The following is a 72,089-nucleotide window of genomic DNA, read 5'->3' as shown; positions in this document are numbered from 1 at the left end:
TCACCCCTTCAGAGCTCAGCAGCCCCGCATGGAAGATGATGGAGCTGCAAGGTAGGGGACTAAATTTTTGAGTCCCTTCCTGGAGATGAACTATTCAATGAACTGCCCGGAAACATCCACAGTGGACTTCACATGAGTGAGAAATAAACTTCCACTATCTCAAACTATCAAGAGTTCAGGGCTATTTGTTAAAGCAATTAGCCTGTTCTGACTAATATATTGCCTTTTGGAGAAACTGCAACTACACTCTAACATATCTGATTTTTATCAATTGTCTAAGTCTTGCTTCAACTCAGATTCTGACCAGCTGTATCAGTCCATTCTTGCACTGCTATAAATATCTGAGACTGGGTACTTTACAAAGAAAAGAGGTTTAGGCCGGGTGTGGTGGCTCACACCTTTAATCCTAGCACTTTGGGAGGTCAAGGCGGGTGGATCACCTGAAGCCAGGAGTTCGAGACCAGCCTGGCCAACATGGTGAAACCCTGTCTCTACAAAAAAATTCAAAAATTAGCTGGGTCTGGTAGCAGGTACCTGTAGTTCCAGCTACTCAGGAGGCTGAGGCACGAGATTCACTTGAACCTGGGGGGTGGAGGTTGAAGTGAGGAAGATCCGGCTGGAGACACAAATCCAAACCATATCCCCAGCATATAATCATTTAAGTTATATATCTAACAATTTTTAATCCTGCTATTAAAAAAGTCTTCATTTTTCAATAAATCATGATCATCATCAGGCATTTATTAAATTGCCAAGTTAATGTTTCATAATTTTAAAGAGAGACTTTAAGGAAAATATCAATAAGAGACATTTTGTTTAGTCTCAAATTTTAAAAGTCTTTAAAAATAACTATTTAAGACCTTTGAAATAGGTAAGTATCAGTTAGCAAATCATGAGTCCATTCAGTTATATAATCACTTCCACCCTTGGAAGAATGGATATAGAGAGATGCACATCGGACTTTATTTTCTTGGCAAACTTCCAATCTGAAGATAACAGTGGTTAATAAATTACATGTGACAGGGTTATATTAATTCACTTAAAACTGCAGTCGAATTTCTTGGCAGAATTTCTCCTAATGGTGCAGGCTCTAAAATAGGACACATCTAGTGAAATTTATGCTATAATTGACCCCAGCTGGCTTTGTTATGCTGCTAAATGCAGCTGTCAAGATAGAACCTGGTAGCTGAGACAAAGGACAGTACAGACTGGAGTCATGGATCTGATTTTCTGGAACCACTTGAATCATCAAATTCTAACTCACCAATCAGACAAGAAGGAGAAAAACATCTTTTCAGCATCTGTTTTTAACAACTAATAAATGTCTCACTAAGTCTCCCCTCTCCTCCATGGAGGTAGCCTTTATTTTGGATGGTGGAAATTCCCAGGAACAAGCTTGGCTGTAAGCCTCCCCTCTTGCTGAGGCTCGCCCAGCACTCAGCTCTAGGACGGTGTAATTGAAGGAAGGATTTCCAGGGCATGAGGCAACTGGCAGAGCATTCCTCTGGTGATATTTTCCTGCTAGACCTCTTGGCTTTCAATACTCTCAACTTCACAGAGTGCAGCCTCTCAATGTATTTTTCAGCTGAAGTTTATAGAGAAAAACTGTTTACTTATGACCCCAAATCCAATATCTTAAAAATGATGCATAGGTAAAGTCTCAAATTATTTCTGAAAATAACTAGGGGACATCTGAATGGTGTGAAGATGGTTTGAAAGGCATCAAGGGTGGTCTGGCTGGGCCATTTTATTAGGGGGTCTTCAGTGTCATTATCTTTTGATCACAGCTTGTAGGTTCTGAAAACCAAGTGGAAGGAAAGAAGCTGTGGAAAGCACAGTATCTTGCTTGCATATGTTCACCTATTCTTCTGCTTACTGTATTTGTGCCCTCAACTCTGCCTGATATCCCCCAGTACAGAGACTCTTTTACCTTCTCCAGAGAAGAAACCTCCCACCAAGAGGAGCATCTTAGTCAGTTCTGGCTGCTGCTACAAAGTACTATAGACTGGGTGGTTTATGAACAACTGAAATGTATTTCTCACAGTTCTGGGTGCCAGTATAAACTGGCTGTGGTGAGGGCTTTCTTCTGGGTTGCAGAATATTGTCTTTCCATTGCATCTGCATGTGGAAGAAAGAGTGAGAGAGCTCTCTGGGATCCCTTTTAAGGGCACTAATCCTATTCATGAGGGCTCCACCCTCTTGACCTAATCACCCCCTCAAAAACCCTGCTTTGTAATACTATCACATTGGGGTTAAGATTTTAACATACAAATTTTGGGGGAGCATAAACATTCAGTCCATAACAGGGAGGTTGTACAGACACATAAACTGGAGTGTAGAACTGAACATTAAACACCCTCTATTTCTTTTTCTCCTCTCCCCCTACTCCCACACTTGAACCTCTTCTCCTCCTTTGAAAACAAGTTTTATTGAGATGTAACTTACATGCTGAGAAATGCACAAACCTTAAGGGTGGACCTAACGTGCTGCATCATTAACAAACCTCCTGATGTTGGCCTATCCTTTGCCCCATCTTCCTGAAGTATATGGTGCTGCCATTCTTGAGCCATTGGGAATTTGGGATGTAAACGGAGTTACTGGTATAGTCAGACCTCAGTCTGGGTGACAGGTGTGCTGGCTGTCATTACTAATACTCTCAGGAGACATTTCTCTTTTCTCTTTTTCTTCCCTAGCACCTAGGCTGAGATGAACAAGTTACATTTTTATGTGCTTTGCCTTTGCTAAGGCACAGATACTTTTTCCTCTCCTACCTTTGTGAGGAGGCTGCGGCCCTTCAAGGGTCTGGCTTTATGTGGGGAGTCCCACTTCCTACTCCCCACCTGTGTATGCCCTGGGTTCTGTCTCTTGTGCCCTGTCTTCTGCGTACCCCCATCCCAACCTCTCTCCAGGGCTCTGGGTTCCTAGTATTGGCAGATACTGCATTCCTGGTTTTCAAAGACTATTTATTGTATTTAATTCAGCAGTTTTGGTTTTGTAGCTGGAGAATTTTTCAGAATATCTAGTCTGAGGTATTGCCAGGAACAATTCATCTTGTTAAATCCTATTCATCTTAAAAGGCTCAACTCAAAGGTCACCTCTTATGTAAAAGCTCTCTGCCCTTCTCCTAGAGGAGTTAGCCTTTCTTCCTCTAATGAATGAAAGCTTCCACAGGCCCTCATGACATCCCAACTCCAGGGCCGTCACTCACTTGAAAGTTTGCTTTAACTGTGTCCTTAGGGATCTGTCTCCACCACCAGTTAGGAGCTGCTCAAGGCAGGCACTTTGGGATGCATCTCTTTTTTTTTTTTTTTTTTTTTTATTATTATTTTTTTATTATATTTAAGTTCTAGGGTACATGTGCATAACGTGCAGGTTTGTTACATATGTATACTTATGCCATGTTGGTGTGCTGCACCCATCAACTCGTCAGCACCCATCAATTCATCATTTATATCATGTATAACTCCCCAATGCAATCCCTCCCTCCTCCCCCCGCCCCCATGATAGGCCCCAGTGCGTGATGTTCCCCTTCCCGAGTCCAAGTGATCTCATTGTTCAGTTCCCACCTATGAGTGAGAACATGCGGTGTTTGGTTTTCTCTTCTTGTGATAGTTTGCTAAGAATGATGGTTTCCAGCTGCATCCATGTCCCTACAAAGGACGCAAACTCATCCTTTTTTATGGCTGCATACTATTTCATGGTGTATATGTGCCACATTTTCTTAATCCAGTCTGTCACAGATGGACATTTGGGTTGATTCCAAGTCTTTGCTATTGTGAACAGTGCCGCAATAAACGTACGTGTACATGTGTCTTTGTAGTAGAATAATTTATAATCCTTTGGATATATACCCAGTAGTGGGATGGCTGGGTCATATGGTACATCTAGTTCTAGATCCTTGAGGAATTGCCATACTGTTTTCCATAAAGGTTGAACTAGTTTACAATCCCACCAACAGTGTAAAAGTGTTCCTATTTCTCCACATCCTCTCCAACACCTGTTGTTTCCTGACTTCTTAATGATTGCCATTCTAACTGGTGTGAGATGGTATCTCATTGTGGTTTTGATTTGCATTTCTCTGATGGCGAGTGATGATGAGCATTTTTTCATGTGTCTGTTGGCTGTATGAATATCTTCTTTTGAGAAATGTCTGTTCATATCCTTTCCCCACTTTTTGATGGGGTTGTTTGTTTTTTTCTCGTATATTTGTTTGAGTTCTTTGTAGGTTCTGGATATTAGCCCTTTGTCAGATGAGTAGGTTGCAAAAATTTTCTCCCATTCTGTAGGTTGCCTGTTCACTCTGATGGTAGTTTCTTTTGCTGTGCAAAAGCTCTTTAGTTTAATTAGATCCCATTTGTCAATTTTGGCTTTTGCTGCCATTGCTTTTGGTGTTTTAGACATGAAGTCCTTGCCCATGCCTATGTCCTGAATGGTACTACCTAGATTTTCTTCTAGGGTTTTTATGGTATTAGGTCTAACATTTAAGTCTCTAATCCATCTTGAATTAATCTTCGTATAAGGGGTAAGGAAAGGATCCAGTTTCAGCTTTCTACTTATGGCTAGCCAATTTTCCCAGCACCATTTATTAAATAGGGAATCCTTTCCCCATTTCTTGTTTCTCTCAGGTTTGTCAAAGATCAGATGGCTGTAGATGTGCGGTATTATTTCTGAGGACTCTGTTCTGTTCCATTGGTCTATATCTCTGTTTTGGTACCAGTACCATGCTGTTTTGGTTACTGTAGCCTTGGGATGCATCTCTTATCTCCTACATTTAGTCCAGTGCCTACCACTGGGGTGCGGTGGGTTGGGGGAGGGAGAAGGGATGAGACAATTCTTTTATTTATTTATTTTTTCAGGTAACTTTATTTTTTTTCCTTTTTCTTTAATTATACTTATATATATAATATATAATGTTCTAGGGTACATGTGCACAACGTGCAGGTTTGTTACATATGTATACATGTGCCATGTTGGTGTGCTGCACCCATTAACTCGTCATTTGTATTAGGTATATCTCCTAATACTATCCCTCCACCACCTCCCCACAGTAGGACCCGGTGTGTGATGTTCCCCTTCCTGTGTACAAGTGATCTCATTGTTCAATTCCCACCTATGAGTGAGAACACGTGGTGTTTGGTTTTCTGTTCTTGCAATAGTTTACTGAGAATGATGGTTTCCAGCTACATCCATGTCCATACAAAGGACACGAACTCATCCTTTTTTATGGCTGCATAGTATTCCATGGTGTATATGTGCCACATTTTCTTTTTTTTTTTTTTTTTTAGCTTCTACATTTTTAATAAGAAAAAAATTAAATAATTTTTAAGGAAAATAACAATTGAATGAATGATTGATAGTATTTGGAATAAATATTTCAAATACAATTTGATTATAGATGTTAAATATTTCATTGAATGAAGCACAAAAACATGGAAAGAGAACATATAATGTTTTACCTGTTGATTTTACCAAATATATCCAATTTAATGCCCCCACCCCCAAAATTTGGCAGTCTCACAAAACACTTCAATATATGTACGAACTGAGTGCTGCTAATCTATCTTGTCTTGTTTGTTCTAAATTCAGCTGATATCCCCATAGACCAAAATATTCCCATTTCTAATAATGTTAAATTTCATACTTTTTTTTATCAAACAACCAAAACCTTCTCTCCCTGCCTCACTTCTGCTTCATCATTTAAATAAGTGGCACTTCCTTCTTTGTAGCTTCCCTCTTTTTTTTTTTTTTTGAATAATAAATGCCAACTTTTTATTCTATTTTAACAATGATGTCAGACATTTAACAATGATGTCCTTTTTGCTATGCATTCCTTTATCTTTAAAGAACTGTGAGTTACTATTACAACCTCACTAATGCCATGAATGGTTTTGTAGTTTTCTTTTTTTTATTATTATTATTATACTTTAAGTTCTAGGGTACATGTGCATAACATGCAAGTTTGTCACATATGTATACTTGTGTCATGTTGGTGTGCTGCACCCATCAGCTCGTCACCACCCATCAACTCGTCATTTACATCAGGTATAACTCCCAATGCAATCCCTCCCCCCTCCCCCCTCCCCATGATAGGCCCCGGTGTGTGATGTTCCCCTTCCCAAGTCCAAGTGATCTCATTGTTCAGTTCCCACCTATGAGTGAGAACATGCAGTGTTTGGTTTTCTGTTCTTGTGATAGTTTGCTAAGAATGATGGTTTCCAGCTGCATTCATGTCCCTACAAAGGACTCAAACTCATCTTTTTTTATGGCTGCATAGTATTCCATGGTGTATATGTGCCACATTTTCTTAATCCAGTCTGTCACTGATGGACATTTGGGTTGATTCCAAGTCTTTGCTATTGTGAATAGTGCAGCAATAAACATACATGTGCATGTGACTTTATAGCAGCATGATTTATGATCCTTTGGGTATATACCCAGTAGTGGGATGGCTGGGTCATATGGTACATCTAGTTCTAGATCCTTGAGGAATCGCCACACTGTTTTCCATAATGGTTGATCTAGTTTACAATCCCACCAACAGTGTAAAAGTGTTCCTATTTCTCCACATCCTCTCCAACACCTGTTGTTTCCTGACGTTTTAATGATTGCCATTCTAATTGGTGTGAGATGGTATCTCATTGTAGTTTTGATTTGCATTACTCTGATGGCCAGTGATGATGAGCATTTTTTCATGTGTCTGTTGGCTGTATGAATGTCTTCTTTTGAGAATTGTCTGTTTATATCTTTTGCCCACTTTTTGATGGGGTTGTTTTTTTTCTTGTAAATTTGTTTGAGTTCTTTGTAGGTTCTGGATATTAGCCCTTTGTCAGATGAGTAGGTTGCAAAAATTTTCTCCCATTCTGTAGGTTGCCTGTTCACTCTGATGGTAGTTTCTTTTGCTGTGCAAAAGCTCTTTAGTTTAATTAGATCCCATTTGTCAATTTTGGCTTTTGCTGCCATTGCTTTTGGTGTTTTAGACATGAAGTCCTTGCCCATGCCTATGTCCTGAATGGTACTACCTAGATTTTCTTCTAGGGTTTTTATGGTATTAGGTCTAACATTTAAGTCTCTAATCCATCTTGAATTAATCTTCGTATAAGGGGTAAGGAAAGGATCCAGTTTCAGCTTTCTACTTATGGCTAGCCAATTTTCCCAGCACCATTTATTAAATAGGGAATCCTTTCCCCATTTCTTGTTTCTCTCAGGTTTGTCAAAGATCAGATGGCTGTAGATGTGCGGTATTATTTCTGAGGACTCTGTTCTGTTCCATTGGTCTATATCTCTGTTTTGGTACCAGTACCATGCTGTTTTGGTTACTGTAGCCTTGGGATGCATCTCTTATCTCCTACATTTAGTCCAGTGCCTACCACTGGGGTGCGGTGGGTTGGGGGAGGGAGAAGGGATGAGACAATTCTTTTATTTATTTATTTTTTCAGGTAACTTTATTTTTTTTCCTTTTTCTTTAATTATACTTATATATATAATATATAATGTTCTAGGGTACATGTGCACAACGTGCAGGTTTGTTACATATGTATACATGTGCCATGTTGGTGTGCTGCACCCATTAACTCGTCATTTGTATTAGGTATATCTCCTAATACTATCCCTCCACCACCTCCCCACAGTAGGACCCGGTGTGTGATGTTCCCCTTCCTGTGTACAAGTGATCTCATTGTTCAATTCCCACCTATGAGTGAGAACACGCGGTGTTTGGTTTTCTGTTCTTGCAATAGTTTACTGAGAATGATGGTTTCCAGCTACATCCATGTCCATACAAAGGACACGAACTCATCCTTTTTTATGGCTGCATAGTATTCCATGGTGTATATGTGCCACATTTTCTTTTTTTTTTTTTTTTTAGCTTCTACATTTTTAATAAGAAAAAATTAAATAATTTTTAAGGAAAATAACAATTGAATGAATGATTGATAGTATTTGGAATAAATATTTCAAATACAATTTGATTATAGATGTTAAATATTTCATTGAATGAAGCACAAAAACATGGAAAGAGAACATATAATGTTTTACCTGTTGATTTTACCAAATATATCCAATTTAATGCCCCCACCCCCAAAATTTGGCAGTCTCACAAAACACTTCAATATATGTACGAACTGAGTGCTGCTAATCTATCTTGTCTTGTTTGTTCTAAATTCAGCTGATATCCCCATAGACCAAAATATTCCCATTTCTAATAATGTTAAATTTCATACTTTTTTTTATCAAACAACCAAAACCTTCTCTCCCTGCCTCACTTCTGCTTCATCATTTAAATAAGTGGCACTTCCTTCTTTGTAGCTTCCCTCTTTTTTTTTTTTTGAATAATAAATGCCAACTTTTTATTCTATTTTAACAATGATGTCAGACATTTAACAATGATGTCCTTTTTGCTATGCATTCCTTTATCTTTAAAGAACTGTGAGTTACTATTACAACCTCACTAATGCCATGAATGGTTTTGTAGTTTTCTTTTTTTTATTATTATTATTATACTTTAAGTTCTAGGGTACATGTGCATAACATGCAAGTTTGTCACATATGTATACTTGTGTCATGTTGGTGTGCTGCACCCATCAGCTCGTCACCACCCATCAACTCGTCATTTACATCAGGTATAACTCCCAATGCAATCCCTCCCCCCTCCCCCCTCCCCATGATAGGCCCCGGTGTGTGATGTTCCCCTTCCCAAGTCCAAGTGATCTCATTGTTCAGTTCCCACCTATGAGTGAGAACATGCAGTGTTTGGTTTTCTGTTCTTGTGATAGTTTGCTAAGAATGATGGTTTCCAGCTGCATTCATGTCCCTACAAAGGACTCAAACTCATCTTTTTTTATGGCTGCATAGTATTCCATGGTGTATATGTGCCACATTTTCTTAATCCAGTCTGTCACTGATGGACATTTGGGTTGATTCCAAGTCTTTGCTATTGTGAATAGTGCAGCAATAAACATACATGTGCATGTGACTTTATAGCAGCATGATTTATGATCCTTTGGGTATATACCCAGTAGTGGGATGGCTGGGTCATATGGTACATCTAGTTCTAGATCCTTGAGGAATCGCCACACTGTTTTCCATAATGGTTGATCTAGTTTACAATCCCACCAACAGTGTAAAAGTGTTCCTATTTCTCCACATCCTCTCCAACACCTGTTGTTTCCTGACGTTTTAATGATTGCCATTCTAATTGGTGTGAGATGGTATCTCATTGTAGTTTTGATTTGCATTACTCTGATGGCCAGTGATGATGAGCATTTTTTCATGTGTCTGTTGGCTGTATGAATGTCTTCTTTTGAGAATTGTCTGTTTATATCTTTTGCCCACTTTTTGATGGGGTTGTTTTTTTTCTTGTAAATTTGTTTGAGTTCTTTGTAGGTTCTGGATATTAGCCCTTTGTCAGATGAGTAGGTTGCAAAAATTTTCTCCCATTCTGTAGGTTGCCTGTTCACTCTGATGGTAGTTTCTTTTGCTGTGCAGAAGCTCTTTAATTAGATCCCATTTGTCAATTTTGGCTTTTGTTGCCATTGCTTTTGGTGTTTTAGACATGAAGTCCTTGCCCATGCCTATGTCCTGAATGGTACTACCTAGGTTTTCTTCTAGGGTTTTTATGGTATTAGGTCTAACATTTAAGTCTCTAATCCATCTTGAATTAATTTTTGTATAAGGAGTAAGGAAAGGATCCAGTTTCAGCTTTCTACTTATGGCTAGCCAATTTTCCCAGCACCATTTATTAAATAGGGAATCCTTTCCCCATTTCTTATTTCTCTCCGGTTTGTCAAAGATCAGATGGCTGTAGATGTGTGGTATTATTTCTGAGGACTCTGTTCTGTTCCATTGGTCTATATCTCTGTTTTGGTACCAGTACCATGCTGTTTTGGTTACTGTAGCCTTGTAGTATAGTTTGAAGCCAGGTAACGTGATGCCTCCAGCTTTGTTCCTTTGACTTAGGATTGTCTTGGCAATGCAGGCTGTTTTTTGGTTCCATATGAACTTTAAAGCAGTTTTTTCCAATTCTGTGAAGAAACTCATTGGTAGCTTGATGGGGATGGCATTGAATCTATAAATTACCTTGGGCAGTATGGCCATTTTCACGATATTGATTCTTCCTATCCATGAGCATGGTGTGTTCTTCCATTTGTTTGTGTCCTCTTTGATTTCACTGAGCAGTGGTTTGTAGTTCTCCTTGAAGAGGTCCTTTACATCCCTTGTAAGTTGGATTCCTAGATATTTTATTCTCTTTGAAGCAATTGTGAATGGAAGTTCATTCCTGATTTGGCTCTCTGTTTGTCTGTTACTGGTGTATAAGAATGCTTGTGATTTTTGCACATTAATTGTGTATCCTGAGACTTTGCTGAAGTTCCTTATCAGCTTAAGGAGATTTTGGGCGGAGACAATGGGGTTTTCTAAATATACAATCATGTCATCTGCAAACAGGGACAATTTGACTTCTTCTTTTCCTAAGTGAATACCCTTGATTTCTTTCTCTTGCCTGATTGCCCTAGCCAGAACTTCCAACACTATGTTGAATAGGAGTGGTGAGAGAGGGCATCCCTGTCTTATACCAGTTTTCAAAGGGAATTTTTCCAGTTGTTGCCCATTCAGTATGATATTGGCTGTAGGTTTGTCATAAATAGCTCTTATTATTTTGAGGTACATTCCATCAATACCGAATTTATTGAGTGTTTTTAGCATGAAGGGCTGTTGAATTTTGTCAAAGGCCTTTTCTGCATCTATTGAGATAATCATGTGGTTCTTGTCTTTGGTTCTGTTTATATGCTGGATTACATTTATTGATTTTCGAATGTTGAACCAGCCTTGCATCCCAGGGATGAAGCCCACTTGATCATGATGGATAAGCTCTTTGATGTGCTGCTGAATCCAGTTTGCCAGTATTTTATTGAGGATTTTTGCATCGATGTTCATCAGGGATATTGGTCTAAAATTCTCTTTTTTTGTTGTGTCTCTGCCAGGCTTTGGTATCAGGATGATGCTGGCCTGATATAATGAGTTAGGGAGGATTCCCTCTTTTTCTATTGATTGGAATAGTTTCAGAAGGAATGGTACCAGCTCCTCCTTGTACCTCTGGTAGAATTCAGCTGTGAATCCATCTGGTCCTGGACTTGTTTTGGTTGGTAGGCTATTGATTATTGCCTCAATTTCAGAGCCTGCTATTGGTCTATTCAGGGATTCAACTTCTTCCTGGTTTAGTCTTGGGAGAGTGTAAGTGTCCAGGAAATTATCCATTTCTTCTAGATTTTCTAGTTGATTTGCGTAGAGGCGTTTATAGTATTCTCTGATGGTAGTTTGTATTTCTGTGGGGTCGGTGGTGATATCCCCTTTATCATTTTTTATTGCATCTATTTGATTCTTCTCTCTTCTCTTTTTTATTAGTCTTGCTAGCGGTCTGTCAATTTTGTTGATCTTTTCAAAAAACCAACTCCTGGATTCATTGATTTTTTGGAGGGTTTTTTGTGTCTCTATCTCCTTCAGTTCGGCTCTGATCTTAGTTATTTCTTGCCTTCTGCTAGCTTTTGAATGTGTTTGCTCTTGCTTCTCTAGTTCTTTTAATTGTGATGCTAGAGTGTCAATTTTAGATCTTTCCTGCTTTCTCTTGTGGGCATTTGGTGCTATAAATTTCCCTCTACACACTGCTTTAAATGTGTCCCAGAGATTCTGGTATGTTGTATCTTTGTTCTCATTGGTTTCAAAGAACATCTTTATTTCTGCCTTCATTTCGTTCTGTACCCAGTAGTCATTCAGGAGCAGGTTGTTCAGTTTCCATGTAGTTGAGCCGTTTTGATTGAGTTTCTTAGTCCTGAGTTCTAGTTTGACTGCACTGTGGTCTGAGAGACAGTTTGTTATAATTTCTGTTCTTTTACATTTGCTAAGGAGTGCTTTACTTCCAATTATGTGGTCAATTTTGGAATAAGTGCGATGTGGTACTGAGAAGAATGTATATTCTGTTGATTTGGGGTGGAGAGTTCTATAGATGTCTATTAGGTCCACTTGGTGCAGAGATGAGTTCAATTCCTGGATATCCTTGTTAACTTTCTGTCTCGTTGATCTGTCTAATGTTGACAGTGGGGTGTTAAAGTCTCCCATTATTATTGTATGGGAGTGTAAGTCTCTTTGTAAGTCTCTAAGGACTTGCTTTATAAATCTTGGTGTTCGTGTATTGGTTGCATATATATTTAGGATAGTTAGCTCTTCCTGATGAATTGATCCCTTTATGTAATGGCCTTCTTTGTCTCTTTTGATCTTTGATGGTTTAAAGTCTGTTTTATCAGAGACTAGGATTGCAACCCCTGCTTTTTTTTGTTTTCCATTTGCTTGGTAGATCTTCCTCCATCCCTTTCTTTTGAGCCTATGTGTGTCTCTGTATGTGAGATGGGTCTCCTGAATACAGCAAACTGATGGGTCTTGACTCTTTTTCCAATTTGCCAGTCTGTGTCTTTTAATTGGACCATTTAGTCCATTTACATTTAAGTTTAATATTGTTATGTGTGAAGTTGATCCTGTCATTATGATATTAGCTGGTTGTTTTGCTCACTAGTTGATGCAGTTTCTTCCTATCCTCGATGGACTTTACATTTTGACATGTTTTTGCAATGGCTGGTACCGGTTGTTCCTTTCCACGTTTAGTGCTTCCTTCAGGATCTCTTGTAGGGCAGGCCTGGTGGTGACAAAATCTCTAAGCATTTGCTTGTCCGTAAAGGATTTTATTTCTCCGTCACTTATGAAACTTAGTTTGGCTGGATATGAAATTCTGGATTGAAAATTCTTTTCTTTAAGAACGTTGAATATTGGCCCCCACTCTCTTCTGGCTTGTAGAGTTTCTGCCGAGAGGTCTGCTGTTAGTCTGATGGGCTTCCCTTTGTGGGTAACCCGACCTCTCTCTCTTGCTGCCCTTAAGATTTTTTCCTTCATTTCAACTTTGGTGAATCTGGCAATTATGTGTCTTGGAGTTGCTCTTCTCAAGGAGTATCTTTGTGGCGTTCTCTGTATTTCCTGAATTTGAATGTTGGCCTGCCTTACTAGGTTGGGGAAGTTCTCCTGGATGATATCCTGAAGAGTGTTTTCCAACTTGGTTCCATTTTCCCCCTCACTTTCAGGCACACCAGTCAGTCGTAGATTTGGTCTTTTCACATAATCCCATATTTCTTGAAGGCTCTGTTCATTTCTTTTTACTCTTTTTTCTCTACACTTCTCTTCTCACTTCATTTCATTCGTTTGATCTTCAATTGCTGATACTCTTTCTTCCAGTTGATCATGTCGGTTACTGAAGCTTGTGCATTTGTCACATAATTCTTGTGTTATGGTTTTCATTTCTATCAGTTCTTTTAAGGTCTTCTCTGCATTGATTATTCTAGTTATCCATTCATCCATTCTTTTTTCAAGGTTTTTAGTTTCTTTGTGCTGGTTATGTAGTTCCTCCTTTAGCTCTGAGAAGTTTGATCGACTGAAGCCTTCTTCTCTCAACTCGTCAAAGTCATTCTCCGTCCAGCTTTGTTCTGTTGCTGGTGATGAGCTGCGTTCCTTTGGAGGGGCAGATGCACTCTGATTTTTTGAATTTTCAGCCTTTCTGCACTGCTTTTCCCCCATCTTTGTGGTTTTATCTGACTTTGGTCTTTGATGATGGTGACGTACTGATGGGGTTTTAGTGTAGGTGTCCTTCCTGTTTGTTAGTTTTCCTTCTAACAGTCGGTACCCTCAGCTGTAGGTCTGTTGGAATTTGCTTGAGGCCCACTCCAGACCCTGTTTGCCTGGGTATCAGCAGCGGAGGCTGCAGAAGATAGAATATTGCTGAACAGCAAGTGTTGCTATCTGATTCTTGCTCTGGAAGCTTCGTCTCACGGGTATACCCTGCCGTGTGAGGTGTGAGGTGTTGGTCTGCACCTAGTGGGGTATGTCTCCCAGTTAGGCTACTCAGGCATCAGGGACCCACTTGAGCAGGCAGTCTGTCTGTTCTCAGATCTCAACCTCCATGCTGGGAGATCCACTGCTCTCTTCAAAGCTGTCAAACAGGGACATTTACCTCTGCTGAGGTTTCTGCTGCTTTTTGTTTAGCTATGCCCTGTCCCCAGAGGAGGAGTCTACAGAGGCAGGCAGTCCTTTTTGAGCTGTGGTGGGCTCCACCCAATTCGAGCTTCCCAGGGGCTTCGTTTACCTACTTAAGCCTCAGCAATGGTGGGAGCCCCTACCCTAGCCTCGCTGCCACCTTGCAGTTAGATCTCAGACTGCTATGCTAGCAATAAGGGAGGCTCCGTGGGTGTTGGACCCTCTGTGCCCAGGTGGGGGATATAATCTCCTGGTGTGCCGTTTGCTAAGACCCTAGGTAAAGCGCAGTATTAGGGTGGGAGTTACCCAATTTTCCAGGTGTTGTGTGTCTCAATTTCCTTTGGCTAGGAAAAGAAATTCCCTACCCCATTGCGCTTCCCAGGTGAGGCTATGCCTTGCCCTGCTTCAGCTCTCACTGGTCAGGCTGCACCCAAGGACCAGCGCCAAGTGTCCGACATGCCCCAGTGAGACGAACCCACTACCTCAGTTGAAAATGCAGAAATCACCCATCTTCTGTGTCACTCACGCTGGGAGCTGGAGGCTAGAGCTGTTCCTATTTGGCCATCTTGGGTGCACCCCCCACCGAGACAATTCTTACTACTCATTGAATTAAGAGAAAGTAATTGATAATGCACTAATGCCATGGTTCATATTCTACCAAGGCTCGCTCCCAGTCGTGTGTGTTATGAGATACTCAATATACACACATTCAATACAAACATGTATTGCTTGCCTTCATTCTGTCCCTGAAACTTGCCAAGCTTCTTCCCGTTTCAAGGTCTTTGCAATTGTTTTCTTTCTGCTCGGAATGTTCTTCCCCTGGAAGTTCACATGGCTACCACCTTCCTCTTAGGTAGGTCCCAACTCAAGTGCTGCCTTCAGATACAGGACTCTCCTAACCACCCCCACCCATGCCCAGCCAGGTTATCCAAATATTCTCTTCTTCATAGCATATGATTATAGAATCACCTAAAGTTAGTTTATTTTCAAAAACGTAATGCAATCCACATGCTAGCATTCCCAGGATCTAGGATGATGCCACATGACAAAATTCTGTAAATAATTTGTGAACTGCCTAATATGCATAGATGCGAGGGATTTTTTAAAAATGAATATGGGGTCGTGGTAGGTTCACAAAGTTCAACTGCTGAAGACAGATCTTCTTTCAGACCACTTTTGAGATTTTTCTATGGCTGTGGTAGACAACTTGTAACTGCCTTTGTCTAGGCCAAAGTTTTCTAAGTTATCCTCTGGATCTTAGGGGGTCTCAGTCATCATGGAACCATGAGTTGGAGTGGGTTCAGCCCGTTTTCTAGGTAAAGTCCTGGCTTCGTCTGTAGGTAGTGCTGGCTTTGGTTCTCCTAGACAGAGTTACAGAGTGGGGTGGAATTCCTTCCAGATGGGACTTTGGCTCTGTTTCCCTTTAATGTCCACCCCATCCCCTGCACCTGCTTCTGCCTATCCTTCCCTCCTGTACTAGGTAGGAGGGAGGCATGAGATGTAGATAAGGGAGAATATACTTAGTTGGGATTTAGAAAAATGATGTGGTACAAGGTTCCAGGGAATTAGAAGAGAGAGTGGGGCTAAGAAGTGGGATAAAGGCAGGAAAAAAAACAAAGTGCAAAGGCCTCAGAAATAACTTGGGCCTACTTGTATAAGTAGGGTCAATTTTGCCTACAGTTAGCCTGAAAAAAAAAATGCGGGTTCTCTTGACTTATCTTGGCAGGAAAGCTTGTGTGAAAGTGGGGTGAGGGGGCCAGGTAGGGTCACTGACACTTGTAATCTCAACATTTTGGGAGACTGAGATGGGCAGATCACTTAGCCCAGGAGTTAGAGACCAGCCTAGGCAACATGGTGAAACCCTGTCTCTACAAAAGTTAGCCAGGTATGGTGGCATGCAGCTGTAGTCCTAGCTAATCTGGAGGCTGAGGTGGGAGGATTGATTTGAGCTCCAGAGGCAGAGGTTGCAGTGAGTTGAGATTGCATCACTGCACTCCAGTCTGGGTGACAGAGTGAGACCCCATCTCAAAAATAAATAAATAAATAAATAAACAAATAAAAAAAAGAGAGAGAGAGAGAAAAAGTTGGGCAAGGAAGGGAGTGCAAGATTTTTTTTTTTTTTTTTTTTTGGTCCTGGGACATGAGCTTCTTAGCTGACAAGAAATGTGGTGAAGCAGAGCATAGATTTCTCCTTCAATTCTAACACTTCAGTCATTCTAGATCTCTATAGCCCAGTGGAAATGTGCACCCTTCCTGTCTGAACCCCAGCCTTCCAACCACACTCCCACTTAACTCTACATGCTAAGTGTGTCTCTTTGGAAGTGGTTCTGAGCACATCCAACCATGCGTGCACATGGCTTCCAGCAGGGTCCCTTCCTTCAGGTTGAGAGTACCAAGGGTTTGTTAAAAATGCCAATCCTCCTTCAGAGATTCTGATTCAGTAGACTTGATGTTGGGTCCAGGTATCTGCATTTTAAATTAGCGCCACGGGGATTCTGATACAGGCAATTTGTAAATGACTCTTCTATAAAATTGGTAGTTACGTTTACTAAATATTTCTATGAGCTAACAGTGGTGCCAATCCCTTTAGGTGCATTATCTTAACCCACACAAGAGCTCATCCAGTTATAGCTGAGGACACAGGCTGAGACGTCAGCTAGAACTTGTAAATGATGAATCCTGGCCTTAAAAACAAAGGCCTCTGACTTGCAAAGTCCACTTTCTTTCATGGGCTAGGGATAGCTTTTAAATCTTTAAATTATTTTAGGAGTTTCTAATATCTTGCTACTCGAAGTGTGGTCCATGGACCTGTAACATCGGAGTCTTCTGGAGGCGTGTTAGAAAAGTAGACTCTCAGCCCTCCAGGTCCCATGAATCAGAATCTACTTTTTGACAGGATACCTGTGTGATGTCTATACACATGAAAGTTTGAGTAGCACTGTGATAATATATTTTATTTATTCATTTGTACCCTCATCTCATGCCAACATAAATTACTGATGTCATTTCCTATTATATGTTATGGAAATACCTTATACTGTAGCTTGCATGTGATTCCTATTGGTTTATGAGCTTTAATTCATCCATTCAACTAGATTTAGTGGAACTAATTTTGTTATTTCTCACCCGGACTCTTAAAATTATCTCCTATTTGGTTTGTCTGTCTTCAGTTTCTCCTGTCTTTTAATCTATTGATAGAAAAGATTTAAAAAAAAAAAAAAAAAAAAAAACAGTGGAACACATTATTGAAATAAAATACTGGTGAAAAACCTACAATAATTAAAGTGCTACTGCTCCAGTTGAAGTGTGTGTACAGTGGCGGGTGGGGTCAGAGCTTGGTCTTTTTAACTCCCCCAGAATCCCCAAGACACTTCCTGTGAATTCCCAGGGGTCTGTGAGCACAGATGACCATGCTTACTCTCCCAGTTCTCTGCCACAGCACTGTGACCCTTTCAAAATCAATTATGTGATGCACTGCGTATGATTTGGTAATAATGAAAGTACAAATGTTTGTGATGAATTTAGTTCAAAATAACTTGGAGGGAGTGGATTGAAGTCATGCTCTCACTTGCATTCCAATATGCTTTCTTTAGGATGAAAGTGCTAATATTAGATACACACAGGAAAATGGGAAGATGTCACCATGGATGTTGTGGTGGGAAAAGGTCAAGAGTCATGGATCTAGGCTGGCTTCCAGGTTGCTGCCAGAGAGAGCTTCCTTAAAGCTATAACTCCTTTTGCCTATAAACTCATCCACCGTGGCCTACAGAATTATTAATACGACCAATCTGTTTAACTCTCTCCCACTGCTTATCTCTCTCCCACTCCTCCCAACCTCTCCAGGACTCCAGGACTCCAGTCCCCTCATGCCAAAACAGAGCAGACCTTCCACGAGTCTGTGTCTTCCCAGGTGCTGTGCCTCTGCCTGGAAACATCTTTTTTTTTTTGACAGAATTTTGTTCTGTTGCCCAGGTTGGAATGCAGTGGTGCAATCTCAGCTCACTGAAACCTTCATCTCCCAGGTTCAAGTGATTCTCCTGCCTCAGCCTCCCGGGTAGCTGGGATTACGGGAGTGCGTCACCATGTCCAACTAATTTTTGTATTTTTAGTAGAGACAGGGTTTCACCATATTGGCTAGGCTGGTATCAAGCTCCTAGCCTCAAGTGATCCACCTGTCTCCCAAAGTGCTAGGATTTCAGGCATGAGTCACTGGGCCAGCTTGCCTGGAAATATCTCTTTAAAAAAAAAAAAATTACTTTAAGTTCTAGGATACATGTGCAGAACGTGCAGGTTTGTTACATAGGTATACATGGTGGTTTGTCGCATCTATCAATTCATCATCTAGGTTTTAAGCCCTGCATGCATTAGGAATTTGTCCTAATGCTCTCCCTCTCCTTGACCCCCACCCCCCAACAGGCCCCAGTGTGTGATGTTCCCCTCCCTGTGTCCATGTGTTCTCACTGTTCAACTCCCATTTATGAGTGAGAACATGAGGTGTTTGATTTTCTGTTCCTGTGTTAGTTTGCTGAGAATGATGGTTTCCAGCTTCATCCATGTCCCTGAAAAGGACATGAACTCATTCTTTTTTATGGCTGCATAGTATTCCATGGCATATGTGTGCCACATTTTCTTTTTCCAGTCTATCATTGATGGACATTTGGATTGGTTCCAAGTCTTTGCTATTGTGAACAGTGCTGGAATAAACATACATGTGCATGTGTCTTCATAGTATAATAATTTATAATCCTTTGGGTATATACCCAGTAATGGGATTGCTGGGTCAAACAGTATTTCTGGTTCTAGATCCTTGAGGAATTGCCACACTGTCTTCCACAATTGTTGAACTAATTTACACTCCCAACAACAGTGTAAAAGCATTCCTATTTCTCCACAGCCTCACCAGCATCTGTTGTTTCTTGACTTTTTGATAATCGCCATTCTAACTGGCATGAGATGGTATTTCATTGTGTTTTGTATTTGCATTTCTCTAATGACCAGTGATGATGAGCTTTTTTTCATATATTTGTTGGCTGCATAAATGTCTTTTGTTGAGAAGTGTCTGTTCATATCCTTTGCTCACTATTTGATGGGGTTTTTATTTTCCTGTAAATTTGTTTAAGTCCCTTGTAGATTCTGGATATTAGCCCTTTGTCAGATGGATAGATTGCAAAAATTTTCTCCCATTCTGTAGGTTGCCTGTTCACTCTGATGATAGTTTATTTTGCTGTGCAGAAGCTCTTTAGTTTAATTAGATCCCATTTGTCAATTTTGGCTTTTATAGCAATTGCTTTTGGTGTTTTAGTCATGAAGTCTTTGCCCATGCCTGTGTCCTGAATGGTATTCCCCTCACTTCCCCTATTGCTTTGCATGGTGCCTAACCCGAAGTAGGGTTAAGTGAATGAATGGATGAATAAGTGAATGGAGTAGAGGAGAGGGGGAGAGAGAAGGAGATGGGCAAAGAGAGAGAGAAGCTTAGGTATGTAAAGAATTAGAAAAAGAGAACCAGAGAGACATGATGAATCCTGACCTTCAGTGCCTGGCTGTAATCCCTCCTGGAACCTGGCTGTTCTACTTGCCTTTGGGATCTCTGATACTGGTTGTTGGCCTCACGTTGGGGTCTATTGCATCCTTTTATGTTTGTCTGTGAGTTGCTGAAGGGCAGAGGTCTAACCTCACTCATCTTTGTAACCCCAGGGCCTGGAACACAGTAGGACAACAAGCTACTTCTCCCTTTCCACATGGAGCAAACTAAAGAAACAACATCTTGTTTTAGGGTGTTTAGAGCCCTCTTTCTAACCTTTGCTGAAGGCGACATGTGAAAACACTCCTTTGAGTGAAAATAAAATACAGTGTATTCCTCAGGGTTCTAATTTATCAGAAAGATTTTTCAAGTTCTAGTTTTTCTATTGTAACAAGAATGATTTATGTTGATTCCCTCAAGAAGCACCAGTACTTTATCATTCCAGTCATTTTCCATTTGCGTGAGATACACATCAGGAATTTCCTTCTTCATGTCAAACTCAGTACTGCACAGAACCAGGCTTTTAAAACATAACTCATTAGCTTGGAAATAGGAAGTGACAAGAAGTAATAGATCTATTTCAATTTGCTCTCACAAGAGCTAGCTTTTATTTCTTTGCCCTATGGCCTCTTTTTATTTAGTGTATGTATTTTCCCAAGAATTTTTATCTTTTTTTTTTTATTCAAAGGAGAGCAAATTTTAGACTGTTTAGGCTATTTTAAATCACAAATACAAACCTCTCAGTCTAAAATATCTACTTGCTTATTGCAATTAAGTCTAGAAACAGTCAATACCAGTGTCTCCTGTTTTGCTGCTGCTCTCATCTCAGCATTCTAGCCAACCTTCTTTATTCTCTGCTTTCCCCTGCCCCCACGGAGATTTTAATTTCGTTAAAACGTTTTTACTGCAGCTGTGACTCAGGCAGCTCAGTTAGCTGCGGAAACACAGTGTCATTTAATATTCCAACCCACAGCCCAGACAGTTTCACATTGGGTCATTTGGAGCAGAGCTGTTGAGACTGCTTTATATGACAATGATTGGCAACACCCTGCTGTTGAAAAACAGGCAGCATGAAAAACAGCTAGTGTGCTCCTAGCAATATCTCTGTTCTCAATACCAGACCATGAATTGGAGCCAACTGAACAGAACCGAATGTGATCATCAAGCCACACTCTTGATTCCCTCTGTTGGTTGAATAAGGTGCTTTCATTCATTAATCCATTCATTCATTTAATTATATTCAAAGTGGACCTATTTCAGGATAGGCACCATGCAAAGGCAATGCTAAGACATAAAACACTAGGGGCACAGCTCCTGCTACTAACATACCTGTAGTCTGTTGGAAAATGTAGATTTCAAAAAAATATTTGCAGGTTGTCTGGAAAACCAAAGAACATAGCACTGAACACTAACAGAGAAACCAAAGGGGAGTTGCAGGGGCTCGCAGAGGAAGTGAGATTTGAAGTATATTTTGAGGGATGAACTGGATATTTCCAGATGAAGAAAAGGAGTGCATATATCCCCCAGCAAGGAGATACATATGCAACGGCAAGAGACTGATGTTGGCAACTAAGGTAGAAAGGAGACAGGGTGGGATGGAGACCATGAATTCTACTTTATGTCATGTTTGCAGTGTCTAGTTGATTTAGTGCTCAATGAGATTTGGGACTAGAAATAGAGATTTGGAAGTTAACGAGATCATTTTTGAGGTTGAACATGGTGGCTCACACCTGTAATCCCAGCACTTTGGGAGGCCAAGGTGGGCAGATTGCTTGAGCCCGGGACCAGCCTGGGCAACATGGCAAAACCCCAAGTCTACAAAAAATATGAAAATTAGATCCATGCCTGTGGTTACAGCTACTTAGGAGGCTGAAATGGGAGGATAACTTGAGCCCAGGAGGTTGAGGCTGCAGTGAGCTGAGATTGCACCATTGTACTTCAGCTGGGGTGACAAAGCGAGGCCCTATCTCAAAAAGAGAAAAAAAAAAAAAAAGGAAAAATCACCTAAGAGTGTGCAGAGTGAGAAGAAAAATGAGTCCATGACTGAGTCTTTGGACCATTTAAGGATCTGACTAAAGAAAAAGGACACAAAAGGAGGTGTGAGAGTGTAGAAGGAGCACAAAAGAGAAGTGTGCGGCAGATACATAAGGCCCTGCTTTTCCAGAAACTGTCTTCCTCATTGTAGCATACTTTGTACCTGATAATCATTCAGATATCTATTAAATAAGTAACTTTAGATATGATCCCATTTAATTTTATCTTGGGAATGAGAAAAGTAAAGCCCAAAATTATGTAATTAGTATAATTAAGATATTTTCTTTATCTTTTTAAAAATTTTCACTATGATATAGCTAGGTATAAATTCCTTTCTTCCTTCCTTCCTTCCTTCCTTCCTTCCTTCCTTCCTTCCTTCCTTCCTTCCTTCCTTCCTTCCTTCCTTCCTTCCTTCCTTCTTCTCTTTCTCTCTCTCTGTTTTTTTTTTTTTTCTTCTTCAGAGTCTTGCTCTATCATCCAGGCTGGAGTGCAATGGCCTGATCTTGGCTTAATGCAACCTCCACCTCTGGAGTTCAAGCAATTCTTCTGCCTCAGCCTCCCGAGTAGCTGGAATTATGGGCACTTGCCATCACACCCAGTTAATTTTTCGGTTTTTAGTAGAGACAGGGTTTGACTATGTTGGCCCAGGCTAGTCTCAAACTCCTGACCTCAAGTAATCCACCCACCTTGACCTCCCAACGTGCTGGGATTACAGACGTGAGCCATCGCACCCGGCTTGAATTTATTTCTACTTACGCTTCTCAGGACTCACTATGCTTCCTGAATCTGGATACATGTCTTTCTTTGAGTCAAGAAAATTCTCAACAATTATATTTTAAACGATTACACTTTGTACTTTCTTTCCTCTTGGAATGCCTATTAGATGTGTGTAGAGGTTTTTCATTCTATCTCCATCCCTCATAATTTATCATATTTTTATTACCTCATCTCCATACTGCCTTCTGGTTAATGCCTCAAATCTATTTTTCAGTTTGCAAATTCTCTCCTTAGCCATGTTTAGCCTGCTATTTAACCTGTGACTGAGATTTTCGTTTCAATGTTAAACTTTTCATTTCGGAAAGTGTTCTATCTTTTAAAAATTTATTTTTCAAATCGGCCTGGTCTTCTGGGAGCAATTTTTTTTTTACCTTTTAATGTTTTATTTTCTGTCTTTAATTATGTATTTCCTTTCTATATTTTGGTCTCTAGCCAAAACATCTATTTTCTGTGGCTCTTGGAATCTGATCCAGCTGTTTGGATGTTTCCTCATGGGTAGTTACCTTCTCATGTTTGTGACTGTTGATGAGAACTCTGAGGCCTGGGTTTAGGGTATGTCCCTCCAGACAGGCTCTGCTTTACTTCTGCTGGGTACCCTAGGATTTTACCATCCTGAGATCACATGTTGTATCCATTTCTCAGGCTGGGTACACGTAGGTCATGCTACTATTATAAATTCTAACTTCAAACCTGTGTGAAGGCAGGCCTATAGAGTGGGAGACAGAGAAATATTTAACAACCAGCTAGCTCTCTTGAGAAAAAGCCCTGATTTGGAGCATTTGTCAATTGTTTTGCAAATATTTACATAATTGCTGATTTTAAGCAGCCAACTTATGGTACTGAAGGAGTTAGGAAGAAATGTGCACTTTCAGCTCTTGCAAACTACTACAAGCCAGCTCCAGCACTGTACTGGACTTACACTGAACACTTCTCAGGGAAAGCATTTTTTTCCCCTGACCCAGCCATCTGGGCCAAAACAGAAATGAAAAACAAGGCCATCCCTCTTGGTTAATGGGTAGATGTTCTTTTCTAGTCCAGATTTTTACAAAGAGTGTAGTTTTTTCAGAGTCCCAGATTTACACAGATCAGTCTCAACTCTCTACCTGCCATAAGCCCAGGGCTCCATGTCCTGTACCCATATGGCCATTTAAAGGTGAGCCCCTTGAATATGGAGCCCAAAACCATCTGCTTACCTTTTAAGTTTTCAGTTTCCTCTGGTTTTGGTTCCTGGGGATTTCTATTACCCTATTGTAGACTTATCTGCACCTTTAAAAGGATGTTTCCACAAGGCCAGGTGGCTCACACCTGTAATCTCAGCACTTTGAGAGGCTGAGGTGGGCAAGTCACTTGAGGTCAGCAGTTCGAGACCAGTCTGGCCAACATGGTGAAACCCCATCTCTACTGAAAATACAAAAATTAGCTGGCACATGCCTGTAATCCCAGCTACTTGGAAGGCTGAGGCAGGAGAATCGCTTGAGCCTGGGATGCCGAGGTTGCAGTGAGCTGAGATGGCACCACTTCACTCCAGCCTGGGCGACAGGGCAAGACTCTGTCTCAAAAAAGAAATAAAATAAAATAAATAAATAAATATAAAAGTATGGTTGTTACATTTAATGCAACATATCTGGGTATTGTTTGAAAAACAAGGGTTTTCAGGTTACTGAGTCAGCCATATTGCCAGAAAGTAGAAGTCCACAACGGCTATGTGCTTGGCTGCTAATTTCCCTCTGTTCCTAGTTCTTTCTACCAGGCCTCAGAATTGCAGTTCATTTGCATATTAGACTCCAAGAGGGCATCACAAACACCTTACACTCAACACATCTAAAACCCAAGTCTCCAGCATGGCACTTTGCCTATGTGTTCTCTATCTCAGTTAATGTCAGGCCCATTCACCCAGTTTTCCAAATTAAAGCCTAATTTTGTCTTGAATTATCTCTCTCCTTCTCCACAAATGTATCTTCTCTCAACTTCTATTTCTTCTCTCATATAAACTGCCACTATTTTCCACTGGCATTATCATCATATCCTCCTAGTTTGACTACTGGCTGGTCTTTCTTTATCTCTATCCATTTGTCCAGGACTTCTGGGCCTGCTTTTCTGAGTCTTAAATCTGGAGATGTCACTTCCCTGCATAGAAAGCTTAGCTAACTTTCTGCTGTCAGCAAAATTAAGGTCCAAGTGCTTTACGTGCAATAGAAGCCCTAAATAATTTGCCTGACTACCCACTTTTCCATAGCTTGTTTCCTGTCCCTGCCACTTTGCTTTTTGTTTGTTTTTTGTTTTTTGAGACAGAGTCTCGCTCTGTCACCCAGGTTGGAGTGCAGTGGTGGGATCTTGATCTTGGCTCACTTCAATGTCCACCTCCCGGGTTCAGGCCATTCTCCTGCCTCAGCCTCCTGAGTAGTTGGGATTACAGGTGCCTGCCACCACACCTGGCTAATATTTGTATTTTTAGTAGAGATGGGGTTTCACCATGTTGCTCGGGCTGGTCCGGAACTCCTGACCTCAACCTCCCAAAGTGCTGGGACTACAGGTGTGAGCCACTGCGCCCGGCCTGTCCCTGCCACTTTGTCTCCACTCTCTGTTTCCAACATGGAAGTGAGGTACTTCCATGACTTTGCTCAAGGTGTTCTCCTGCCCTGGAATGGCCTTTGCCTTTCTTCACATGTTGAAGTCTAGTGCTTCCTAGTTAATGATGTTTAGACTCCACATCTAGGATTCATCACTCCCATCTCTATTTGAACCTAAATATATAAAGTTCATCATAGAGTGCCTCGCATTGCAGTTGACATACTTAGAGCTTCAAGGTCTTTGAGAACACAAAACAGATCTTAGACATGGTTAATGTTCTCTATCATTCCTACTGCCTAGCAAAACTTTGGGAGATTAATATACAGTTGTTAAATTGAGTGGTTATAATACAGTGTTACAAAAAGAACTCTGAAAGTTTAGAAGTTGGTGTCTACTAATTACAGATAACTATAAAATAATAGAAGAAAAAAATATATAATATATATTCCAAAATATCAGTTTTTCTTTTAAGTTGTTTATATTTGGTCAGCTGTTAAGAGAGAGCCTAAGCAAGTATGATAAAAATGCTCAGGACCAATTCTTAATCCCCTATATCCAGCCCCCATTAAGTCAGGCACTGTTTTGCAGAAGTAGTGGGGGAAAGCAGTGACCTTCTCCACTGTCCCCCAGTCAATATTCTAGACAAGGCAGGGCAATGGATAGCAATGACAGGTGCTGGTGAACAGCAGCGTTGGGTAATAATTCCCAGATCTCTTGAATTGCAAGACCAATTCAATGTTTGGAGTTAGAAAAGACGTACAAAACATAAAATTATTAACAGATAATGGTTTATCAGCGTTCTTTACAATTCTGCCAACACCAGTGAGTGAGCAAGAGGTTGTTTCTGTGATTTGATTCCTGTATAATGGACGAGATATTTATAATTATTTCAAGAAAAATCTACCTTTAAGGAAGGTTTCAAAATAACACTTTCTAAAATAAAGAATGTTAATGCTTATCAACTTTGTGTGGTGTGACAGAAAATTAAATAGTCCAAACCCAAACCAATTAGTAGAGTCCAATTTTAATAAAATTTCTTTCATCTCATTTTTGCTATTCACTGTGTAGTCTGGTTACTCAACAAGAGGTAATTTTTCAGTAGTGAGCCTTGAAACATATCACTGGAGTTTTTTATGTTTAGATCAAATAAATTCTCAGTTTAATATCCTGCTAGAGCTTTGTAGATATTGTTTATTCCTTTTCAGTTTATCAGATGACAAATGCCTCCTGATACAAGACTTTGTGCCATACAAAGATAGTCATGTGAAATCCCCAGGAAAGGCTTAAAAAACATGCACTGAAAACAAGTTGAAATGTTAGGTTAAAGAATAGATAAAAACAAGGATTGGATTGATCAAAGAATAGAAGATTAGCAGAGAAAAGAGAGAGTGAAAACAATCTTCCCATTAAAGCAAACCTTTCTTAAGCCTTGAAGAAATCTGTAGAAAGCTGAACCCCTGTGGTACAGACTTGGAGATAACAGGAAAGGAGGGCCTGGAATAAACGAAACCTCAGTTGATGCCTTTTTGGTAAGGACTAGGCAATTGAATCATATGATTTGAGAGCCGATGAACTGGTACCTTTACAAAGCTGATTGCTGTATGAGATCTGACGTGTTATCAGAACAAACAGGATAGGCTGGGGACAGTCATGCAAGGACATGAGGAATCACAGCTTCAAAAATGCGGCAGGAGGTTTGGAAGCAACAGCTACACACAGATCAACTCTGAGATGCCAAGATGATCTCAACACAGGAGCTAGATTAGTTACAAGGCACAGAAAGTTATATTATACATAGCTACCTGTTAGCTCTAGGTGTATTTGATAATGGTTAAGATTGTCTCTAGGTATGGAAAGCTGGTTGTCCTTGATGATAGATTATGCTGTTAGCAATTGCTTGTTTTGTGGAAAAACTGAATGTAGCCCATAATTCCCCTTGGCCACATGAATTTGAGGCTGCAATCCAGGAATATGGGTCACCCTGAAGGTAACAGTAAAACCTTGGACTCGGAAATACCACCTAGAAAGTTATCGGATACCTAATGCTCCTTTTTTTTGGTAACCATTTCATGGAAATGGCCTTATTACTTAGGGACTCCTTCAGTTGCAACTTGAACTAGCTTGGCTAAAAAAAGAAGATTTAACAGTTCATATAACCAGCTAGGTGAGGAGTGTTGTTGGAAAGGACCAGAACAGGGTCTTGGTGATGCCTGCACTTTCTCTTTTCTCCTCTCATCTCCCTTAATTCAGCTTTTATTTTTGGCCTTGTTCTCCCAGGCTGGGTGATATCATAAAATGAACCATAGTTAGTAGCAGTTTCTGAGCTCACAATTTCCCAACTTCTTAACTAGAGAGGAAAGGCCTCTTCCCCGTGGCTCTTATTTAAAAAAAAAAAAAAAAAAAAAAAAAAAAAAAAAAAAAAAAATCGCAGGGAAGGATCCCAGGCCAGGGTGGATGACTCTCCACCTCCAAATCAGTCACTGAGGGTAGAATGTTGATTCCTGGCATCACATCAAATGCAAAATTTAACTTTCACAAATTCAACTATGAGAATTAAATGAGGGATAAAACGAGAGAGATTACATGAATGATACGTGAGCCAGGAAATATGGATCTGCAGCTACTAAGGTCAGCCTCAACTCCCTGTGCTTATCATGGCCTGAGCATCTGGAGGAAAGTTCAGAGGGTTCTTTCTTATACTATGACCCCAAAGCTGGCCACTCTACCTGGTAATCAGCTATTCCCATACTGGGGAAAGAATGTCATTGTGGCTTTGATGGATAAAGATTATTTTGTTGTTATAGGTATTTAAAGGATTTTCAAGGGCAAATTTACTTACTTATAAATGAATTTTTCCCCACAAACTAATATTAAAATCTGAGCCCTGCTTAGGGCTACCTTGAACTCTTATGAAGATGGATTCAGAGTGGATATGGGAGGCCCATCCCTAAGCTATCACTGACAACTCAGAAGTGGGGTCCTGTAGGAAGGGAGCAGCTTCCATTTGGACTTTATGGTAGGAGCCATTGGAGGTGTGATTCCTCCCAAAAGGGAGAGCCTATTTCCCAGAAGAAGAGGGGAACAGTGCTGGGAGCAAAATAATTGAGATAAACAACACTGGACTCACTACAGAGGCGTTCACTGAGAGTGTAAGTGTCTCTAAGCGCCCTCCTCCATTTTGACAGTCATGGGTCCACTTCCCCTCAGCTCCTCCCTGTGGCTCACCTCATGGCTTCCTGGTCCCATTGAGAGACCAGGACCACTTTTGTCATTGTCCAATTTACATTCACTTTCTTCCCAAAGTACTGCCTGCTCTAAGGTTCTTGTGTCCCAATGTCTTCCTCTCACTCATATTAAACTGTTATTCAGGTACAAAACATATTTATCTCCGATACTATAGCTGCCCTCTCCACACAGAACTAGGCCAAAATTCCCTAGGGGACAAGAGAGAGCCTCAACCCACACTGCCTCCTCTTCACCAATCCCCAGACAGCATCCCTAGCCCATGCTTGTGCACCTCCTCTTTGCCCACCTAGTATATTTCTTGGAATTTAGGGTTTATTTCCTAAATGCATGGAGAGCTTAGCCCCTGGAGGCCACCATGCCATCTCAGTTTTCTAACAATCATCTGTCTCCAGGTAAGGTTGCCAGGTGAAATAGTTGAAACATCTTTATACTAAAAACATATTTATTGTTCATCTGAAATGCAAATGTAACTGGATGTCTTGTATTTTTATTCGGCATCTACCAGTGAGGCTTCCATAAATATGACCTCTGCCTGGCTGGTCCACCAGGCCACCCAGACATTCCTGAGCAGGTTTTAATATGCTTGAGTTCACCATGAGCAGACAAGCCAGGCCCTCACTGATTTAGAGTATCCAGACTTTCGTGCCACGTGTATAAATGTAATATTTGGGATTAGTAAGTGTTTTAAGAGTGATATACATTTTGGGCACAGAAAATAATACTTGGTTATATCCATCATTAGTTAGTTATTAAAGACTAATTAATGTTGTTAGAAATGGACATTTATTCTGTAAAATAGACTTAATTATATAAAGCAAATATAATCAACAGGCCATGTTGCTTTTAGATACAAATCAGCTAGGAACAATATTCCATCAGCTCTCCTGTTTGACGGATCTCTATTAAGAGGAAACCTTCAAGCTTCCTTTCAACAAAAGTGACCAAAACAAACATGTCTGTACAATAGTCCCCCTTTATCCTCAGGGAATATGTCCTAAGACCCCAGTGGATGTCTGAATCTGTGGATAGTACTGAACCCTATATTTATCTACTATGTTTTTTTCTATAAATACATACCTCTTACGAAGTTTAGTTTATAAATTAGTTGCAGTAAAATATTAACAACAATAACTGGTAATAAAATAGGACAATTATGACAATATGCCGGCATCACTACTGTTGCACTTTAGGGCCATTATTAAATGAAATAAGGATTCCTTGAACACAAGCACTGAGATACTGAGACAGTTGATCTAATTACTGAGCCTGGCTACTCAGTGACTGATGGCTGCCTGTCTACACTACCTACCGGTTAGTCACTAATGCCAGGTGCCTGTAATCCCAGATACTTGGAAGGCTGAGACAGGAGAATCGCTTGAACCTGGGAGGCGGAGGTTGCAGTGAGCCAAGATCATGACACTGTACTCCAGCCTGGGCAACAGAGTGAGACTCTGTCTCAAGAAGAAAGAAAAGAAAACAAAAAGGAGTGCAAAAATCCTTCATAATCCAGTATATTTTGGCCCAGTCTTTTTGAATGTAACTATAAAAGTACTTTTAAAGAAACTGGGGCCAAGAGCCAGGCTGCAGTCTGCTATGGCCATGCCTATGAATAGCTACTGCACTCCAGCCTGGACAATGCAACATCTGTACAATTTTTTTTTTTTTTAAAAACAAAATATAAAAGAAAGAAATCAGTGCAAAACTGTACATAACTTGCTTTTTCACATAAAAATATATAATGGAAATTTAGAATAGTTGCATAGTATTTATTCTATTATATAAATAAAAGCAGTCTACTCAACCCGCTGCCTATTGTTGGATACTTAGGTTACTTCTGATTTTTCTTCTACCAGGTCTTATCGTTGTACGTAAATTTTCCACAAGTCAGATGATTTCTGTAAATAGGCAAAATACATAATTTATAATAAAGTATTTTTATTATTAAACTGAAAAAGTTCTATTTCACTAGTAGTTAAGTAAGCACAAAATACGAAGCTTTTAAAACAGCATATTGACAAAGATTCTTAAGGTAGTAGTACTTGCTTCTGGAAATACAATGGAAGAAGCCCTCAAACACCTTCGAGGGGTGCTGAGGTACTGAATATAACTTCTGTGAACCGTTTTTGCTTTTCTACTTACTCAACATCCATTTTTTCTCTTTCTGTTAACAGCACCCACTATTCCTCTGGGGAATCCCTTCCCCAAGTTTTAGTTGATGTGTCTTGAGTGGGGATGAGACCACTCCCTTGCTTGAGTGAAAGCATTCCATCCTGTGGCCACAATGATTGGTTGAAGGATGGGTACACTTCTCTTGCCTATTTTCTATTTAACTTTTTATTTAATTACTTCTATTTTTAAAAAGCCTTCTAGCTTGCTTTCAAGAAAAGTGGCCAAACATTATTGTACGATAGTTCTCCCTTATTAATCCCAAGTTAATCCCAGGACTTTTATGAGAACTCCTGGAAGTAGGTGCTCTCTTTCCATGATTGTTTCTATGGTAGGATATATCCAAGTTGATTGTATCCTTGCCACTATAGCATAATAGCATATATCTGAATATTTCCCAGTACTGAAATATGACATCTAATTGCTTCAATTTAATTGCTATGGTTACTAGTGAATGTGAATATTTTCATAAACATGTTGGCTGCTTGCATCTCTTTTGTGATCTTGTGTCTATTCATGTCATTTGCCTCTTTTCCTATAAAATAACACAATAAAACTTTTATAAATTACTCATACATTTTCTCTTAATTTCTTAAATGATGTTTTTACTATAACAAAGTTGAAAGTTTTTATGTATCCGTATCTACTGAGCTCCCCATTATGATTTCCTCTGTTACTTTTTTGATTAGAAAAATGTCCCCTATCCAAAGAGGAGATAAACACTTGCCAATCTTTTTCTCTAGTATTTTGTTGCATTATTATTATTATAATAGTTAACCCTTTAATTTACTTGGAATTAGCTTTGGTATACACTGTGCTGTAAAGCTCTAAATTTATTTTTCCCCAAATAGCTAGCTTAATTTCTCTCCCCTTCCTCCCTTCCTCCCTCCCTCCCTCCCTCCTCCCTTCCTTCCTTCCTTCCTTCCTTCCTTCCTTCCTTCCTTCCTTCCTTCCTTCCTTCCTTCCTTCCTTCCTTCCCTCCCTCCCTCCCTCCCTCCCTCTCTCCCTCCTTCCTTCCTTCTTTTCCTTTTTTTTTGACAGGGTTTGCTGTCATCCATGCCTGAGTACAGTGGCACGATCATGGCTCACTGCAGCCTTGCCCTCCTGTGCTCAAGCGATCCTTCCACCTCAGCCTCCCAAGTAGCTGGTACCATAGGCATATGCCACCACAGGCATGTGACACCATGTCTGGCCAATTTTTGTAGTTTTTGTAGAGACAGGGTTTCACCATGCTGTCCAGGGTGGTATCAGATTCCTGGGCTCAAGCGATTTGCCCACCTTGGCCTCCCATGGGCATGAGCTCCATGCCTGGCTGTATTTTCTAAGTACTATGTTATCTCTCCCTTTTACATATTCTTTCCCCCGTGGGAAAAGAACACTTCACCAGTGTCACCACACCAGTGTCATCACACTGTGTCATCACACCTGGAGATTGGGCTTAATCCTAATCCTAGCATGTTCTCATACATAGTGAGGAAGATGAGAAAGAAGGGGAGGCCAGAACACCTGTTTTCTTCACACTGACAATCACCCCATCAGCAGGAATGACATCAGGTCTGTAGGTCCCAAGAAACCCCCAAGATTGCAGGTGCAGCATGCGTCATGATTTACAATCCCAGCCCATCATCCCCTTCTGTTTATTTTTTCAGATGGAGTCTCAGTCTGTCACCCAGGCTGGACTGCAGAGTCACCATCTTGGCTCTCTGCAACTTCCACCTCCCAGGTTCAAGCAATTCTGCCTCAACCTCCTGAGCAGCTGGGACTACAGGTGCGCACCACCACACACAGCTAATTTTTGTCTTTTTAGTTCAGATGCAGTTTCAGCATGTTGGCCAGGCTGGTCTCAAATTTCTGTCCTCAAGTGATCCGTCTGCCTCAGCCTCCCAAATTGCTGGGACTGCAGACAAAAGCCACGTGCCAGGCCCCTTTCTCTTTTCAGTCTTCGCCCATTGCACAAGTTGCCTCCCAGGTCCCTCCCTAAACCCTGAGAGGAGGTAGTTGGATGAGTTGAGTTGGTCTGCCTCTAATTACTGCTTATTTAATGTGATTGTGAATTTTAATATCATTAACACGACAAAGGGTTCTGAGGCAAATAGGAATGGTGCCTGCACAGTTGGCTTCAGCTGTATCCCTTGCCATTTGTATTCTTGGCTTATCTCATCCTGTGGTTTCAAGACTGTGATGGCTCAGCAGTGCCTTCCCTCCTTATCTTGTCTGTTTCTCCACACACCTTCCCTGGGGACTACTAGTGTAAAGTTGGGTAGCATGGATCGTTGTATATCTGAATATCTTTCTTTTTACCTGCATAAGCTGACATGTAAGCTTAAAATATTTTTGGTCACAAATATATTTGTGCTGACGTGTAAGCTTAAAATATTTTTGGTCCTTTAAAGCTCTACAGAGCTCACTGAAGTTTTTTTTTCTGAGTTTAGTGTTTTGGAAAAGTGTAAAGGTACATTATCCTCCTAAATGCTTGTAAAAGCTCTGCCCTCATGGAATTTACAGTCCAGTGAAGAAAAATAAATTATTTATGATGAAGAGTGCAATATGCTTTGCATTTAGTCTTACTTTTCATAGTCTCTGTCATCTTCATGAGATTTGGGGAGGAGGAAAGGCTCAGTCCATCCTTGGGTAATAGAAGTCACTCTGTGCCAGAACAGGAGTTAGGGAAAAGTTCCTGGACAGAAGAATTCACTGTCTTGGCTCCTTGTGAAAGCAACCCTGGGCTAAGACTGAGCCTTGATTTCACTCTAGAAATTCCTGTTGGTTTTCACAACTAAGTGACTATCACTTTATGGTCACCCCCAGGGAGCTAGATGCCTCCTCAAGAGACCCCACCTGGTTGGTAAGCAGAGAAATTCTTTTCCTTTCTACCTGCCATCTAGTGACTAACTTAAACGTTGTTGCATCTCCATTCATAAGAACTCTGCTTTTGATTTGTTTTGGGATAAACCTGTCTCAAGCAGGGAATCTCAGCACTTTATTTCTTCTCAGTCCTTTAATCCTAATGCCAGGGCTTTACTCACAAAGCTTCGTAAATCTGTGACCACTGAAATATCCTCTCTCTACCTGCCAATATATTCTTAAACACACATTTTTCATGGAGACTGTTATTAACCAAGCTCTTCTCTGCCCTCTTTAAGGACACATCACCGTGCAGATTCAGCCAGGTACTTGTGGGTTCGGTTGACAAGACTGACACTTCCCCGTGCCTCAGTTTCTTCGTTTGTAAAAATCGAGCTTGTAAAAATTGTATCTATCTCACGGCTTTGCTGTAAGAATCGAACGAAATAATGCACACGCACTTACACAAAACCCGCTATATTATTATTACATTCTACTTTAAGACTGAACATGAAAATCATTCAAAAAATTGTTTGCAAATTCAAGCCAGATATCGTGTCATGCTTACCAGAGAAACGATGGTATTAAGTCAAGCACCCCTTTTAGGGCTGCAGGCTATAGGAACAGTTTCTATGGTCTATGCGCGTGCATCGATGAGGTTATCCACCCACCTCCTCCACTTTGTGTGTCTGGGTCTCCAGATTTCATTATAAAGAGGCAGAGCCCATCAGAGAACTTGATCGGCAGCCAGGAGCGGTTTTTTCTTGCTCTGGTCCTTTGTCAGGTCTTTGTTCCGCCCCTGGCTACACTCTAACAGAACCACTTACTGGCTATTCACAGGAGGGGACCGGGCGGCGGGGCGGGGCGGGGCCTGCGGGGCGCGGGGCCGGGACGCGGACCCGGCGCAGCGATTGGGTTCACTCGGGGGGCCGTGCTGCGCGGAGTGCCAGGCTGCGGGCGGCGGCAGACCCGGGAGCGGAGACAGGCCCGCCGTCCCCGACGCCGCCGAGCAAGTCAGCTGCGCGCAGCCGCGGCTGGGAGACCGACGGGCAGAACGACGGGCGGCGGCTGCGGCGACCGCGGGACGGGACTGGAATCCGCAGCTCGGACCGCGCCATGGACGGCACCGACAACGCGACCCTGCTCTTCGCCCCTCTGCTGCGGGACAACTTCACCCTGGCGCCCAACGCCAGCAGCCCGGGCCCTGGCACGGACCTCGCCCTCGCCCCTGCCTCCAGCGCCGGCCCCGGCCCCGGGCTCAGCCTCGGGCCGGGTTCGAGCCTCGGCTTCACCCCGGGTCCCACTCCGACCCCGGAGCCCACGACCAGCGGCCTCGCGGGCGGCGCGGCGAGCCACGGCCCTTCCCCGTTCCCTCGGCCCTGGGCGCCCCACGCGCCCCCGTTCTGGGACACGCCGCTGAACCACGGGCTGAACGTGTTCGTGGGCGCCGCCCTGTGTATCACCATGCTGGGCCTGGGCTGCACGGTGGACGTAAACCACTTCGGGGCGCACGTCCGCCGGCCCGTGGGCGCGATGCTGGCCGCGCTCTGTCAGTTCGGCCTCCTGCCGCTGCTGGCCTTCCTGCTGGCCCTCGCCTTCAAGCTGGACGAGGTGGCCGCCGTGGCGGTGCTCCTGTGTGGCTGCTGTCCCGGCGGCAATCTCTCAAATCTTATGTCTCTGCTAGTTGACGGCGACATGAACCTCAGGTACGGATCTGTCTATTCCTTGGGCATCTGTCTCATCCCAGCCGCGCGTTTACGGCCGTGGGCTCAGGATGAATGACAGAGGCAGTGTGGGGGTTGGAATCAGGCGTGGAGGAAGGAGGAGGAAAGGAGAGGAAGATGATGACCCCCAGGCTTTAGAAGTCAAGGCCGACCTGCAGGTTGTGCTGCTGGGGGAGCGAGCTAGACGGCGATGGGCTGCTCCAAGGCCGGGATTCCATGCGCAGCGCGGCACTTCAGCAGGGTCCCTCGCCGTCCTCTCCTAGCATTGGGCTGGCACCGCAGGTCGTTGTCCAGTGGGAGACAAAGAGAAGGGGAAAGCTGAACTAGAACTCGCCGGCAACGTAAAAGTAAAATAGGGCTACTGGCCCGTCAGAGAAACTAATCTCACATAGAGGGCAGGATTGTTGAGTTCAGCCAACAAGTAGCAGTCAGCAGCTTTACCATGGCTTACCTGCAGCAGGCTTGCAAGGAAGAACGCTCCTTCCCCTCAGAATCATCCAGGCTCAATAGACTTTATAAAGCCGAGGGCAGCAGTACTGAGACAGGGGGCTTGTTTTTTCCCCCTGCCTTGGGTTCATAATTCCACTGGTCTTAGACGTGCTGCTCTCTTGGCACTCTCCTTGGATGATGTAGGTTCTGCCCAGACTTCAACCCTAGGACTCGCAGTCTCCCCTTTCACCTTCTCAACAAACAATAAAAAGGTTGGCTGGCTGTTTGACTCAAAGCTCGTTCTGATTTCTGCTCATTCCCTTTTCTGCAGCATCATCATGACCATCTCCTCCACTCTTCTGGCCCTTGTCTTGATGCCCCTGTGCCTGTGGATCTACAGCTGGGCTTGGATCAACACCCCTATCGTGCAGTTACTACCCCTAGGGACCGTGACCCTGACTCTCTGCAGCACTCTCATCCCTATCGGGTTGGGCGTCTTCATTCGCTACAAATACAGCCGGGTGGCTGACTACATTGTGAAGGTAAGGCCCCTCTTCCCTTTCCATACTAGCTTGGAGAGCCCTTGATCTCTGACCCACAGCAGAAATGTGAGGAAGTTTGGAGAAGGGAGAAAGGAAGAAAAGGACTTGGAAATAGTTGCATGGATAAAATTTTTTAAAAAAGGTTTATGCTATGAAGATAACTTCCACTTTTGGGATTCCTAGAATAATAGCTTTAATTAAGACACAGCTTAATCAAAACCAGCATAAAAGAACTATCAGTACTCATCGGGAGGAAACAGATCATAGAGGGGTGGGGAAGATGACAGTGTAATTAAATGGCAACATATTTTCCACTAATTGTATATAATTAAAAATCAAAGCAGATTAAATAAAATTACTTTAATAGAATTGGTGCAGTATTTTAGAAATGCATGGCTATCTTTTCAAAAATGGAACTGGAATTCTGAGAAACTCTGTAGTAGGTTCCTTTAACATTTTACTAAATTTTTAAAAGTAGTTGATACTAATAGGACAAAAAGTAATGGAAAAGTTACATTGTAGTAATAGAACACACAAAATATTGGCTTTAAAGCACAAAATAAAATCGGGTCCTGGATAAATAATGGAGGTTATATTGCCCTCACTAAACGTGTTTCTTTTTCTTTCTCCATTGCAATATTTATGGCTTCTAAAGCTAGTGAAAAGATGGGGGATTTTTATAATTTGTGCAATATTTCTCCTAAGGCTTTGATTTTTAAACAAATTAATGCTTTCTGTAGCAGTAGAGATTTTAGTAGTTTAGTAGTAGTTTAGTAGATTCTAGTAGTGGACTAGAGGAAAAAAAATCTTTGTAAAATTAAGCTGTCTTTGAAAATTCAAAAATAGTAGTGAAAAAGAATAAACCATGACCAGGATGCTGACTTCAGGTAATTAATCAAATAAAATACGAAACTATTACTGCAAAATGCACAGGCAAATTCCTTTAGACAAATGAAGAGAAAAAGAGCCACCTTAATGTTTCAATTATGTAGATTGAAGAAGACATAATCTTTTGTTTTACTTAATTTATTTTCTAAAGTAATCTGATCATATAGTCAGCTTTTATTAATATGAAAAGTAGAGAGTTCTTTTCTGTGCATATATCCAGCCCTGAGTAAAACAAATCCTGCTCCATAATAAACATGTATATGTCAATGTAAAAATATATGTGTACATGTAAATACACATATATTAATACCTGTTGTGTATATTCATACTCTTGAGATGCATTAAGAACTTGTTAATCTTAATCATTAAGCTAATGCTATTAACGTGATGGCATTTACTATAAAACCTTAGGAAGTCTAAGAGAAAGTCAGTCAAATGACCTACACACCAAAAACAGAAGTATATTTAATATAAATATATTAATAAATTAATGTATTTAATATTCAAATATAATAGATCAATAAGATTAGCTACCTTTGAATTTAAGGTTAACCTAGCCCTATTCTTTAACACACTATTAAGAAACGGTTTATATAATTGTTACACCTTTGCAAACACTTCAAAATGAGCATTCAATGTCAATGCTTGCCCAAATGATTTAAAATAGTTCTAAGGGACTTTGGAGCCAATATTTCAAAATGAATAAATCAGATTGTCAATGCTTTTAATGTGACATACTTTGAAGTGGTATGCTTTTACATGTAATAGCTTGGTTTCTGCCAATTGTACATCTGTAGTATCTGTACCTTATATAATAATTATTGCGGCATCCTCTAGGGTAGAATTTGTGACCAGCTGATAAATTTTAAATAATTTTTTAAGAGTGTAGAGCCATGCCAGTCCCAAAGACTGCAAAAGGGATATCACAGCTATCCAGGGAACCAGAAGCAACATTTAAGCTGTTCTCTCTGGATCTAGTTTCCTTCCCCTGCCCACTCCTCATTAAAAATAATAAGTTAACTACCAATAAGAAGGAGGAGTAGGAGAGGAATTTTTAGGTTTCCACCTTACTATTCATACCGCCTGTTTTATTTGAATGAGTGAAATGTGCCAGTCAGAACATCAAGATGACATGTTTTATGCAGAAGTCAGTTGTACTGTATCTAAAATCCATCTATTGTAATAATACCTGAGCATCATTAGAGACTTACAGATGGGAAGTTTCTCATGAACAAATGAAAAAGGAGAAAGTTGCCAAACTGCAAGGAATTATTCACATCTTTATTTACATTTTTTTCTCTTACATAATCTAAGAATAGGTAATTGTTTCAATATTGCAAGCAATCCTCTGCAATATATTTTCAGGGTTAAAAAGATCACACACTGAGCTTCAGACATTTTAATCAAGTTTCACAAGTTTTAACGCATGTAAAATGAGAACCAATTTCTTACGGAAAACATGGGGTTCAGTTCAGGGAAAGTAAATATCCACTTGTCTGCTCTAATGATCAGACCATACCTGGGGTATTAGGCTCAGTGCTAAATGCCCTGTTTTTAAGAGGCACATTCACAAATGAAACACATGTTCAGAACAGTCAGGATACCAAAACAAAGTTACGTGATGGAGGCTTTAAGTCTGGGGACTATCTGCCTGGAGAAGAGTAGCCTTCCCTGATAACCGGTTTTTAAGCTTTTGAAGAGCTGTTTTTCAGAAAAGGTTTTTTTTTTTTTTTTTTTTTTTTTTTTTTTTTTTAAGAGCTGGTCTTTGTTGCTCCTGACAGCCTATATCCAAGTCAATTGCTAGAGGCTATAGAAGGCAAATTGTCCCTCAACATAAGGACAGGCCTCCAAACAATCAGAGCTGCCCAATGTGGGTCTGGATGCTTCCTGAAGAGGTGGCCTGCCCGTCTTCAGAAATATTCTGTCAAAGGTCCTCCATTTTGTGTTGGAGATCATACTAGATGGGTGTTTTCTTCCCTGAGCTTAGGATTCTCTCGCCTGAATTCATCTTCAACCATCTCATTGTAATTTTCTATTACTAGGTTTCCCTGTGGTCTCTGCTGGTGACTCTGGTGGTACTTTTCATAATGACCGGCACTATGTTAGGACCTCAACTGTTGGCAAGTATTCCTGCAGCTGTTTATGTGATAGCAATTTTTATGCCTTTGGCAGGCTACGCTTCAGGTTATGGTTTAGCTACTCTCTTCCATCTTGCACCCAACTGCAAGAGGACTGTATGTCTGGAAACAGGTAGTCAGAATGTGCAGCTCTGTACAGCCATTCTAAAACTGGCCTTTCCGCCGCAATTCATAGGAAGCATGTACATGTTTCCTTTGCTCTATGCGCTTTTCCAGTCTGCAGAAGCAGGGATTTTTGTTTTAATCTATAAAATGTATGGAAGTGAAATGTTGCACAAGCGAGATCCTCTAGATGAAGATGAAGATACAGATATTTCTTATAAAAAACTAAAAGAAGAGGAAATGGCAGACACTTCCTATGGCACAGTGAAAGCAGAAAATATAATAATGATGGAAACCACTCAGACTTCTCTCTAAATGTGGAGATACACAGGAGCTTCTGTCTTGCTGAAATATTGCTTCATATTTATGGCGTGTGGTAGTGCACATGGTTAACATAAAAGATGACACTGGTTCACATCATACATGTAACAATTCTGATCTTTTCACTTTAAGGTTTGCTGGTGTATTAACCAAACGTTGTCACAAATTACAAATCAATGCTGTAATATAATTTGCACCTGGAATGGCTAATCTGAAGTCTGAATTAAATGTGCTTTTTAGTTTTTACCATCACCAATTTCTATGACTGTTGCAAATACAGAAGCTTTTAGAAAACAGGGTCTTGGAAATGTAGAATTTTGGCGCACTATCTTATGAGTAAAACCAAGCTATCTTTATTAAGCATAATTGAGTTTAGTGTAATTGTTGTAAAAAAAAAAAAAGTGTGCTTGCTCTACTTAAAATTCCTGACAATGTTGAATTTTGATCTGTATTCAGAAAAATTCCAAAACGGGTCAGTTAAATAAGGAAATATACTATTTGTCAAACCAGTATCAGAGAAAAGTTACATTAATGTATTTGATTATTTGATCTGGTATCTACTTACTAATGAATAATCAACATTTTTTCTAGTGGACAGGCCATGTTCTTTTCGATTGGTCTTCTGCATTTATGTAAACACACCCCAAATCAATTTATCTTTTGGAGGAATGATTTGGTTGGGAAATTTTGCAGAACCACTCTGGAGCAGAGCAAAATGGCACCTCCCGGTCATCACTGGGACTGGGGGAAGGGACATGCTCCAGGGGAGAAAACAGTTCGACTAGACGAAGATCCCTGGGTGGTTCTCCATGAACTCGCCGAGGGGGCTTAGTGGGTAGTCTCTCAGAGCAGCTCTGAGATTAAACTAGCATCTGAGTTAATGAGTAATAACAGACCCAGAACAGTTCCCAAACCTTGGCACTTTCGCTCGCTTAGCCAGAGGCACCCGACCTAGCCTTGGCTTCCTGGTGCGGGGAATGCGGGGGAGAGGAGAGCGGGGGGAGGGGGGCGGTGCGCAGGCACCTGGAACAATTAGGGCACCGGGAGTAGCCCACTCAGCTGATGCCGGTGATGAGTTTCTCTCATTGAAATCCTCCCCATCTCGGGCGCCTTGGTTCCCTTACGAATCAGCCCTTTCATCACAAAGAAAGCCCTCTTTCTAGATAATCTAAGGGTCATTGTGCCAACATCCGGGCGTGGAGAGTTTCCGTAGGGAGAAGGACGGAGAGGGGCCCCCTCGGCGGGGACGCGGGCCGATGGCTGGAAGGGCGTAGAGGGAGGTACAGCGTGAGAGCCTCAGCCGAGGGCCGTCCCCGCCTCCGCTCGGCCGCCCGGGCGAGTAGCCTATTTAGGATGCGGCGGCGGGCGGCAGCTGTGCGCCCATGGCGGCCCTGGGGGACGAGGTGCTGGACGGTTACGTGTTCCCGGCGTGCTCCCCCTGCTCGTACTCGTACCCGGTGGCCACCAAGGGCAAAGGCGCGGCGGGCGGTAACTGGCAGCACCGCGGCGGGGGCTGCCTTCCCGCCTCCTCGTCTTTCCCGGGCTGCTGGAGGCTGACAGCCGCCGAGTACTTCGACAGCTACCAGCGGGCGCAGTTCATGGCTCTCCTGGCGCAGGTGGGGCCGGGTCTCGGGCCGCGCGCCCGGAGGGCCGGCAGCTGCGACGTGGCGGTGCAGGTGAGCCCGCGCATCGACGCCGCGGTACAGTGCTCGCTGGGGAGGCGCACGCTGCAGCGCCGGGCCCGCGACCCCGAGTCCCCGGCCGGCCCCGTGGCCGAGGGCACCACGGGCGGCGGCTCTAACTCCCAGCAGCCAGCCCGTCGAGGCCTGGAGCAGGGCAGCCCCCAGAACGGCGCCCCGCGGCCCTTGCGCTTCCCGCGCACAGTCGCCGTGTACTCGCCGGTGGCCTCGCGCTGTCTCACCGCCTTCCTGGAGGGACCCGGGGCCGCGGCGGGCGAGCAGAGGTCCGGGGCATCGAATGGAGAGCGGGGGCCGCCGCCCGCGAGGGTTCAAGACCCAGAGGAGGGGGAGGTGTGGACGAGGAAGGCGCCCCGGCGGCCGCAGTCCGACGACGGCGAGGCCCAGGCCGCTGTCCGAGCGAGCTGGGAGCAGCCGACCGACGGTCCCGAGCTGCCACGGCGAGAAGCCCAGGAGGGGGAGGCGGCTCCGCGGTCGGCGCTAAGGAGCCCGGGGCAACCTCCGCCGGCAGGGAGGGCCCGAGACGGCGGCGACGGACGGGAGGCGGCCGCTGCGGGAGAGAGGCCGTCGCCACGGAGCCTGGAGCCGGGCAAGGAGCGGCTGCGCTTCCAGGTAAGGCCTGGGGCGGTCAGGGCACAGGAGAGCCCGGGGATGCCGGTGTCTTCCTGGGGCCGGGCCCTGTGACTGCTTCGGGTACACGTGAAGGTGCGGCGCTTCCTTAAGCGTGGCCACTTCCGTGTTTCCGAAACAGCCAATGACCGCGACAGGTGTCTTCCCCCACAGCAGTCTCATGTCCCCGACAGCCTGACTTACTCGCCGCGGCTGCTCCACAGGCTGGCCAGGGCAACGCCCTTGGGACATTCACAACCCTCATATTTGCACTGTAAACCCTGGGCAGTGGGCGTGTAGGCCAGTCCTGACCGCGCGGTTGGATGACCTATGAGTACGCCCAGCTGAACTTCGGGAGCACTTGCAGGCAGGAGAGTAGATTCCGAAGAATCCCCCTCCCATTTCTGCACTAGATGTGGCAAAAACCCTTCAACTGCTGAGATTCTGGTCAGCAATTCTGACTTCTCCTTTACAAGCTTCCAGGCTATTGGAAAGCTGGAGCTCCTAAAATGCCCCTTCCTAGAAATTTGCTTTGCTTTTAAAAAGCACCCCCACCTCAGAAATCCAATACTGCGAAAGCATTTGGACTGCTCAGTATTGCCGCCCGAGAGCAGCAGGCTGAACCTTTAAAGGGCTGGGGGCACGCAGAGGGCAGTTGTGACCTAGCAGAAGTGGAAAGGCACAAGAGGTAAGAAGCCCGAGGGAGTCCTTCGCAGTCTCTTCCACGGCCATCACAGGCTGGTATTCCTTTTGAGGGGCGGTGTTGGTGGCGGTAGGCTGATTGTATGAGGAGTGAATCGAGAGGCCAGGGCTTTCCAGCGTGGCCATGCACGAGCTGTGTGTGATCTTAGGCCAGTCATAACCTTCCTGGACTTAGCAGTCAGTCTCACAGGTGAGCAGACTGAATTAAGTGCTCCCCAGAGTTCCTTCCAATTCTAAAAGCCTAACTCTAAAAACGTGTGTATAACTGGTTACTCACGGGGAGGGAAGAAGGGAAGTTTAGATAACACTACTTTTGTTCATATTGAATATGAATTATGGCTTACGTACAATTTCGATTCCTGGCACTACTGTTTGGGAATTAACTAGCAGCATGAAGAATGTGATCTTGGTGAACCCCTTAAAGTTCCTTGGATGTGGAGTCTTATTTTTCTTCAGCTTAATACCTTTCATATGTGCATAGTCTAAGATCAGGCTTCATCTTAAAAGGCCTCCCTGAAGAATCCCAAACTTCAGAGAACTGTTTATTATGTCCCTACTTATTCATTTATCAGCCAGCCTTATGAACTGAGTTAATCTGGTAAATGAACTTTAAGGCCCATGCTTGCTTAATTGTTTGACTAGGCTATTAGCTCACTTAATTACTGTATTGAAGAGGCATACCCAAACCTGACCCTGCTTTCTTTCATGATCTGGAGTGAAGTTGACAGTTTCAGATATCAAGTAGCTCCTTCCCAACGTCTGGAAATGAAGGATAATTCAGGTCTTATGTTGGTTAAACTGACATATCCTGTTGTTCAGTTCTTAGAGCAGAAATATGGCTATTACCACTGCAAGGACTGCAACGTCCGCTGGGAGAGTGCTTATGTGTGGTGTGTACAGGGAACTAACAAGGTAAGAAATACCAAGTGACCGGCATCTTCTCGCTGAAAGTGTCAAGGCGATTTTGTTTTATTTTCTTTCTCATCACAGGTTTACTTCAAACAGTTTTGCAGAACTTGTCAGAAGTCTTATAACCCTTACCGAGTGGAGGATATCACCTGTCAAGTAAGTCAGATGTTTTGCATTTTGTCTGACCTGGGCTGTCGTAGAGGGTTTTTAGTATAGTTTGAGTATACTTCCAAAAAGAGGCCAGGTCCCCAGACCTTAGGTTTCAACTGGCTTTTGTTAGGAGTGGTAGAAACAATACTCACCTGGGAAACGGGGCCTTGGTGTTAGCTTCTTTCTGCCCTTGCAAATCCTCTTGTTAACCTCTTCTAAAATTGTTAACCTCACTTGCGATACGAAAGAATACTTGCCTTACTTGCTACTTAGTCAGATGTATAAGAAAATTAACAAAAACATGCTTAGCAGAGTGGTTAAGGCATCCTCCTTTACAAACATGCCCGGCCCTGATCTCAGTGATTCTAAGTGGCTTGCCATACTTAGTTTCTCTCCACCACCCCAGGGTGTTAATGCTTCTAAATATCCAACGGGGGTCAAGTGTATTAGGCTGTCTCAATTGGCAATTCAGACTCCATTAGTTGTGTGATAAGAGGCGAATTTAGACACTTCTTTCCTCTTAAAGATTAGCTAAGCCCCTTAGCACAGTTAATAGCAAGCAAGTGCTTAAGCAATGCTTAATTAACATATTGCTTGCTTACCGTTAGAGTCAACTCCCCATAAAGCTAGACAACACCCACTATTCCTAGCCCTGTTATTGCTAGGTAGGTAGGGATGTAGAGGAAAAACAAGATTACTACGGGACCTTGCTTAGAGTGCATTCAATAAGTACTTGAATGGACTAGAGAAATGTTGAAGTCCTAGGAAATCACCAAGGGTTTATCTTCTGTACACCCTTCTGTATTTTTTTTTCCCCCAGAGTTGTAAACAAACTAGATGTTCCTGCCCAGTAAAACTGCGCCATGTGGACCCTAAACGGCCCCACCGTCAAGATTTGTGTGGTAGATGCAAAGGCAAACGCCTGTCCTGTGACAGCACTTTCAGTTTCAAATACATCATTTAGGTGAAAGTCAGTGTTGCTGTGCATGCACTGATGGAGTAGACAAGTGAGCTTTTCCGTGCCTCTCCTCTCCACCTCTCCCTTCTCAAAATACTTCATGAAAGGCAGTGTATTCTGAAAAAGCCTTCAAATAAAGGTATTGCAACACAATTTATACATTGCATAAAATCTGTCTTTGAAAATAAAGTTTCAAGAGCACTTGTCTTGTGCTAACAGTCTGGGCCTGTCACTTCACCTTTATGAATGCTTGCTGATGGCAGAGAGTGGGCCAGGCTGAGTTAGGCTGTGGCTACTTGGAAAACAATTTAGTAGGGGCTTGTAGTCGAGGTATACTATTTAGGCAGCTCTGGAGGACTGAAGCTTAGAAGGGAGTTAACTGAATAAAAAGCCAGCTAGCGATTGTGCCACTGCATTCCAACCTGGGCGATAGAGCGAGACTCCGTCTCACAAAAGAAAAAAAAGAAAGCTGCCTAGCTGTAACATTAAGGCACTCTTTTGGGAGAGGTGGAGGCAGAGCCATTTCTTGGTTACGTGAGACCGCTGGGAGGTTAACGGTAGAGTAAGAATGCTGAATGGCGGTGATGGGGTAGGTAAAGGCTTTAGTGTCCGGGTGACTTTAGGAGGTAAGCTACTAGGTAGAGGAAGGCTGGGAAAACTAACCTGACTGACTAGTCAGTTTCACAAATGTGGCAAAAGTGGGGGTTGGAACAGGGTGGCTGTGGGCAAATGGCTGCTTTAAGACACTGAATAACCCATCAAGTAGACTTTGTTTCTTCAAAGCTTTTTTTTTTTTTCTTAAAGTAGGCCTCCTAAATGTACTTAAAGATGTCAAGTTAGAGGCGTAGGCCTTAGCCTTTGTCTTCACTGACTTGGTGCTAGTTGGGATGCCAGACTCTTAACTGCATCTAGTAGCTTCTCATGACAACACTGAGGCCCCACTGCCAGAATGCTCCTAGTTGAGGATGGGACTGAGTTTAGAGCCTCAAGTGCATCTGATGAAATTAAAGTTGTAGTATTGGTTTAATTAGAGAAACCATATAATTGGAACCATGTGCTAATTATGCCTCCAATTGTCTAACATCCCACTTAAGTGAACTCCTTACTACCTTAGGCCATAGCACCAAGTCTTAACATTCTTGGACACTTGTTAAAAGGGGCCAAAGTGGGTTTGAGGTCTCTATAGAATCCGTATCTCGAGGGGAAAGGCCCACCTGCATCGATGTGGATGGAGATGGTGCGTGTAAAATGCAGATTACTGGGCACCTGTCCTACCTACATTTAACAGGCACCCCCAGCTGTTACTAATGGAATTGAAGCATGAGAACCTGTGCTCAGCAGAGAAGAGGTGGCATCTCATGGAGCTTCTAGTAGAGTGGGCAGATGGCCACTAGTTTTTACATCAATGTAAAACCGAGGTTCTGACCTGTGATAAGGACAATCTGCTAAAGTGCCTCTGCAATAAGGGACCTGACTTAGGTCAGGGAAATCCTGCCTAAAAGAATGATACCTCAGCTGAACTCCAGTTCAAATGAGTCGAATGAGGCAAAAATGGCAAGAGGAAAATTTCCAGATTAGGGCAACAATCTGCAAAAGCCCTGTAGTAGAAAACAACCAGGAGGAGGCCACAGTGGGAGAATACTCTGGAGGACATGCCAAGTGAATCTAGCAGTGCCAGACTGGAGGGGTGTTTTAGGCCTTCATTAGGAGGATGGTCTCTACTGGAGTGCAGGGGCTACTTACAGGTATTATCAGGGTACACCACAGCCTCAAGCTCCTGGGCTCAAGTGATCCATCCTCCTGGCTCAGCCTCTCAAGTGGCTGGGACTACAGGCACTTCGTCAGGCTGCACTAAAAAGTTTTAAAGGTATGCTGGAGATAGTAGGGCATGGTGACATGTAGATTCACTTTTAAAAAATCACTCTAGCTATACAGTGGATACCTGTAGATAAGGAGACTTGCAGGGACCAGATAAAGTGGTGGCAAGGCTGAAGAGAAATGACAAGAACTGGTGTGGGTAAAGGCGATGTGTTTTTACTGGTTCTAATATGTTCCTGTTATTTGGTTGGGGGTAGATACAGGGGTAGGAAACCCATTTGTACTGTGGCATGCAAGTGATACATAATGTGATCAATAGCATTTGCTCAATGAATGAATTACATAAAAGGTACCTGCATTGAGTCCTAAGAAATTTCCACTGGCTATTAATATGGTTACATTGTTCTTTAATATTGCTTGCCATTAATTTTTCTAACATAGCAGCTAACCCTGTTTTTCAGCTGAGGAAAGTGAGGATCAGACTGTTTTACTTAGGGTGGGTGGGCATGCAGATATTCAACAAAGTGGCACAAAAACATGCCATTCAGATTATGGTGATTACATTCGAGCAATGAAGAGGCACTGCCAAACTCTTTATGTGTACAATCCAAAAACTTGTAAGATGTGAATAGATTTTAAGACAGGTTGAGAGAGGTTAGAAGGAAATACTCCAAGATGTCTCTGGGTATCAAGAGAAGTAACTGTAGTTTTCTTCAAATTTCCTTTATTTTCTAAAGGAACCATGGATTACTTTGAAAAATTAGGGAAGAAAATGCTATACAATACTAATAAATGGATTTTAATACTGTCTCTCTCCTTTTGTTTAGGTTATCCTGGTGTTGTATGTCAGCATTATTCACTCATAGGCCTGGATGAGGATCCTTACTCTGCTCTTGAGTCTTTTTCCAAGAAAGCATGTAATGATTTCCTAAATTTAAGGGAGGTTATGTGTTTTGCCACACCCTCTATTTTACATCACTAAAAGTAGAAAATATATTTTAAAATAAGAAATCCTGTGGTTTTGTTTTAGAAGCAGCATGAAGAAACTGCCACATTGCTGCTTTTACTGTTGTCTTACAAGTGTACTAGTTAAAAATGATAACTGTAAGTGGGCAAAAGAAAAAGGTTGTATGTAGCAAAAACTGGGCTCCAAATAGAACTAAATCAGGTAATAAATTAAGCATTGGATATATTTGTTAATAAATACTAACTTGGGATTCAGAGGCTGAGAAGGAGAGAAGTGTAGGTTGGAGGAAAATACTGTTGTGGAAGGCCATCCTCATGAATTTGTTTGCATCTTGATTACAGGATGGTATATTCATTTTTATTAATAGACTTAGTTATATACAAATAAATGCAAAAAGCAAGTATCAACTGAAAGGTTTGGTTGGGTAGTCAACTGATTTTGTTCTTTTTTAAGGCAATTCAAGGGGGTAACATTTGAAAGGTTTCTAAATGATGCACACTCTAATCATTCTTTGTTAAAATACAACACAAACCAACAGCTACAATGCTTTTTATTTTTAACAAAAAGGATGTAAGGAGGGTGAAAAGGATGTAAGGAGGGTGAGAAAAGCAGGGGAGAGTAAGATAGGATGTAAAGTGTAATGTATCTCTGGACACCATCCCTCTCTGCCTGCCCCACACCCAAAAGTTTTAAATAATTTAAAGGATACCACTTACAGTACCAGAACACCATCAAAATAATTGTCTTTATCAGGGTCCAAAAATACAGTGATTATGAGCCGTGACCAGATATGGAATTTTACTGGAAATGTAACTGTGGTCAGCAGTCCAATGGTATGCACAGTGCCTTCAGTTAACGCACTTGAGCATACGTAATTACATTTCCGGCAGGGTCCACACCCCCAAGAAAAGGTAAAGCTAAGCATTTCATTTCTACATTCTAAACTCTGGAATCACAGAGCCCAGTTTAAAAGAAAAGTCACAGTGGATCACAGTGGATAAGAGATGTATATAAAAAATACAAGGTGTTTCTTTCAAATCAGGAGTTGTGGGACTACATTCTTTTTTTTTTTTTTTTCTTTTCTTACAAAATGCGATTTAAAAAAGGATAGAGACTCCAGTTCATGTTATACTACAGACTTAGACAGTGAATAAGTATACTGCATGTTTTGGTAGTCAGTCTTCAGGCTTGCTTTCATTTCCCCTAGCCCCAGGTTTCTTTAGGGTAAAACATGTGAGTCCTGAATAAACATATAAAAATGCATTTGCAGCTCTTTTCTTGAATTCTGCAGACTTCAAAGCCTGCAAGTCATATATTCCATCATCAGTGACCACAATTTTTTCTTTAGCTTTGTACACCTATTCTTGTATAACAGTGCATGGCACAAATGTACAAGAAAATACTGGTTTAATCTCTACAGTTTCTATATGGAGTAAAATAAGTTAACTTTTCTAATGAGAATAGCTGACAGGCAGCATACATCTTTATTTTACATTTTAAAGTCTCTGCAGGCATCTACTTTGGTTAGTTATCAACAATCGTAACATAAGCACTGATCAGAGAACTGAGCAGCATTCCAATAACGTTAACAGATATATTATTTCTTTCTTTTTGAAATACTGGGAAAGCCCAGTTTTAAAATACTATTAAAATGTTCTAACATTTACATACTATGAAGAGTTAGATCTAATAAAATAACATTTCTTCAAAAATAATCTTGCAGTGTTCTTTTAGGCATGCTCTGAGACGTTATCACCAAACATCCATACCTTGAAAATATCACATATCCACACATCCCAACTCACACACACATAATTCCTTATACAGACCAAAAAACAAACCAAAAAACCCAAACCCTTATCCCACATACTGAAAAATCAATGGTTTTTGTAAATGAGTCTTGATGTGTATAGCTGACTGCATGTTCATCTGGATGATTAAGCATCAATTGCAGGTTAGGTTTTCGACTGCTAGAAATTCAAGCAGCTTTGCAGGTCTTCAGCTAAAATGAAACAGCCTTGATTTCAGCCTCATTTCACCTGCTTTTGGATGTTTCAGTATTGGAGGCCATTATTGCAAACATTCTTGGAATTATTTTCTTTCCCCAGAAAGTAATGTATTTGTAGGCATCACTCTTAGCCCTTTTCTTTTCACGTAGGTTAAGTAATTAAAAAATACCTTCTTCATACAGTTATTGTGGGAGATGTTGGCAGCTGTTAAAATACCAGATTTTTTTTCTTTCAGATCTTTTTGATCCAGTTTGACATTAGTTAAGCTAAAAAGTAGATGCTGCCAGAAAGTTATCAGTGAATGCAAGGGTCCATAAAAGGTGCTTGGTTTAATATTCTTCATCATCTTCAGTTTAGTTTCTTTCCTAAAGGCCTGAAGTGTCTCAGAATCCAGTGCTCACCATATTTCCCATTGGTTTGGGCTGTGCTAGAAGTTGGTATGATTGCACCATGCGTAGAGATTCTCTTATTTCCAGATTAAGTTCCATCAGTTTGTAGTTGGCTTCTGACATGTCCAGGTTAGAGCCTATAACTGCAAAGCTTCCTGTCTGGCCTAGTGTCTGATGATGGAAATATATATGTAACAGTGTCTGCACAGGGTCATCTTCACAACTGCCAAAGATATCACTGGGCCAGAGAGATCTGAAAATACACAATAGTTTTTCAGTTCTGAGACTTAGGCAATTATTAGTTAAGACTAACTCAATTTAAGTTAAATACCTATAACAACATTTCCTTGTGAATAACATGATCTGTTTTAATATTTGAGCAAATATTACTCAAAGTACCACCTGAAAGTGAAAAGAAATCTAAAATTGGTATCATTTCAATGGCAACTGTTAAAGATACTCATGTTTTCCTTTCATAAAGACATGATATGGAAACAGCAAATTGAAAATGAAAACCTAGTATTACTAAACTTCCTGTCTAATTTACAGGCATCACCTTTAAATCGTGTCACGTTTTACCTGAAAGCTTTGACTTGTACTACAGCTGATATAAATTCCTTATTTTTCAAAGTTTCAATTAAAGAATGAATGGCAGTTTCTATAGTAGTTTGTGCAGCTTTGGAAATGTCAATTTCTTCATTTTCGGAAACGGACTCAGCTTGTTTGAGGATACTTTCCAGTTGAGCAAGTTCCTCTGACATGTTGATGACCTAAAACAAATACATCTTTAAGGATCTATTTGTATGTTTGGTAACAAAAACATTTAGTTGGCTACAAGAATATACCTGATGGTAGTACCATTGTTGCTCTTATTTTAAAGAGTGTTTAAAAATGTTTGCCTTGGAAGAAAGGGCAGTTAATATTTCAAGTACTCCATTCTGTAGGAGCAAATAAATTCCACCAAATAGTAGTCTTGAAATTAAATGTTCTTCATAAAGCAACAAGTTGTAATAAACAGATGTCTATATTGATTTTAATATTACTACATTTTGGATAGTAAAAGTACATTTACTGTTATGGGGGATCATGAAAACTATGTGACAGTAAGATTATTTACCCCAGGGTATTTATATAAATATAAATATATATATTTATTTATTTACAGATTTAATGACTGAGAAATCATTTCCCCAGTGATAGTTTTATTACTAGCAGATGACAAGGGGAGAAAAAGACTAAAGTTAGCATCTTTGAGGCTATGTATTGATTTTCAACATTCAAAGTGTTTTTTAGCATGTTTATTCTTGTGTGCATTAATAGAACTATAACAATATGGGCTGGGTGTGGTGGCTTATGCCTGTAATCCCAGCACTTTGGGACGCTAGGGCAGTGGATCACCTGAGGTCAGGAGATTGAGACCAGCCTGGCCCACATGGTGAAACCCTGTCTCTACTAAAAATACAAAAAAGTTAGCTGGATGTGGTGGTGCACACCGGTAGTCCGAGCTGCTTGGGAGGCTGAGGCAGGAGAATTGCTTGAACCCAGGAGGTGGAAGTTGCAGTGAGTTGAGATCATGCCATTGCACTGCAGCCTGGGCAAAAGAGGGAGACTCTGCCTCAAAAAACAAACAAAAACTATAGAAATATGAAAAACATGTTGGGGGAGGGGGGTTGATGATACAGTTTTATGTCTGTATTGAACTGATGTGCTTTATTTGACTTTTGATTTTTCTGAGACAGGGTCTTGCTCTGTCACCTATGCTGGAGTGCAGTGCTATAGTCATAGCTCACTGCAGCTTCTAACTCCTGGGCTCAAGTCATTGTCCCAGCTCAGCCTCCCAAGTAACTAGGACTATAGGTATGTGCCACCATCCCTGGCTTTTACTTGACTTTCGATTATAGATGATCTGTTTCTGCTATGGAAGCCTTTAAGGTCTGGAACCTTTTACAACTGCTGGATATCTGCTGTCTTATTTACTCATAGGTCCTGACATAGCACATCATTAAAAAACAAAGTATTCCTTAACTGAAAAAAAAAAGACCACTCTAAGTGACTTTTGACTTAAGCTATTCTAACAACTAATAAATGTATATTTTAAAAATTTTTTAGAATCAGTTACTGATGCCTAATACAACTGAATATTTACCTCTGCTTCATTTTTTATCGTATTTACTTGGTTGATAAGTTTACAGTAGGCCTGGAACAGAAGCAGCAATTGAAAATGCAATTTGTATAATCTTCGGCAGAGCTCCAATTCCTAGAAATAAATAACATTACATTAAATTTAGGTGTTGTTTTCTAGACAGCATATTTCCAATGAAAATTTATAGTTAAAATTGTCTTGTCGTTTATTTTTCTGCAGTAAGCAAGTTAATATGGTGTGAAGCTGATGAAAGGCAGGTGAAATATGCTTTAAAGACTAAGATTAAAATAAAAACAAATATCACTGCTGGTTACATAATTCAGTTTTAATGTTAAGCACATTTTCACATTCTACAAATAGACTGTTTCAGCAGGCAATTAATAGGATACTTTAAAAAGGATTCATTAGAATTTAAAACTTTAAATTCATAATTAAAATAATCTACAAATGCAAAGACTTTTGCCCTCATTGAGATGTAGATCTCACTGCATTTATCAACAAATGCTTGATAAAGCAAAGTGAAACCGGATAACTGCTTACCTAAAAAGTAAGAAAAGCTGTCTTTTAAAGTGAGATCAGCTTTCTAAAGAAAACCACTTGGTAATCTCATTGAAATGAAACTATGAAATTAACACATGGGCTGAGCATGGTGGCTCACGCCTGTAATGCTAGCACTTTGGGAGGCCGAGGCAGGCAGATCACTTGAGCTCAGGAGTTTGAAACCAGCCTGGCCAATGTGGTGAAACCCTGTCTCGACTAAAAATACAAAAAAAATTAGCGGGGCATGGTGGCGGGTGTATATAATCTCAGCTACTGGGGAGGCTGAGGCAGGAGAATCGCTTGAACCCAGGAGGCAGAGGTTGCAGTGAGTCAAGATCATGTCACTGCCCTCCAGCCTGGGCAACAGAGCAAGACTCCATCTCAAAAAAAAAAAAAAAAAAAATGCACTTTTTTAAAATTAAGACATTTAAAAGGAGATATATTTAAGAAAAAGGTTGCTGCTAATTTTATGTATTTTAACATCTATTTTAATAGAACCAATATTTCATGGATTAGGGCTTTGCAAAACTGAAGCACATACTACTTGTAAAGTAGTCCATGACAAAACATTGCTAGGTCACAAATGGACAAATGGCAGATGAAAACCAGTTTGTCTGGCAAGGGTGAGTGGTCTATAAATCAAGACAGGTCACTTACTGCTAGTATTTCCATTTGCTAAGCAAGAAGGTGATCAGGTCACAAAAAATACAAAGGAAGAAAAAGACCAAGAATTAGTGTAAGAAATCATTTTAACTAGGGTCATAGATGTTCCAGGTAAACTGAAGAACATGTATTTATACCCCAAAGAAAACTATATGAAATTATATCCAGAATAAAACTTTTTAGACATTTACTGCAACAATTCAGGGTGTTTTTAAACACTGCCAAATAATAAATTACATTTAGACTATGACTTATTTCTGTGTAAAAGCTACAGTGAATAAAACTGAACTATTGTGATCTTGGCAAATTTGGCTATCCGGGTTTAAAAAAAAAAAACAAAACCCAACTGTAATAAAACTTACATTTGTAAACTGGAAAACTTATGATTAGAAAATAAGAAACTAATTACTATTACTTCTCAGAAAAGAATTGGCTTATAATCGTACATAATAAATATCCATCACCATCAAAAGATTATCTCTGGGGTGGCTCATTCCAGGCTTCCTATCCTTTATGGTCTAATTAGGTCCTACTTTGCCATAATTGGTGCTGAGCCACAGGGTGAAATATCAAAAGCAGATTGCGTGTTCTAAATTGCATTCCAAAGGTACTTCAGTAGGTTTCAGAAACTTAACCCGACTAGGTTTGAATCAACATAATGTATGTAAAACACAGTAAAAATTTATGAACCATCTTAAAAACTATATGAAAACATGTACAGCAACTCACCTGGTCTCATTACGAGGATAAAGATTTCTAATTAAAACAGCAATTGTTATACTGTAAATGTACCTTCTAAAAGTCATTCTTAAGCCTGCTTTTCTAAATACTTTCCTGTGAAGGACTGTTTTTCATAAAGTTTATTCCTATCAATTTAGAAGGGATTTGCTAAATAAGCAAAGGTGAACTTTAGCTCCACGCTGCTTACCATAAATTACGTGGATGCTCATCCAGTAAACATCGGTTGAGCACAATCCAAGGTCAAGCATATTCCATATCTAAATTTCTCAGGGTTTACAGTTTATTTCATATGGAAATTAACAATTTGAATTGTAAATACCTTTCCTCACTTCTATTAGCACAAATAAAGTAGAACTGATTCTACAAGCATATATGCATAGCCTCTACTTTGGGATGTAATGGAACATAAACTGATAAAGTTTATGATCATAATTATAGGAAATAACACAAATGTAATGAATTTTACAGCTCTGAATTACCAGCAATTACTCTAAATATGCTAACAGGGCAGTTTTTGTGGATGAGTGTGTGCGTATATATATGCACATTTTAAAGTATATTAAAATTTGCACATTCTCTTTTATTCATCTAACAAATATTTGACTGATTATGCAAAAGACAAGACTGGTACACAAGGACAGATCAAGTTGCATAAAAAAGGTCTTCCACCATCAAAAAAGTTGAATATGAAAGGTAAGCTGAAATATAAATGAAAGTGTTAAAATGTTCAGTTTCCACTTAGTAGAAAACCTCAAGCTATGTTAACTGACTTGGTCTTAAGATGGATATAATTTTCTTCAAGGTAGAGGGGATGTAAAAAAAAATCACTTAATATAAACACCTAGTTTTTGTAGGAAAAAAGGTTGCATTACTTGCTGCAGCGATGCAGTTAAACAGTGGCAAAGACAGAATTAGAACCAAAGGATCTAATTCTGGTCTAGGGTTAATTCCTTATCTTCATTTCTTTACATAGATGACTTCGCGGTTTCTTTTTAACATTAGTGCAGGATTTGGAGTCAGCTTGCCTAGGTTTCAATCTTGGTTTCACTATTTGCTGATTTTAGATAAATTAGCTTCTCTTCAAAACCAGGATAATTAAAGCAACTACTTGACTGAGTTGTAAGGATAAAGATAATGATAGAGGCTGGTAAATAGTTAACACTTAGCGAGTATACTATTATTTTCTCAACACTGCAGTTTTTGCAAAACTTCAACTTTTTACTATAATAGTATAACCTAATAATAGTATAACCTTTACAGAGACTAGAAATCTGTAATAATATAACCAAAGGTAGAGTATAAAAGACTGGAATTCTGATGTCAAATGGAAATAATTTTCAGTTGATGAATGTATTTTCCCCTATGAAGCTGCACTCCCATTAGAATAATTTGTAGGCCCTAACTTATCCTCACTTCAATGTATGTGTTTATGTATGTGCACCTTTCTAAGAAAATATAATGCTTTATTTTCACTCAGCCTTATATTAGAGAAAAACATTATAATTTATTCAATTCTAATTTTACCTTTAGTATGGACGTATTATATCACGTTATTCTTAGGTTTGCTTTCTTGACCAATTTAACAGAATAGCAGAATACTAACATGGGACACATTTTTCTTTAAGAGGCACATGCAATTAAAAGCCGACCTGGGCTTTCCAGATATCCATCAAGCTTATCTATTGAATGTTATTAAGCTTCAGTCACAACCTGGTCGTTCATTTTTATTAAAGTGAATTTTTCATTACAAAACCAGTATTTCACTGAGCTTTTACAAAGATTGTTTGATAACCAGAATGAAAAGTTTTACAAATATTCTTTATTTTTAGAAATAATCAAATAAGGATATTTGAACATATGCATTGTTTTACCTGATACAGAAATACAGCAAAAACAAGAACAAGAAACTTACTTGTGCATCTGTGTTTATCCTATACATGTCTTCTTTGGCACCAAATGTCCTCTTACAATCATCTAGCCACTAAAAATAAGTAACAGTAACATTTAATATGCACAATGAAATGGGTAATGTAACAGCCTGTCCATATACAACACCAAACTTAAAGCTAACTTGAAGTTCTAGGATTGGTTGCAGACCTAGAATTTTATCCCTATTTAAGCCAAATCATTTACATGGAACTAACAAAAGCAGGGATAGCATTAATATAACAAGAGGCACACACTTGTGACAGCTATACTAACAAAACCCATTCCATTCTAGGGACCTGTGATGTTCCATTTCAGTAAAGGATATTCTTCATTTTGCAGGTTTTATGAAAACCTTCATAACCTATGCCTGACCTTTGTGTAATGTAAGACGGGGAAATGAAAGATGTGCTTCCCCTCTAGTCAATATAATAAAGGCAACTTAGAATTAAGCAGGTCTGTTGCTTATGAGAAGTATAATTCTCAGAAGACTAGTGTCAGTTTTAAATTTGTGAACTGGCAATCAAGATCCATTTTAAATCTTGTTTTTCTTTTCTTTCTTTTTGGACAGTAATGAATGACAAACATGTTATTTCCAAACAATACTGGATGTAGAAGCCAAATGTGGTTTTTCATTCTCTGGGGGTATACCTAATGTTGATATAAAAGTACAGGCTGGGTGTGGTGGCTCCTGCCTGTAATCCCAGAGCTTTGGGAGGCTGAGCGGGGAGGACTGCTTGAGGGCAGGAGTTCAAGACCATCCTGGGCAACATAGGGAGACCCTGTCTCTAAAAAAATAAAGTTAAAAAAAGGAGTACTTCAAAAATAACTTAAAGTACATTTTCTTCAGCAAAATATAAATAAAACAATAGCACTGTGGTATAGTAGAAAAGAACGCTGGACTCACAGAATTTCCAGGCTGAAGTAAAAGTTAAGTACATTCAAGGTAAGCTCCTAGCTTTGGACAGTTTGATATTATCAGTTGTTTTGACTTCTAAGTTCTTTTTTTTTATTATACTATTAAACAATACAACTAATATATATATATATATATATATAATCATTAGGACTTTGAGAAACTCAAACTAGCTGCATTAAGCAGCTACTCTGAAAGTATTTTAGTATTCGACATTTAACATTCTCTATTGTAGCTTATATTGTACCCACAAAGAATTAAAATTGGACATTTCAGTTATTTCAAAAATGATCTCTTTGACCTTATTTTCCTTTTATTTCAGTCTCTCAGGTTTCACCGGCCCTTAGGCTATTTGCTTGACAGCATCTCTGAAGGAAAACATGTTAAGCTTTTCTGGTGAGATACAGCTGATGGCAGCCGTTGTCAAAAGCTATCAGTGGATTTCTTTGTATCAGTAAAATGCAGTTGATATCTAACATGGAACCTGTGCATTAATCTTTATTCATACAAAATGTTAAAATCTTAATTATCCCTTATCTTGTCCAGTTTGTCTAAGTATACTAATAAATTTGAAAATAATTTCAGTTGACTAATGGATTATTTTTGTACTGTGTACCTAATGATACAGCCTTTTGGGGGGTACTATTCAACATAATTATTGCTGATTTTTATTCTGTTAAAAGACAAAAGCCAACCACATAGTCCTGTGGCTGCACAATGGCTTGAGAGATACAGGTCCACACCTTTCCAGCCAGAGCATACAAAACACGGTAGTTTGTGCACAGAGCACCCTCCAGTTCACATCTAATCAGTTTTCCTGTCACGGCATTTTCTTTATTCAAGGTTCAAATGAAGGTTAAAATTTAACTGTCGAGGTTCTACTTCTGGGTGTGATGGAGTAGCCTATATAAGAACAATCCTGCAAGGACAACTATGGAAGCTGAATCCTATCAGCGAAAACTCAAACAGAGAAAATTACCAAAGTGAGCCCAATACCTGCCCCAGTGCTTACTCTAGGTGTATTCATATTCACGTCCCTGCGCATAGAGGCTGAACAGAAAGCAGTGGCCTAGAGTTTATGCCCTACAGTTTCACTGGGCTGGGAAAACAGTTTTCAAAGATAGATAGTGAGATATTGAGGGCCAATATCCTGGAGAAAAGAGAACTGCAGAGAAGTGACCCCAATAGTCTCTGTGCAGTTTCCCCCCTTGGGACACTTGCTGTTCCTGTTTATTATCTGCAGGGGGAGAGGCTACGAAATCACACACTAGCCCCTGGGAGACTGAGAAGGTCGGCAGAGACTGCTGGTCTCTCAGTGCTGGAGAGAGAAAAATCATTCAATTCACTTGTGAGCCTTAGAAGTCTTGAAGAATAAAAAAAGAATGTATAACTCAAAAATTAACAGGAAAATTAAATAGGGCAGACAGTAAATATTTTAGGCTTTGCAAACCATATAGTGTTTGTTGTAACTATTGAACGATTACAGTGCAAACATAGCCATGGACAATATGTAAGTAAACCAGATAGCTGTTTTCTACTAATTGTATTTACAAAACCAGGCAGTGGGCTAGATATGACTTGATGGCTATAGTTTGCTAACCTGTGTTCAAGAAGTTTGTAGGCACTATTAGTTGTTTGAATTTCCTAAAAATTTTAGAATCAGCCTGTCAATTTCCGTTAATATGCCATCTGAGATTTTGAATGAGACTGCATTAAACCTATAGACCATTTTGGGGGAAAATGACTTCTTTACCATATTGAGTCTTCTAATTGATAAACATGGTATATAGTCCTCCATTTAGGTGGTCTTTCATTTTTTTCAATATTTGCAGTTTTCTGTATAGAGGTACAGCTATCTTTAGATAGATTTATTTGTAGGTGTTTGATATTTTCCTATTATAAATTGTATCTATTGCTTTAAAACCAACCATCCTGAAACTTAATGGCTTCAAACAACCAAAATGAATCTATGTGCTGGCTGGGAGTTTTCTTCTGGTCTTGCCTAGGGTCACTCATGAGTCTATAGTCATTTGATGGCTTGACTGGGGAAGTGGCAGGGTTGAAGTTCCAAGTTGGCTTCACTCATATGTCTTGCACACTGGCTGTCAACTGGAATGCCTCTGTTCTCCCCTACATGGCCTCATCTTCCAGCAGGCTAGAGGTCAAATAGTTTCCCAGAGTTTATCCCAGTTTGCACTCTGACCAGTATGATGGCAAAAGCAGAAGCCACAAAAGACCACTTCAGGACTAGTCTTGGAAGTTACACAGCATTGCTTCTGAACTTGATTGGTCAGAGCAAATCACAAGGCCATCCCAAATTTAAGAGATGGTGAAATGGATTCTGTCTCTTCATGGGAAGAATAGGAAAGTCACATTGCAAAGGGGTGTGGCCACAGAGAAGCATGATTCATTGGGACCAGTATTTTAACAATCTACCTTTGCCTCTAGTAGGCAATGATTTCTGAAGATACAAAAACCATAACCATGACTGGAAAAGGCCGATAACCTGGACTTAATAAAATTAAAAACTTCTGTTCATCAAAAAATGCTACTAAGATAGCAAAACTGCTAGCCACAGAGAAGAAATAATCTTTGCAATACATATATCCAAAAGAGGCTATATCCATTTAGGATAAAAAGACCCTACAAATCAATAAGAAAAACCCAACCCATTTACAAAAATGAACAACGTACTTGAAGCCACGATTCACAAAATATCTTAAATGAGATCCATTTGAAAAGGAGCTCAAACATTAGTCATCAGGGAAATGCAGAATAGTACCATGAGATACCACCACACACTTCATTTTTCATTTTTCATAGGCCTATACATGTCATAGATATTTACTACTTATTAATGAAAGACCCATCTCCTAGAAAAATAATTGTCTACTGTATGCAGTTTGTGTGAAAGAGAGAAACTATTTTTTGTTCTTCTGCCCCTCCCAATTGAAAACGTGCTGGATTTACTCTTAGGGAAGGAACTCTGTTTTCAATGCCAGATTGGACTTGAAGAGGCCTTTCTTAGGAGGTGATTATCTAATGCTTTTTTCTCCCATTGCTTGCCTATGTACATGTACACATCATGGGAAAAAGATCATAGCTTTGTCAGAGGTTGTGGATTTCCTAGACCACAATTCTCTAATGCACTGAGAAATACTGCTTCAGTTTCCCCACTTGGAATGTTGACAGCAGCTATATAATCTCCACAGAGCTTTTTACAAAGCTATGGTTTTCCATTGTGCTGTTAGAGAGCTGATTTTTAAAAGCCAAAGGTAGGAATTCGCTGGATAGAGAGCTCAAAGAATCTGCTGCTCTCAGGAAAACCCTGAGGCAGGTGCTAAGAAGTCTTCTTTTCTGTCTGGGCTATTCTGCTGCCAGGATTACCCTTCCAGTGTCAAGAGCAAACCACTTTTCGCATATGGTAAAAAAGAGACTGACCTGCTCAGTGGCTTCTCTTTTGGCATTGTATGTATCCAGGTGTTCTTGCAACTCCAAAACACCAAACTTGAGGGTTTCCAGCAAACCACATGACATCAGCTGTGAAATCGGAAATATTGACCCAGGTTACCATTTCTGATTGAAATCACGAGACTCACAAAATCATGAGACTTTTCAGTTATGGAATACCTGTTAGTTGGTTTTTGGGTATTCTCTTACTCTACTCTGTCCCCTACTAAGAGCTGAGCTCTCACTGGAACAGTAGGAGTGCAGTGGTACTTCAGAAGTCTCAGGAAGGACATCCTCAAGTGTTTTCAAAGACGTCAGGCAGGACCAGTACATACCTCAACCTTGAAGATTTTTAAACCTTAGTTCTTTAAATACCTTAATATATAATCTAAAAGTGTGCTTGGAAATAAATCAGGAAATGAACCAGGAGGCCTGGGTATTTCATGGGGGAAGGTTTAGGCATCTCCTACGCATTTTTATTTAAGAATAAAAAAATTACCCATCTCTAGAGCATGACTTTTTAGCTTTCCCATCTAGGACTCTGTGGAGGGTAAGGGCAGGAAGGAGTCGGAATCAGAAACAGTCACAAGTTGCTGCATCTAATATACCAGAATTGTAGTTTGCCAAATATTTATCATCGTGTTGAAAATCTGAACCTTTATACCATAAAATTCAGAATTACTTAGAAAAAAAAGAAGACTTACTGAATGATGCCATTCAAATGTAGTCTTTATAATAAATCTGCATGTAAAAACTTACTGTTTCAGCATCCACAAAGACTGTTGGGCATTCTGAACACATCATCATCACTTCCAAGGAGCTTTTAAATTTGGTACCAATGCGTTGCAGACTCTCACCAAGAAAGCTGACTGTCTCATTAGTTATTTCTCCAAACTTTCTTTGAATTGTCTATGGGGGAAAGCAAAAGAGTTTAGTGTTTCATAAGAAAGCCTTTTTTTACCTTTAAGTAAAGAAGCATAATAGGGTAGACTTTTATTTTAAAATTATAATGATATATAGAGTTTTAACCATTGATCTGTAAATCCGTATTTTTAGGTATTTCCTTAGGAAACATATTAATTTCTAAAAAGAAACAAAAATTTACAAAATAGTATTACTGAAAAAATTAATGATATATGCCAGTCATCTCCCTATTCCTGAGATTTTTTCATCAGAGGCAGACAGATGGAAGCATGCTGTACATTCTTAGCAATCAAAGTCCTCACTTGTCTTGAGGAAGTTGTTCATCAAAAGTTATTACCTGAAAGAAACTTTCAGTAAATGTAGTTTACTATTCTTGACTATGGGCTGCCATCTGGCTTAACTTTAGGTAAAGTCATAAAAAATGTATTAAGAGTAATGTTTTCTCCGAGTCCAAGAATATTCATTTTCATAAAACAGACAATCCCTGACTCACAGTAAGTCAATAAATTAGACTACATTATCAGTAGTATCAATGGTTAAAGTATACCTACTTATATATGTGTTGCACTGTTAGGTGGCATTATGATTAAAATAAAAAGCATAAATCCACACTTTGAGCCATCATGAAACTTACAACATCAGTAAGAATATAAGTAGAAAAACCAAGTAGTGATGCAGTAAGTACAGAATTAAATAAGCGCTCCCGTTAACGAGCGCTAAAGAACTTCCAGGAGAGAGAGACTGGAGGTTGGAGTGGTTGGGAAAGCTTCGGTAAGAAAATGTATTTAGCTGAGTCTTCCAAGATGGGCAAAATTTGGGAGGAGAAAAGGGAGGAAAGGTAGTAGATAGTTCAGAGGATATAACTTAAATGGTGGCATTTTTCTGTACCTTAGTTTCCCTCTCCACTGAATGCTAAAAATCAAATCTACATTCCATAGTTGTGGTGTGAGAACACTTACTATAAAGCCATTTAGCACAGTGCCTAGCATGTAGTGGGTAGTCAATAAATTTTAGCTTATATTATCGTTATTGTTGGGGAGGAAGCAACCTTAATAGCTAAAAATTTTAAGGTCCTCACAGAGTCATAAATGTGTCCATTACTTTAACCCTTGATTATAAACTGATTTATGATATATTTTATTAACTGTAAGCTCCCTGAAGGCAGAGCTTAGGCCTTTATTTCTTTGGTATCCTGACAGTGCCTAAGCATACTGCAGAAAACATATCAGATGTTGTTTTGAAGTTTTATTCTAATTGCCTTAAGGGAGAAATCTGTACCAGTCATTGTGTAATGTACCAGCAGTACCACAATGTCACAGTGTCAATGTAAGTAATACCACTAGCTTAGAAAAAAAAAAAATTATTAAAGAAAACTGGTAGGAATATTAAAATTGGAGATGCTGATTTTAGAAGAAAAACTGTAACTTGAATAGGTAACTATAATATAAATTCAGATACCCTGAACCTCACTGACCTGAAAAAGCCTAGAAAACACATGAAAAGTAAACACTGCAGAGGACCCATCGGTGTCAGACAGCATCTGATTGACGTGGCAGCGCCAGGCTTCCTCTTCATCATCATATGCCACGGGCTGAAAGGCGGCTATGATGGCAGAAAGAAATGGTGATGGCAGAGGCGATGTCTGTACTTCTGGAAAACCATCTTGCTCTTCTTCGTCTTGACTGTTAACACAGATATCACAAATATCGTAACACTATCTCAGAAAAAAAGAATAGGCTCAATCACGTAAGACAGCTTAAGTCATTTGACAGGTTATTTTTATTCATATATACACACTGATTTAGAAAATGTACAACCACCTAAATCTTGTAAGAAAGTGTGAATAAGTGAATTCCTGTTCTTTCTAGTTAGCATTTTTAGAATTAGAACTCTAATTTCAAGCAACTACCTTAAAATAACCCAAGTCCTATAACGTGCCACCACTACAATTTTAGTAACTTCTATGAATAATACCAATGAGAATGTTTTCATTTTCAATGGTCAATTTTGGAGGCTTTTATTTGAACAGCCTCACACTGGGGATAATAATATTTTTAGAGTTTTGATCATGGTCTTTTGTGTTAAGGGCTATGTTAGGTGCCTTATATGGATAATTTCATTCAGTCTTTGCAACTATATGAGGATTAGGTTCTATTATTATCTTGATTTTAAAGATGAAACAAAAAGTTCAGTAAGGTTAAATAATATGTCTAGTTATTGGGTAAGAAATGACAGGGCCAGAATTTGAACCCAGGACTACGGGTCCAAATGCTATTAGCCAGGAAACACATAGCTAGCTCAGTTATTTCATAAGCACATACTATGTTCCTAGCAATATGGCCAATAATAGATTAGAATCCAAAGAAACATAAGACCTGGCCATTTCCTTCAAATAATTTATAATCCCAAAAGTCAGATTATACAAACCAAAATGGAACAACGGAAAAAGATGAAGATGTATTTGGGTTGGACATTCTACAACTCTCGGCCATAAAAATGAAGAAATATTTGAGTCTAACACTCCATAAAAAAGACATGTGTTATTCAAGGTCTTAAGATTGAATGTTTTGCATTACAAGCTAGTTCTATAAGGCTTTATCGAAATTTTGGAGCAATGCATATGGAAGAGAGGGACCCAAGTAAAGACTGGAGAAAACCATCAAAATAAAGCAGACATCTGAAGTGAAAACAAATGAGACCTCAAAAAGGTTAACTTTAAAACTGTCACTGTGGTGACTGATTTTAACACGTATACTATAAGCTAGAGTAGATAACCTGTATGCTTAGTAGGAATGCTCCATTCTATTTCAGCTGCAGTAGTTGGCCAAAGTCGACTGTTTGGTTTCAGCCTTTTAGAAAGCCAACTAGCTGAATAGCATCGTTTCTGGCATTCCTGAACTTGTGCATGATTAATGATTGAATGGTTGCATGGGTTACTGCCATATTCAAATCAGTAATATGAAAAAGGTGTATCACTAAGATTTATTGTTAATATCTGATTATATATTTTCAAATATGGGTAAGTATTCTTGATATGTTGACGGTAAAAAGAAATCTCCAATGTGTTGTATATGTTAAAACTCTATTATCACATGAAGTATAAAGGTGTATTTTTTATTGTAAAAGTAAAATTCTGAAATACTTGCTAATTATTAAATATTAATTTTATATAAAAACAGTTATCTAGGAGCTCCAAATTGTTGAATGGGGAAATAGATACACTCACAGAGTGCATGAAGTTAGATACCTTTATAAAAAACATAATATTGAACCACAAATATTTATGAAATTTACATAGTGGATATTCTAATTCTATGTGTTACAGAATTATTTGGTATATGAGTTTCATAACAGCCACCAAAATTTCCCTTAAAAACTATAAATAATAATTGATTATTCAAGTTAGTCTATGAGTAAAGAAAAAGTTCCATTTGAGAATTCTTCATACTTTTTGGTAATACATTTTTAATGTATGGAGCATAAACATTTAAAAGGAGCAATCTAGCATCTAAGAAATAATCACTTCTGCCTTTAATAGAAATAAAACTTAAAAAATATGACCACTGATCATGAAACTGTAAGAACAATTTTTTGGATATATTTTAGATTTAAATTCTGGTATCACGGAAGTTCATTCCAATATTGATTTTAACATTTGGCCATTTGGCATGCCAAAATAGATATTTGGTGTGCTTCTAAATGTGGAATACCACTTACTACGCTTTGAAAATGGCCTAATTGTTTTTCTTTATGAGAATGTCCATAATCGAAGAAATATCCCATTAGAGTAAGGCATTCTATCTTTAAAAATGAAGATAGTATGATTCTAGACTAAAACACACAAAGTATGATTACAGACTGAAACGCACAAAGAAATGAAAGTAAGTAAACTGGAATACAGGGGCACTCTTTGGAAGGAATAGGGGAGAGATTATCACTTCACTACAGTGTTTATGATACTGTATTCTCACCTGGACAGTCCGGAGAAATCTGCTTCTTCTTCTTCACATCTTTCATCTAGCTCTTTCAGAGCTAAGGTAACATCCTCTTCGCAGATTGACTCAGGGTAGCTTTCAGGAGCTAGAGGCTCTGGCATTTCAGTCTCTTCTAAATCAAGAATTCCTTGACACACAAGAGAATCCTGCTGTTCTTGAATTATATAGGACCCTTCATCTTCAAAGGCTGTAACATGTTCCTCCTTTAATACTGAACTTGTATCCTACAAAACAATCATATTTTTAGTGAACTATAAAAACATAAAAAAAGAATTTTACAACACAATAAATAAGTATTGCCATCCATCTAAGTCTGTTTTATTAAGTGTTGTTCATTTATACAGTCTAACTATATGTATAAATACATATATGTATATGTAGTTTTTTGAAACAGAGTCTCGCTCTGTCACCCAGGCTGGAGTGCAATGGCGTGATCACGGCTCACTGCAATCTCCGCCTCTCAGGTTCAAGCAAGTCTCCTGCCTCAGCCACCCAAGTAGTAAGGACTACAGGCACATGACACCACACCCATCTAATTTTATTTTTGTATCTTTTAGTAGAGATGGGGTTTCACCATGTTAGCCAGGATGGTCTCGATCTCTTGACCTTGTGATTTGCCCGCCTTGGCCTCCCAAAGTGCTGGGATTACAGGTGTGACCCACTGTACCCGGCCACTTTTACAGTTTTTGAACCAGTTATAAACTTTTCTTAATGGTCATAAGTTTAAAATATTTTGAAGTTAAAATATATCACCTATTATTGTATAGAAACATTGAAGACTTTTCTTTTCTCTTCAGTAATAGGATTTAGGTGTTTACTTAGAAATAGCGCTTTGGTCCAAGATGGCCAAATAGGAACAGCTCCAGGCTATAGCTCCCAACGTGATCGACACAGAAGACGGGTGATTTCTGCATTTCCAACTGAGGTACCGGGTTCATCTCACTGTGGTGTGTTGGACAGGGGGTGCAGGACAGTGGGTGCAGCCCGCCAAGTGAGAGCCGAAGCAGGGCGAGGCATTGCCTTACCCAGGAAGCACAAGGGGTAAGGGAATTCCCTTTCCCAGCCAAGGGAAACCGTGATACACAGCACCTGGAAAATTGGGTCACTCCCACCCTAATACTGCACTTTTCCAAAGGTCTTAGCAAACGGCACATCAGGAGATTATATCCCGTGCCTGGCTCAGAGGGTCCCATGCCCACGGGGCCTCCCTCATTGCTAGCACAGCAGTCTGAGATCTAACTGCAAGGTGGCAGCGGGGCTGGGGGAGGGGCGCCCGCCACTGCTGAGGCTTGAGTAGGTAAACAAAGCAGCCTCCAAGCTCAAATGTGTGGAGCTCACTGCAGCTCAAGGAGGCCTCCCTGCCTCTGTAGACTCCACCTCTGTGGAGAGGGCATACCCAAACAAAAGGCAGCAGAAACCTCTGCAGATTTAAATGTCCCTGTCTGACAGCTTTGAAGAGAGTAGTGGTTCTCCCAACATGGAGTTTGAGATCTGAGAAAGGACAGACTGCCTCCTCAAGTGGGTCCCTGACCCCCGAGTAGCCTAACCAGGAGGCACCCCCCAGTAGGCGCAAACTGACACCTCACATGGCCGGGTACCCCTCTGAGACGAAGCTTTCAGAGGAATGATCAGGCAGCAACATTTGCTGTTCAGTAATATTCACTATTCTGCAGTCTCCCCTGCTGGATACCCAGGCAAACAGGGTCTGGAGTGGACCTCCAGCAAACTCCAACAGACCTGCAGCTGAGGGTCCTGACTGTTAGAAGGAAAACTAACAACAGAAAGGACATCCACACCAAAACCCCATCTGTATGTCACCATCATCAAAGACCAAAGGTAGATAAAACCACAAAGATGGGAAAAAAACAGAGCAGAAAAGCTGAAAATTCTAAAAATCAGAGCACCTCTCTCCCTCCAAAGGAACACAGCTCCTCCCCGGCAACGGAACAAAGCTGGACGGAGAATGACTTTGACGAGTTGAGAGAAGAAGGCTTCAGATGATCAAACTTCTCCGAGATAAAGAAGGAAGTTCGAACCCATCGCAAAGAAGCTAAAAACCTTGAAAAAATATTAGACGAATGGCTAACTAGAATAACCAATGTAGAGAAGTCCTTAAATGACCTGATAGAGCTGAAAACCATGGCACGAGAACTATGTGACAAATGCACAAGCTTCAGTAACTGACTCGATCAACTAGAAGAAAGGGTATCAGTGATTGAAGATCAAATGAACGAAATGAAGCGAGAAGAGAAGTGTAGAGAAAAAAAGGATAAAAAGAAATGAACAAAGCCTTCAAGAAATATGGGACTATGTGAAAAGACCAAATCTACGTCTGATTGGTGTGCCTGAAAGTGACAGGGAAAATGGAACCAAGTTGGAAAACACTCTGCATGATATCATCCAGGAGAATTTCCCCAACCTAGTAAGGCAGGCCAAATTCAAATTTAGGAAATACAGAGAACACCACAAAAACACTCCTTGAGAAGAGCAACTCCAAGACACATAATTGTCCGATCCACCAAAGTTGAAATGAAGGAAAAAATGTTAAGGGCAGCCAGAGAGAAAGGTCGGGTTACCCACAAAGGGAAGCCCATCAGACTAACAGCACATCTCTCGGCAGAAACTCTACAAGCCAGAAGAGAGTGGGGGGCCGATATTCAACATTCTTAAAGAAAAGAATTTTCAACCCAGAATTTCATATCCAGCCAAACTAAGTTTCATAAGTGAAGGAGAAATAAAATCCTTTACAGACAAGCAAATGCTTAGAGATTTTGTCACCACCAGGCCTGCCCTACAAGAGATCCTGAAGGAAGCACTAAACATGAAAGGAACAACCGGTACCAGCCATTGCAAAAACATGTCAAAATGTAAAGTCCATTGGGGCTAGGAAGAAACTGCATCAACTAGCAAGCAAAATAACTAGCTAACATCATAATGACAGGATCAACTTCACACATAACAATATTAACCTTAAATGTAAATGGACTAAATGGTCCAATTAAAAGACACAGACTGGCAAATTGGATAAAGAGTCAAGACCCATCAGTTTGCTGTATTCAGGAGACCCATCTCACATGCAGAGACACACATAGGCTCAAAAGAAAGGGATGGAGGAAGATCTCCCAAGCAAATGGAAAACAAAAAAAAGCAGGGGTTGCAAACCTAGTCTCTGATAAAACAGACTTTAAACCATCAAAGATCAAAAGAGACAAAGAAGGCCATTACATAATGGTAAAGGGATCAATTTATCAGGAAGAGCTAACTATCCTAAATATATATGCACCCAATACAGGAGCACCCAGATTCATAAAGCAAGTCCTTAGAGACTTACAAAGAGACTTAGACTCCCATACAATAATAATGGGAGACTTTAACACCCCACTGTCAACATTAGACAGATCAACGAGACAGAAAGTTAACAAGGATATCCAGGAATTGAACTCAACTCTGCACCACATGGACCTAATGAACATCTACAGAACTCTCCACCCCAAATCAACAGAATATACATTCTTCTCAGCACAACATCACACTTATTCCAAAATTGACCACATAGTTGGAAGTAAAGCACTCCTCAGCAAATGTAAAAGAACAGAAATTATAACAAACTGTGTCTCAGACTACAGTGCAATCAAACTAAAACTCAGGACTAAGAAACTCAATCAAAACTGCTCAACTACATGGAAACTGAACAACCTGCTCCTGAATGACTACTGGGGTACATAACGAAATGAAGGCAGAAATGAAGATGTTCTTTGAAACCAATGAGAACAAAGATACAATATACCAGAATCTCTGGGACACATTTAAAGCAGTGTGTAGAGGGAAATTTATAGCACTAAATGCCCACAAGAGAAAGCAGGAAAGATCTAAAATTGACACCCTAACATCACAATTAAAAGAACTAGAGAAGCAAGAGCAAACATATTCAAAAGCTAGCAGAAGGCAAGAAATAACTAAGATCAAAGCAGAACTGAAGGAGGTAGAGACAGAAAAAACCCTCCAAAAAATCAGTGAATCCAGGAGTTGGTTTTTTGAAAAGATCAACAAAATTGATAGACCACTAGCAAGACTAATAAAGAAGAAAAGAGAGAAGAATCAAATAGATGCAATAAAAAATGATAAAGGGGATATCTCCACCAACCCCACAGAAATACAAACTACCATCAGAGAATACTATAAACACCTCTATGTCAATAAACTAGAAAATCTAGAAGAAATGGATAATTTCCTGGGCACTTACACTCTTCCAAGACTAAACCAGGAAGAAGTTGAATCCCTGAATAGACCAATAGCAGGCTCTGAAATTGAGGCAATAATTAATAGCCTACCAACCAAAAAAAGTTCAGGACCAGATGGATTCACAGCTGAATTCTACCAGAGGTACAAGGAGGAGCTGGTACCATTCCTTCTGAAACTATTCCAGTCAATAGAAAAAGAGGGAATCCTCCCTAACTCATTGTATCAGGCCACCATCATCCTGATACCAAAGCCTGGCAGAGACACAACAAAAAAAGAGAATTTTAGACCAATATCCTTGATGAACATTAATGCAAAAATCCTCAATAAAATACTGGCAAACCGAATCCAGCAGCACATCAAAGAGCTTATCCACCATGATCAAGTGGGCTTCATCCCTGGGATGCAAGGCTGGTTCAACATACACAAATCAATAAATGTAATCCAGCATATAAACAGAACCAAAGACAAAAACCACATGATTATCTCAATAGATGCAGAAAAGGCCTTTGACAAAATTCAACAGCCCTTCATGCTAAAAACTCTGAATAAATTTGGTATTGATGGAATGTATGTCAAAATAATAAGAGCTATTTATGACAAACCCACAGCCAATATCATACTGAATCGGCATAAATTGGAAGCATTCCCTTTGAAAACTGGCACAAGACAGGGATGCCCTCTCTCACCACTCCTATTCAACATAGTGTTGGAAGTTCTGGCCAGGGCAATCAGGCAGGAGAAAGAAATAAAGGGTATTCAATTAGGAAAAGAAGAAGTCAAACTGTCCCTGTTTGCAATGACAGGATTGTATATTTAGAAAACCCCATCGTCTCAGCCCAAAATCTCCTTAAGCCAATAAGCAACTTCAGTAAAGTCTCAGCATAGAAAATTAATGTGCAAAAATCACAAGCATTCTTATACACCAGTAACAGAGACCAAATCATGAATGAACTTCCATTCACAACTGCTTCAAAGAGAATAAAATACCTAGGAATCCAACTTACAAGGGATGTGAAGGACCTCTTCAAGGAGAACTACAAACCACTGCTCAACAAAATAAAAGAGGACACAAACAAATGGAAGAACATTCCATGCTCATGGATAGGAAGAATCAGTATCATGAAAATGGCCATACTGCCCAAGGTAATTTATAGATTCAATGCCATCCCCATTAAGCTACCAATTACTTTCTTTACAGAATTGGAAAAAAATACTTTAACGTTCATATGGAACCAAAAAAGATCCCGCAGTGCCAAGACAATCCTAAGCCAAAAGAACAAAGCTGGAGGCATCACGCTAACTGACTTCAAACTATACCACAAGGCTACAGTAACCAAAACAGCATGGTACTGGTACCAAAACAGAGATACAGACCAATGGAACAGAACAGAGCCCTCAGAAATAATACCACACATCTACAACCATCTGATCTTTGACAAATCTGACAAAACAAGCAATGGGGAAAGGATTCCCTATTTAATAAATGGTGCTGGGAAAATTGGCTAGCCATATGTAGAAAGCTGAAACTGGATCCCTTCCTTACACCTTATACAAAAATTAATTCAAGATGGATTAGAGACTCAAATGTTAGACCTAAAGCCATAAAAACCCTAGAAGAAAACCTAGGCAATACCATTCAGGACATAGGTATGGGCAAGGACTTCATGTCTAAGACACCAAAAGCAATGACAACAGAAGCCAAAATTGACAAATGGGATCTAATCAAACTAAAAAGCTTCTGCACAGCAAAAGAAACTACCATCAGAGTGAACAGGCAACCTACAGAATGGGACAAAATTTTTGCAATCTACTCATCTGACAAAGGACTAATATCCAGAATCTACGAAGAACTCAAACAAATTTACAAGAAAAAAAATCAAACAACCCCATCAAAAAGTGGGCAAAGGATATGAACAGACACTTCTCAAAAGAAGACATTTATGCAGCCCACAGACACATGAAAAAATGCTCATCTTCACTTGCCATCAGAGAAATGTAAATCAAAACCACAATGAGATACCATCTCACACCAGTGAGAATGGCAATCATTAAAAAATCAAGAAACAACAGGTGTTAGAGAGGATATGGAGAAAGAGGAACACCTTTACACTGTTGGTGGGATTGTAAACTAGTTCAACCATTGTGGAAGACAGTGTGGCGATTCCTCAAGGATCTAGAACTAGAAATACCATATGACCCAGCCATCCCATTACTGGGTATATACCCAAAGGGGTATAAATCATGCTGTCATAAAGATGCATGCACAGGTATGTTTATTGTGGCACTATTCACAATAGCAAAGACTTGGAACCAACCCAAATGTCCATCTGTGACAGACTGGATTAAGAAAATGTGGCACATATACACCATGGAATACTATGCAGCCATAAAAAAGGATGAGTTTGCATCCTTTGTAGGGACATGGATGCAGCTGGAAACCATCATTCTCAGCAAACTATTGCAAGAACAGAAAACTAAACACCGCATATTCTCACTCATAGGTGAGAACTGAACAATGAGAACACTTGGACACAGGAAGGGGAACATCACACACCGGGGCCTTTTGCGGGGTGGGGTGGGGGAAGGGATAGCATTAGGAGATATACCTAATGTAAATGACGAGTTAATGGATGTAGCATGCCAACATGGCACATGTATACATACGTAACAAACCTGCATGTTGTGCACATGTACCCTAGAACTTAAAGTATAATAAAAAATAAATTAATTAAAAAAAAAGAAATATGTGCTTTGGTACAATATCTTCTCTCATATATGTTCTAACTCTACACAAGTAAAACGTTGTATTGTTAGTATAAATTGTCTCCTGTTTGAAATGTCATTTCTTTCATTACACTGGAACACATTATATTCTGGATATAAGTAGGAGAGATGACTTAAAGTAATTAACCCACTGGTCCTGTGGGGCTGCCATACAGCAGGAATAGGTACTGACCAATCACAAGGATGCTGA

At 40.4% G+C, this 72,089-nt stretch overlaps 3 protein-coding genes across 3 annotated transcripts in view; 2 read left to right on the top strand and 1 right to left on the bottom strand.

Annotated features, from left to right (window-relative positions):
• The first annotated feature begins 34,148 nt into the window (after positions 1-34,148).
• Positions 34,149-39,623, top strand: SLC10A4 (solute carrier family 10 member 4). Its single transcript, XM_010386370.1, has 3 exons — positions 34,149-34,929; positions 35,708-35,918; positions 38,849-39,623. The coding sequence occupies exons 1-3, from the start codon at positions 34,340-34,342 to the stop codon at positions 39,359-39,361; spliced, it is 1,314 nt and encodes a 437-aa protein (XP_010384672.1). The 5' UTR covers positions 34,149-34,339; the 3' UTR covers positions 39,362-39,623.
• Positions 39,624-40,749: 1,126 nt separating this feature from the next.
• On the top strand, positions 40,750-44,398 carry ZAR1 (zygote arrest 1). Its single transcript, XM_010386371.2, has 4 exons — positions 40,750-41,676; positions 43,195-43,287; positions 43,366-43,440; positions 44,255-44,398. Exons 1-4 carry the CDS (start codon positions 40,750-40,752, stop codon positions 44,396-44,398), a joined length of 1,239 nt encoding a protein of 412 aa, XP_010384673.1.
• Positions 44,399-47,710: 3,312 nt separating this feature from the next.
• FRYL (FRY like transcription coactivator) overlaps positions 47,711-72,089 on the bottom strand; it is a 296,971-nt gene continuing 272,592 nt past the window's right edge. Inside the window, 8 exon segments of the mRNA XM_030919519.1 lie at positions 47,711-49,828; positions 50,155-50,345; positions 51,722-51,832; positions 55,575-55,643; positions 59,946-60,044; positions 60,714-60,863; positions 62,353-62,560; positions 64,850-65,097. Of these exon segments, the coding sequence (XP_030775379.1) occupies positions 49,570-49,828; positions 50,155-50,345; positions 51,722-51,832; positions 55,575-55,643; positions 59,946-60,044; positions 60,714-60,863; positions 62,353-62,560; positions 64,850-65,097 (1,335 nt within the window). The 3' untranslated portion in view covers positions 47,711-49,569.

The sequence above is a fragment of the Rhinopithecus roxellana genome, chromosome 2, assembly GCF_007565055.1.
Source record: "Rhinopithecus roxellana isolate Shanxi Qingling chromosome 2, ASM756505v1, whole genome shotgun sequence".
In the NCBI taxonomy this organism is placed as follows: domain Eukaryota; kingdom Metazoa; phylum Chordata; class Mammalia; order Primates; family Cercopithecidae; genus Rhinopithecus; species Rhinopithecus roxellana.
This window is presented reverse-complemented; position numbering and strand designations above follow the sequence as displayed.

Excerpts from the sequence above, each read along its gene's own strand:
- ZAR1 (XM_010386371.2), top strand. The coding sequence starts at position 40,750 with ATGGCGGCCCTGGGGGACGAGGTGCTGGACGGTTACGTGTTCCCGGCG. Across the intron at positions 41,677-43,194 it reads AGGAGCGGCTGCGCTTCCAG|TTCTTAGAGCAGAAATATGG; the intron begins GTAAGGCCTGGG and ends CCTGTTGTTCAG. Across the intron at positions 43,288-43,365 it reads GTGTACAGGGAACTAACAAG|GTTTACTTCAAACAGTTTTG; the intron begins GTAAGAAATACC and ends TTCTCATCACAG.
- SLC10A4 (XM_010386370.1), top strand. The coding sequence starts at position 34,340 with ATGGACGGCACCGACAACGCGACCCTGCTCTTCGCCCCTCTGCTGCGG. Across the intron at positions 34,930-35,707 it reads GACGGCGACATGAACCTCAG|CATCATCATGACCATCTCCT; the intron begins GTACGGATCTGT and ends CCTTTTCTGCAG. Across the intron at positions 35,919-38,848 it reads TGGCTGACTACATTGTGAAG|GTTTCCCTGTGGTCTCTGCT; the intron begins GTAAGGCCCCTC and ends TTCTATTACTAG.